Raw genomic sequence first — 72,089 nt, forward strand, 5'->3', positions numbered from 1 at the left:
ATAGTCCCGGACACCCAGTCCTGAACACACAGTCCAGGACACCAAGTCCTCACCGTATTCTCCTTGAGCTAAGGTCACTTAGTCCTCGCCCAATCACTCTGGTAAGTCTTCAGGTAGACTCCCAAACCTTCACAAACTTCGTTCACTGGCAATCCACAATGTCTCTTGGATGCTCTGAACGCGATGCCTAACCGTCTGGAGGATTCACAGTCCTCAAGTGTAATAAGTCTTCAGATCACACAGACAAGAAGACTCAAGTGATGCCCAATTTGCTCTGGCTCTGGGTGGTTAGGGGTTTTCTCCTCACTAGGAATTTTATCTCAAAGGCTTCGAGGTGGGTTGCTCTCAAACGACAAAAGCCGTGCACTGAAATCTGAGCAGCCAACCGTTTATGGTTGTGGGGGTGGGCTATTTATAGCCACTTGGCAACCCGACCTGATTTGTCTGAAATGACCCTGGGTCACTAAGGAACTAACACGTGTCTCAACGGTCAGATTTCAACCTCTCATGGCAACTTTTCTTGGGCTACAAGCAAAGCTGACTTGTCCGGCTCTGGACAAGATTCGCTCTCATTGTCTTCGCTCGAAGACATAGGTTTTTGATTTAGGCATCACTTCAGTCATTCTGACTGGTTCTCCTGGACCCCACTTAACAGTACGGTGGTTCCTATGACTCAACACAAAAGAAAAAGAACTACGAAAGATCTAAGTCTTCGAGCTCCATAGGCTTCATAACGTGTCTTCTTCTGTCATAGTCTTCAATGTGAATATCTTCATAAACCACCTTTGTCTTCAATGTCTTCATACATTTTTAGGGGTCATCTCTGGTAGTAAAACCGAATCAATGAGGGACTTCTACCTGTGTTTTCCTGCAATTCTCACAAACACATTAGTCCCTCAACTAGGTTTGTCGTCAATGCTCCAAAACCAACTAGGGGTGGCACTAGATGCACTTACAGGTACCGTACCTCATAAGTTTCCCCCCTTAAAGACTTTGCTAGGGAAGACTCGGTACCTTATGCCAGAAGCTTTTGCAGTATTTTATTGAGAAGACTGAATATCTTGCATGGGAATCCATTCATTCCCTACCGATGCAGACTGGGAACCTTATCTTTATACACTTTGTCAATAAATTGTGGAGATGGACGGAACTGATTTTCTTGGTAAATGGAATGATATATATATATATATATATATTCTTGTCAGTCCGGCAGCTGATTATTTGTATGGCAAGAATAGCCTGACTATCCTTGTTGAATTCATTGCGTATTCGGACTGACTTCTGGGTGTCGCAATGTTTTAATTTTGACTTATGGCTGATTCAATCATTGTATACAGACCATACCTTTGACTTGAAATGCACTGTTGATCCAATTTTGTTCTCCTGCTGGTTTAATCATTGCTACGATAAGGTGTATCTCTGACAGGTAGTTGTTACTAAAAGTCTAATCAGAATACAATTTGTATCCAGACGGATGTCTGCGATACAATGTTGTCAGCTGAAAACCTCATTGATTTTAACGGAATTCCTTGGTGTATATCTGTACTGCTCACGGCTTCTTCTGATTCGATGTCGGTCGAGGAGTAATTTCCATAAGGGGGGTAACACTGAGGATTCAAAACAAAGAAGCACGAGAAAGCGATTTATTGCAACAAAGCACACAGCAAACAAGCTACAAAGCTGGTCCACGCAGGCACACACAAGCATGATACTACAACAGATACACAAGTACTACGCGAAGGACTACACCCTACGCTTGAGAAAACTCTCGCACACTGACGAGGAAGCTAATGGAGTAGCGAGTGGAACTGCTGACTCTGAAACTCCAGATGGACGAGGCGGAAGATTTGGAGAAGCTGGCGGAGACTGAGGTAAATCGACACCAAGCAATCTCCTGGCTCGAATGGCATCTCGGACTAACTCAGAAATAAGAAGACACTCGGCTGTCATGTAACGAGACATGGCGAGGATAGCTGGGTCATCTTGAGGGTTGAAGGAGGGAAATTGGATCCGCCTAGGATTCTCGGTGATGGTGGGATAATATTGATAAGCACGATTCTCTTGCACCATGTTCTCTTGATGACGAAGACTGGTGATTGCTGCCATTGCGGCAAGCTGAACGGCACGCTCGGGAGTAGCACTGTAACCACCATGGAAACTGTAGGTGCGCTTACTGACAGGAATCGGGGCTGATAGATGAACATGAGCAACATATTCCCGAATTCTTCCCCCGGCGGAACACTAGAATACTTGATACCGGGGTGGATCTCCGAGGGGATAAATAATGCACCACATATCATCAAGGAGGGTGGCAAAGCTGAGAGGTGCAGGAGTGGGACTGAACTCAATAGGAACAGCACCGGGAGCTCTGGGGAGGGCACTGAACTCATGGAAGTTGACTGCCATCTACGCATGAAATAGGGGTTAACGGTAACCGAAATAAGACTATATGCAGCAACAAATGCAACAACCAAATGCAGCAAGCAAGGGTAACAACCAGACCCTATACTACCGTTTTCTAACGTTCCAGCGGACTAGGACGCTCTACACCAGACATGCTCTAATACCAAGCCTATGGCACCCCGGCTCAAAGAAAACTTGAACGCCCCGTATTCCGGCCCAGAGATCGAGGTGAAGTCTTCTGGAATACAGCACTGCTTAGCATAGAACAAACCAGCTCTCTATTACAACATTAATAGGAATACAAGGTCTCGATATTACAATGAATAACATTGGCATGGCAACACTACGCCAACCACGCTTGCTCTATACCAGCAGCATAACAACTCGAGGCAGCGGAACAACTACTAGAAGTGGAACAACGAACGGCGATGATGGACTCCAATCCGCAGGGACTCTGGCTGGAACGTTTATCCTAGCTCGCGCACATAAGAACCACACCAAACAAGCAAGTAATCCAGGCACGACCTGCAAACTGGCATGACACGCCAGTTCAGTACATTGAATGTACTTGCAAGCTCACAATAACCAGAAGCATTCAAGACAAACAACAGCATGCCAATTACAGGTTAAGCGGAAATTATCATGAGATCATCAGGATAACATGGCATGAACAACATGAACATAATACCGCTAGAACAATATGAGCATGGCATGAACATATAAATCTGACGATACTAGCATGCAACATGATGACACTATATGAACCACTTATTCTGCTCGGGTTACCTCGTAACCATCATATGCGCCACTTACCAACCTCGGACATTACATGGTCATCTCAGGATCAAATCAAGCTTGGTATAAACAATACCGTAGTAACCATTAAATGACCACAAGGAGCTTGATCTTTACCCACGATTCTCACACAACATAACGAATATCCAACAACCCGGTATCCTCGATACCACGGTGATCATTCACAGATCACAAACGGAACCATTCTTGGCTCAACGGGTTACCTCGTAACCACACGGTGATCATTCACGGATCACAGAACCAACTTATCTCATCATCGAACCGGGGTTGTTATTAAGCACATCATCATCATCATCATCATCATCATCATTATTATTATTATTATTGACCCATAGTGTGACCGACACGAACTGGGCCCTTATCCGCGGGCACGGCTATCGATAGATTTAATACACACTCTGCAGAGGTTAGCACACTGTACCCACACCACGGAACCCATGGCCTTGCACTCCCATTCGGGTGGACCAACGGTGTTCCCACAAAACCGTCCTACTGCCATGACACTCTCCCAGCCACTCCGACCCAACAACCCCTTAGGGTTCAGTCCTGGTGGCCCCGTGCCTACCAAAGGCACCAACGGCCACCATCGTGGCAAAAACATAAACGGTCCCAAATGGGGACAAAAAGGTGCCTAACAACAACTATGGGCACACAAGGCTTATGTCCGCCCACCTGATCAGAGTAGCGCGCGCCCATAACCTTCCCTCGTTGGAGGCACCGGCAGGAGGCATGACAATAGACCCATTTAGGACCTTCCCATAAAGGCAAGTGTGGTTGCACTGGTCAGCTCGATATGGTGGCACCATGACTCAGCCAACAGTTGTTCAAGTTCAATTAAGTCCGGTTAAACTTGAATGCAATAAGCTGAGCCATATTAAAATAACATGATGCAACTACAATGCATGAGCATGGATCAACATAAGCAGGGAAGTGCAGCATAATCATCGAGCATAACCATAATGAAACATTGACCAAATGAGCATGGTAGACTCACGAGCATAACATTACACATGAGAATATCATCATAAATAAATATCATGCAAGAACTTAACCAAAATACTACAAAGTAAGCATATAACCAACTGGATGCAAAGTAACATGCATAGCTATGGCACTAGATAACAGATCTTAAACATGCATCTGAAAGAACATACTGCTACCACTATCAAGCATGACATATAACAATAATACTAGTAATAAGTGCAAGATAACAAGATGCAGAAGAGCATAGCATACAAGTGAACACAGATCTATAAGCATCACCGAAACAACGATAATCGTATCCAAACAAGCAAACATTTATTAAATATTCAAGTTGAAAACCATGGCTATTGCATGACTATCATGCAAGTGGTTGTTGTGGCTTGCCTGGGGGTGTCGGAGACTCTGGGAAGAAGTGCGGTGAAGCCGCGGAACGAAACGCCAGACGACTCTCTCTCGGAGGGGGCTGATTAGAGGCAAGGGCAAAATGGTCATTTTCACTATGAGACCACTTAGTGAAAATGTTACCAAAAGATAGAGCTCGACGAGACGAAGAAGTGAGCGCTGGTTTCACCTCGATTGAAGTTACGGTTGTGGAGTTATGAGTAGTAGATGATCAGGGACTTTTCTGTAAAAAGAATATTCACAGCCGGGTCCCTGAGTGGATAAGACAGAAACGGATTTCAGAAAATACGCTTTCTGATTTAGAAAATGTATTTCGGGCTGATGAAGGAAAGAAGTACGCTTTCGGGCAATGAAGGCGTACAAATGGAAATACACCTTCGGGCAAATGAAAACGTACACACTTGGGGGCGCTTCCACTTGCCACGTGGACCTGGCCCTTGGGCCACTTACAGGCCGGTCCCATGCGGTCATGGGAGGGGCCAGCTGGGCATCGTCTTCCTCCTCGCTACTCCCCCGCGTGAGACAGAGGAGGCAGGGGAGGGGGGCCAGCTGTCGGCGACGGGGCGGGCTGCTCCGGCCAGGCCCGGCCAAGTAGAGGCCACCAGCGAGCGTGGCTCAGCCTCCCGTGTCTATCCCCGCAGAGAGGGAGCGATGGGACGGCTAGGAGCGACGGTAGTGAGTGGCGGCAGGGAGGAGCAGAGGCGGGCGGCCGGTGGTGATGCTCGGCAAAGCAAAGCGCTCCAGTGACAGATGAGTGGGTGGGGCTGCCCGTGGGGAGGTGGGGAAGACGTTGGTGGAGTCGGGGAGGCGAAGGAAGGCTCGGCTAGCACGATTGTCGCGGTGGCCGAGAGGAGTAGGCGGCGGCCGAACGAGGGGCACGCGGACACAAGGCTCTCCAACGATGAACAGCGGGAACTAGAGGAAGCTCGTGGACAGCTCGGGAGGAGAGGAGAGGGGCTAGGCACACCGGAACCAAGGAGAGACCGAAGCGGCCATGGCGAACAGAGGCGAAGTGAGGCGAGGTGTGGCGATTCCAATGGGCTAGAGAGGCGGGGAAGCGGCTGGTGAGGTGAGGGAGGACTCGAGAACTCCTTATATAGCCGCGGGGGGGCTCTAGAGCTCACGGACAAGCTCCCGTCCAAGCTTTAATGGCGGGCAGTGGCTGGGCGCGGCACGGGCACGGCTCTAGCGGCGCATTTATGGCGAATAACAACGAGGCAGTGACTCAGGGCGACACAGGAGATCATGGGGCAGCTACTAGACATGAATGAAGGTTGAGACGAGGAGGGAGGAGACGAGCACAGTGGCCGGAACGAGCCAGAGCTTGCAATGTGCGTGACACCAACATGATCACCACGGGAACTGGTGCAAACGGCGCATTCTGGCCGGGCCGATCATGTCCAGTAGATGTACCTTAGTGCCCTTAGTCCAACTAAAGAAAGAATTGGGTCCAGAAGCAAAGAAGAGATTTGCAGATGGTCCCAAAGCAAGCCAGCAGCCAAGTGTTTGTGCTATGCAGTGGGGACACCAGCTTGGTAAATTAGTAAATAATTTATCTGCTGATGATCACACACAAAGGTGATGTTGATTACCAAAACTCAGACTAATAGGAGGACTTTAGATGAGGGTTGCTGTAGAAACCACTATAATGGCCAGAATTAGAGATTCGGATGATGCACTCACATGAAGATGCAAGTTGAGCTGAAATTGGGCATGGCCCAATTATTTTAAGGTATGAGGACTCCCAAAAAGTTTCAGGCCATTTCTATGAACCTAAATAGCACTTGCTTCACAATGCATCTCTTTGGACAGAATTTTGGAAACAATGCATAGGGCGAATGGATTAATGGATTGAGCCAAAAATTTGTGGAGAGAGTTGATATGGATAGTAGAATGCCCTCGAAAATGTTCAGCTTAAATTAAGCAATATAAAATATAGTTGCTTCACAACCTGAAAATCTAACCAGAAACCAAGATTTGGAGCTGCACTCACATAGATGAGTTACATGAGCTCAAATTTGGTGGAGAGTCATTATTTGATCATATGAAGGATCTTCCCAAATTTCAACTCATTTGGATATACCTAGCTTGTACTTCCTTCACAATCACTTCCCTCAGACAAGAACTTTGAAAAATTGCTCGGGAATATTTACTAGGAAAATTGAGTTGAATTTTGGCATGGGGCAATGATATGGACAGTAAAAGATGTAAAACAAGTTTGGGGTCAACCAAGAAAAGAGAAATGACACTTCCTTCTCAAACCACCACTTAGGGCAGAATCGGAAAGGAATTTTTGTGAATTATTTTTAATGATTCCAAGAAAGGGTTTTGACATATTTGAGGAATATATTACCCAAAAAATTTATGAGAATTATTTGGAAATTTTGGGAGTGACATAAATATAGGTTGCTTCACAACCTAGGGTTTAAAGGGTTATTCCTTTATCAGAAAAGGAATATTCCCAATAAAAAGAATATTGGGTTAGGTCAATGATGGAAATGACATGATCTTGGGATGATGAAGAGGGTGACAAGCCACTATAAAACTTAGGAAGACATGATCTTCCCAAGTTTCAGGACCACATAGCCACGGAAAAGCAAACCAAATCAGGAAACCCAAGAAAATCAAAGGAAAAAGAAAAGGGCAAAAATACAGGCCGTTACATTACTCAACTGTAACTTGGCTAAGAGAATCATTAGTGAAATCAAGAGAACTACTAGAAGCAACAACATTGGATTTAGCATGATTATTGTTACTACTAGATGAGGAATCTTTCTTATCCTTGTTACTAGATTTTACTTGTGGCATGTAAGTAGACAAGAGTAAACGCTTGGCAATGTAAGAGGAACTTCTCTTACGAAGATCATCATTGATGGCCTTTAAAAACACATGCTCTTGCTCTAGGTTGAGCTTTTAAAAGTGTAGCTTCTCATGAGTCTTTAAAAGGTCTCGATGATCTTCTAAGGTAGTTTCATGAGCTAACTTAAGAGTGTTTAGTTTTTTAGTTAGACGCTCAATCTCCTTCTTATCATTGTCATTCGTTTATCTTGATTAACATGATTAATGGCAAGTTCATCATAGTTTTCATCACTAGAGTTTTCAACAAGTAAATCATCATCACCTAGCAAATCATCTTCATCACTATTGAAATCAACATACTCGGGGTGTGATACTTTTGGGCCTTTAGCCATGAAGCATCTTCCAATTCCCTCATTTGGTGAGTCAAATATGTCATAGGAGTTGGTTGACACAAGTTCTAGACCGACAACACCTTCATCTTGAGTATATTCTGAGTCAGAGTGATAACTTCTCTCGGAGTGATGGTCGGAGTCGGAGCTGGATACCCATTCACCAACATGAGCTTGATGTCTTCGTTTTGTGTAGCTCCTTGATGACTTGTCCTTCCTTTCCAAATCCTTGCTTCTGCGAGAGGTTCTTCGTTCATAACGATCATCTCTACTCCTTCTCTCTCTTGGAGGTGATTCTTCTCTTCTACTTCTCCTTTTAGGTGAGTCTTCTCTTCTTTTGTAGGGAGCCGTACACTCATTGGAGTAGTGTATGGGTCTTCCACAATTGTAGCAATTACGCTCACGACTAGAAGATCTTTTGTCATTGTAGGACCTTGACTTGGAACTTCTTTCCTTACTTCTACTCTTATAGAACTTGTTAAAGTTTTTCACCATTAGGCTCAATTCCTCATTGAAGATGTGTTTCTCACTTGATGATGTAGGAGCATCACATGAGGCTTTGTAAGCACAACTAGACTTGTTATGAAGCTCCTCTTTATCCTTGTGTGACATCTCATGAGCAACAATTCTACCAATGACTTCAGTTGGCTTGAGATCTTTGTAATTGGGCATCATTTGGATCAATGTGCACACGGTGCATATTTTCCATCCAAGGATCTTAGAATCTTCTTGATGATGAATCTGTCGGTCATCTCTTCACTTCCTAAGCCGGCAATCTCATTTGTGATGAGAGCAAGCCTAGAGTACATTTCAGCGACACCTTCACCATCTTTCATTTTTAACTTGTCAAGCTGACTTTGAAGCACATCCAATTTTGATTCCTTGACGGAGTCGGTACCTTCGTGCATATCAATCAAAGTATCCTAAATTTTCTTTGCATTCTCAAGACGGCTGATTTTGTTGAATTCTTTCGGGGCACAATCCGTTGAAGAGGATATCACAAGCTTGAGCATTGTATTGCAACATCTTCAATTCTTCCGCGTAGCTTCACGATTCGGTTCTCTCCCATCGAAGAATTCACCTTGCAAGACAATACACAAAATAGCCCAAACGGCGGGGTTATGTCCAAGAATATGCATTTTCATCTTATGCTTCCAACTAGCAAAATTAGTACCATCAAAGTAAGGACCTCTACGGTGGTAATTTCCCTCGCTAGACGCCATACTCTCACCAAAGCTATGGAAATCAAGGAAAATGGAGACCAAAGCTCTGATACCACTTGTAGGATCGAAAGTATGTCTAGAGGGGGTGATTAGACTACTTGACCAAATAAAAATCTAGCCTTTTCCCAATTTTAAGTCTTGGCAGATTTTAGCAACTTATCACAAGTCAAGCAATCAACCCACACATGCAATTCTAAGAGTATAGCAGCGGAATGTAAATCATTGCATATGAAGGTAAAGGGGAGGAGTTTGGAGGGAGCAAACGCAATGTAGACACGGAGATTTTTGGCGTGGTTCCGATAGGTGGTGCTATCGTACATCCATGTTGATGGAGACTTCAACCCATGAAGAGTAATGGCTGCGCGAGTCCACGAAGGACTCCACCCACAAAGGGTCCACGAAGAAGCAACCTTGTCTATCCCACCATGGCCATCGCCCACGAAGGACTTGCCTCACTTGAGTAGATCTTCACGAAGTAGGCAACTCTGTGCCCGTACAAACTCCTTGGTTCAACTCCACAATCTTGACAGAGGCTCCCAAGTGACATCTAACCAATCTAGGAGACACCACTCTCCAAAAGGTAATAGATGGTGTGTTGGTGATGAATTCATTGCTCTTGTGCTTCAAATGATAGTCTCCCCAACACTCAACTCTCTATCACAGATTTGGATATGGTGGAAAGATGATTCGAGTGGAAAGCAACTTGGGGAAGGCTAGAGATCAAGATTCTTGTGGTTGGATTGGAATATCTTGGTCTCAACACATGAGTAGGTGGTTCTCTCTCAGAAAATGAATGTTGGAAGTGTAGGCATGCTCTGATGGCTCTCTCCACGAATGGAGGATGGGTGGAGGGGTATATATAGCCTCCACACAAAATCTAACTGTTACACACAATTTACCAAACTCGGTGGGACCGAATATTGAAACTCGGTCGGACCGATTTAGTTCAAAATATGAACGTTAGGCTTTTCGGTGGGACCGACATGTCAACTCAGTGGCACCGATTTCATTAGGGTTAGGGCATAACGTAATCTCGGTGAGACCGATCACATGAACTCGGTGAGACCGATTTCTGTAATAGGCAAACAGAGAGTTGGTCAGGCAAACTCGATGGGACCGATCGCTCATTTCGGTGAGACCGAAACGTTACGAAGTGAAACAGAGAGTTTGCAATCCCATCTCAGTGAGACCGAGATCCCTATCGGTGAGACCAAACTGATTAGGGTTTCTGGCTATGGCTATGTCAAATGAACTCGGTGGCGCCGGATAGATCAAATTGGTGGGGCCGAGTTTGACTTTTGGTTTGGGACACATGTGGATATGAGAAAGTGGTTGAGGGCTTTTGGAGCATATCACTAAGTATTTTGAGCAAGCAAGCCATTAAGCAACACCTCGTCCTCTTTTAATAGTATTGGCTTTTCCTATGGACTCAATATGATCCTGGATCACTAAAATGAAAATGTAGAGTCTTGAGCTTGAGCCAATGTATGTCCTTAGAATTTTGAGGGGTCCACATCTCTAGTCCATGCTATGCCAATCATTGAACTTTCTGAAAAGATTATCTTGAATGGACATTAGTTCAATGAGCTATATGTTGTTAATAATTACCAAAACCACCCAGGGATTAGTTGCACTTTCAATCTCTCCCTTTTTGGTAATTGATGACAACATATAGATCAAAGCTTCGATAAATGATAATAAGAATAAAATATATCGTCGCTTTGAGAAGTATGTGATAAGCAAGAGCTCCCCCTAAATTTGTGCATTATTTAGAATTTGCTTTTGAATGCAAATGAACAATCGATTAGGATCATGGGTTACTCTTCCATGTCACATACATCTTGGTGGAGCGCTCAAAATAATAGAATATGAAATATACACGCATCACCAAGACAAGGTGAATGATCATACAGGAGAGATAGATAGTAGCAGCATTCAAGCACAAGCATTAACATATGATATGATCAAACACATGACCATACAAGTATCTCACACACACATAGAGTATCATCCAAGCAAGCAAACAAATAAGTAGCAAACAAGTAGCAAAAGAGATAGCAAAAAGAAGCAAAGCTCTCTCTCTCTCTCTCTCGAAGCCTATGATCTATACACTTTCTCCCCCTTTGGAAACAAGTTACCAAAAAGCTCGAAAATGCATAGTGCTATGCGGCTCTCTAAGCTTGATCATTGGGAGGTGGTGTGGAGAGGACTCCTAGGACAAATGCATCTATTGAGGTTGTTGGAGCTAGTGGAGTTGCAACCGGAGGGGCAACTAAAGATGTGGCTGCAGGTGCTGAAGTAGTAGCTCTAGTGAAGGCGGGGCCTTTACGCCTGCGCTGCAGGCCACATTGTCTAGCATTGTCCCACCAGTCAAGAAGGAAAGTATCATGGTCCGGCGGCGTGCAAGACATGTCGAGTCAGGCCAGCATCCCATGTCAGACCTATCTGAAAAATGGACAGCAAAGGAGGAGGTGATGTATCGTCTTGGGGCTCTGACAGCAGAGGAGGTAATTTTACACACCATAGGCATGATAACTTACATATCCGATCTTGGTAATTTTGACCCGAAAAAGTTGTTGAAACATACCCCAAGTAACTGTTGTTAAAAAGGTGTGGTAACTTATGTACCACAGGTCTCATAGCTTACGTATCCCGGATCTGATAGCATTGGATTCAAAAAAGTCATCGAATCCTACCAATATAGAATCTACTCTCAAAGGTTTTGTTATGACGGATTTAATGCTAAAAATGGACGGCACTTTGAGCTATAAAACATTTTAAATTTTTTTGAGATGGGAAAAATTTAGGGTGAAATTAGTTTTTTTGTCTATGTACATATGTGCATATTCATGTGGGGAGAAGATGGGGACAACCGCTTTTTACGCCCCGATGATTTTTGCAAACAACACGGTAATTATGTACCGAAAACGTATAACTTCTGTAGCCCAGGCATGGTACTTTTGGACCTGAAAAATGTCCTTGAAATATACTAATATGAGGTCTAGTTTCGTCTCATCGCAACAAATTTAATGGTGAAAATGAATTTTAAATCGAACCAAGATTTAAGCTACAAAATATTTTGGATTATTAAAATAAAAAATTGTATGACATCAATTTGTATTCACATGCATATGCATGTGAGAAGGAGGAGATAAGGTGTTTATATCTATCCTAAAAACAAAATGTATTCCCGTTAGAGTAGTTCTAACTGATCCTCTAAAAAAGGAGTATCCAGCGGAGTAAAATTAGAAGAGTAAAAATTTACTCCTCTATAGGTGGTCGCACCTAGCCGATCCCCTAAGCGTTAGTGGAGTAAAAACATATGTAGATTTTGTTTTCTAGTCGCATGAACTTCAAACACTTCATAATATATATCATGAAAACATTGAAAGTAAAACATGCACAACATACCCGTCATAACATATAATTTCATCATCGCGAACTTCAAATAAAAACATGCAAAGTTCACCCAAAAGGCATCACTTCAAATACAATATTTGATCTAAAATCACCACAAACATAACATGTATATGTTGTGGATCGAGTCAACCAATGTCATGCACAAACTCAAACAAGGTGCTCGGCGAAGAAAACATCATTGACACCACCACCACCATCCTCACGGCCACCATCACCACCACCATCTCAGCCACCATCACCACCACCACTACCTCCTCGTCCACCACCATCACCACTACCACTACCACCCCCTCGGCCACCACCATCACCACCACACACCCCCCTCGGCCACCACCAACATTCCGAAGAGAGGCTTCCAAGATCTCTCCACAAGTGAGCTCTCAACACTTTCTCGTGGTTTCATCCATTGTGTTTGGATTCATGAAAATGACAACACATTATTTGGCCTTCTAGGCATCACAAATCCTCTCCTCCTCAGGTGCAAGCCTATGCTCCTCCGCCTTCAACTTCCTCTCTTCAGCCGCCAACTTGGCCTTCCATTTCTTATCCTCCAACACCTTGAACTCATTCCACCTTTATATCTTCTCTTCTTTGCGTTCGGTCGTCAACACCTTCTTGGTCTCAATCATGGCCACAAGTTCTTCTTTGTAAGTGCCACCAGACGCATTTCTATTCTTTCTTTATTTTGCAATCTTGTTACCTTCTGGACTATTATTGGCATCTTCATCAACATCGTCGTCCTCCTCAACTGATATGCTCAATCTTGATCTCTTTGGAGTGGTCTCCACGATTCTTTGGATACGGTTCTTGTTCTTGCATGGAACTTTGTAGCAATGATGCAATGTGAAGGGCTTGTGGCCGAACTTGGTGCTCCTATGCTAAAATAGCTCTTGGATGTAGGGGGCATACTCCGCTACTTACACATTGCTCGGTCGTGCATGATTCACTTAGTTGATGCAACCGGACCATCGGTTGCATTGGTCATGAATGGTGCTCCACCAATGCCCAAGTGAACCTTGCAAACGGCTTGATTGCACGTCCACAAAGTTGTTGTAGTGGTCGGTAATTCTCTCCCAAAACATAATCTTGGTTTGATCCGTTCCAATCGTTGCATCCATGGAGATGTTTCATTCAAGCATCCCAAATAGCATCATCTTCTTTTTTATTGTAGTTGGCGGTCCGTGACCTTGACAGCAGCATGCTTGCTTTGATCACCTCCACAACCTCATCTTCATTGCCCACCTCCTCATCGGCCACCACCTGCTTGGCCTCCTCCTCCTCTTCGGCCACATCATCTTGCTCCACGTCTTGGTCTGATTGATACCAAATGGAGTCGTAGTTGAGCTCATCAAGTCACATGGTGGCTGAGGACTCCAAAGATGCTAAGAATTCGAGCGTGTTCATCTCCACACTATAACAACAAAACAAACAAACTACATCACCATCGGCCACCAACAATCACTATCGACCAAAATGCAAGAGGTTTTTTTTACCTTGCTGGCATTTCATAGAGCACTTGGCGGTCGCGACCCTTATTTCCGTCTGCGGCCGCCGCCCCCGCTGGAGCAGTGGCCATAGGACCCGCCGGAGTAGCTGCACGAGGCGCCGGCTTGGACAGGGCGCTGTTGTGGCCTTCTTCTTCTCCTTCTTCTTTGCAACCGGCTTGGCGGGGGCCGCCGCTGCCGTCGGTTTTCTTGCTCTTTTTATTCCGGTGGGAGTAGCGGGTGGGCGGCAGGCTATTGCGGGAGAGGCGGTCGCCACCCCGGCGGCCATTGTTGCAGTTGGAGGCGGAGCTTGAACCCGGCGGGTTTTTTCATCCAGAAACTTTTCTTCGGCGGGCGGCGGTGCGTGGGTGGCTTCCGTCGGCGACAAGTCGGAGGCGGTGGCCCGTGGGAAAGGGAAGGGTCCGGGCTATCCATTTTGGCCGATGGGAGGGTCATCAGTGGCGGCGGCGGGGCGTGGTGGCTGCGGCGGCAGGAGACAAGACTTCGCGAGGGTGAGAGAAAGAGAGGCCGCCACTTTTACTCGACCGCGGCGGGAGTGAGGATATTTAGAAAGATTGATGGGCATTTTCGGCGGTGGAGGATAATTTTTACTTCCCTATACGGTTTAGGAGGTTGGCTAGGTGCGCCATAATTTATCTTTCCTTATGGCAAACTTGAAGCAGTCAGCAGAGATGTTTTGTCGCCTAAAAATGTGACGCGACAAAAACAATTGGCCGAAGAGCTAGAAAAATTATTAGAGTAGAGATGTATTGGGCTCGGCGAAGCAGGATATATTGGTTGAAATATGGCGATCGGAACACATCATATTTTCATAACTTCGCTACAGCTTGCAGATTAAAGAACCGTATTACAAAACTTAGAGACAACCAAGGTGTGTAGCGTGAGGGTACTGCTTATCTTAACCCTCTAATCTCTAATTACTTTGCGGGCTTGTTTGCTACTAAAATTGATGAGCCAGATCTAGTGTTGTTAAACAAAGTGGTGCCACGTGTAACTCAGGCCATTAATGATGAACTCATGAAACCTTATACAGACGAGGAGGTGAAGAAAGCTTTGTTCTCCATTGGAGATATGAAGGCACCAGGTACGGATAGGCTTCATGCAATATTTTTTTAAAAGTGTTGGCATATTTTTGGTGATGTCCTCACTGCAGAGGTACTAAAGGCGATTAACGACAAGGTAATCCATGAAGGTTGGAATGACACGGTAATTATATTAATTCCAAAAGTTGATGAACATGTTCAGATTACTCAGTATAGACCCATTAGCCTCTGCAATGTCCTCTACAAAGTTATTTCAAAGATGATAGCTTTCAGATTAAAATCACACCTTGATGGTATCATCTCTCCGGTACAGAGTGCGTTGGTACCTGGTAGGCTTATTACTCATAATATTTTGTTGGCCTATGAAAGTATACATGCAATAAAGAACAGGAAGAAGGGGAAGGTTGGATATTGTGCAGTCAAGCTTGATATGCATAAGGCATATGACAGAGTGGAATGGAATTTTCTTGAGAAAATGATGTTATAGTTGGGGTTCCATAGAGATATTGTGGAGCTATTAATGGCATGTGTTAAATCAGTAAAATATAAAGTAAGATTTAATGATCAAGAGACCGAAGGCTTTACCCCTAGCAGAGGGCTCGGGCAAGGGGATCCCTTGTCACCCTATTTGCTTCTGATTTGTGCATAAGGTTTGTCTAGTGCTTTGGCTCAAAAGGAGGAGGTTCGTGGCATTGAAGGTGTTCGGGTCTACAGAAATGCACCATAAGTTTCTCATTTATTATTTTTTGATGATTCCCTTATCCTTATGAAAGCAGATATGATTAATGCAACCTCATTGAGACAGGTGTTAGATGAATATTGTGCAAGCTCAGGCCAATTGGTGAGTGCAGGGAAGAGTAGTATTTTCTTTAGCCCTAATGTGGAAGTGGATGTGAGAGCACAAATATGTACAGAGCTAAATATTATGACTGAAGCCATCTCAGATAGATATTTGGGACTACCCTCCATGGTCGGACTAGATAAGAGTGATAGTTTTGAGTATTTGGTTGAAAGAATCATTGACAGGCTAAAAGGATGGAAAGAGAAAATTTTATCTATGGGGGGGAAGGAGATCCTACTCAAAGCAATTATACAATCCATTCCAGTTTTTGCTATGGTTGTGTCCAAAATCCCAAAGCAAGTGTGCAAGGAGATTACTGATGCGATGTCTGCTTTTTGGTGGGGAGATAAAGAAGAGCACAAGAAGATGCACTGGTTTGCATGGTGGAGGATGTGTCTCCCAAAATATAAAGGAGGCATGGGATTCAGAGATTTACATGCTTTCAATCTTGCTATGCTTGCTAAGCAAAGTTGGCGGCTACTAACACACCTTGATACTTTATGTGCACAGGTTCTTAGAGCAAAGTATTATCCAGATGGAAATTTGCTTATGGCGGGCCCAAAGAAGGGCACATCTTTTACATGGCAGAGCATTGTGGCGGGTCTTCAAACCTTCAAGAGAGGGCATATCTGGCGAGTGGGGGTGGGTGCCAAAATAAATTTTTGTACGGATCACTGGATCCCACAAAGTCCTACAAGGAAGGTTATCACGCCAAGGGGTAATATCTTGTTGACCACTGTTGATGAACTTATTGATCCAGGAACAGGATGGTGGGATGAAACCTTGGTTCGACCTATATTCTTTGGTGTTGATGCTCAACGGATTTTGAAGATCCCATTATCTACTCATTTACTGGATGATTTTGTGGCGTGGAATGTCACAAAAAAATTGTTTCTCGGTTTGATCAGCATACTATGTCAAGTGGGAGCACCAATTCGGCCCAATAATGAGAAAGGACCCAGCCGAGACATCAGCAAACAACCCTGTTTGGGAGACTCTTTGGAAACTACAAGTTCCAAGCAAGATAAAGATTTTTGTCTCGCGAGCACTACATGGAATAATACCTGGGGTGGGAGTATTGTGAAGTAGACATATCAAAGTCTCACCTTCATGTCCTATGTGTCACCAAGGACCAGAGGATATTCGTCATTTGGCTTTCACTTGTGATCGTGCACGTCAGGCTTGGAGGTCCTTGGGTTTGGAAGAGATCATAGATGCAGCTATTCGCACTAATCGCTCGGGCTCAGTGGTAATGGAGGAGTTACTCAAAAATCCGGTGAAAAAATCTCTTGTCTTGGGACAACTGGGGCTCCAAGAAACGGTTGCCGTTGGCGCATGGTACATCTGGTGGGAATGCCGTGAAGCTGTAAAGTGGGTGAATGTAAAGCCTACACCAAGTTCCTCATTTGCTATCCAAGCTATAACTTCAAATCACGCGACACGTCCAACTGCGGTAACTTCTGAAGCTCGATGGCAACGTCCGGCTCCTGGGTCATACAAACTGAATGTGGATGTGTCCTTCTTCGAGGACGGGAGTGGGGCTGCAGCTGCTGTTCTTCGTATTGCCGTGGAGAAGTGATTGTTGGGGTCTCAGAGCTTATAGATAACACTCGTAGTGCACAATCAGCTGAAGCAATTGCTCTTCGCTTGGGGCTACAGCTGGTTTATGCAGTGGGGTGTGATACGTCCATTTTGCATCGTGCTTTTATATCAATATTTATTGCATTATGGGCTGTTATTACATATTATGTCACAATACTTATGCCTATTCTCTCTTATTTTACAAGGTTTACATGAAGAGGGAGAATGCCGGCAGCTGGAATTCTGGGCTGGAAAATGAGCAAATATTAAAGACCTATTCTGCACAACTTCAAAAGTCCTGAAACTTCACGGGAGCATGTTTCAGAATATATAAAAATATTGGGTAAAGGAAGCACTATAGGGGGGCCACCCACCATCCACGAGGGTGGGGGCGCCCTACCCCCTGGGCGCGCCCCGTGCCTCGTGGGCCCCCTGGCAGGCCTCCGGTGCCCATCTTCTGCTATATGAGGTCTTTCGTTCGAGAAAAAAAATTATAAGCAAGCTTTCGGGACGAAACTCCTCCGCCACGATGCGAAACCAATCTAGGGCTCCGACGGAGCTGTTCTGCCGGGGAAACTTTCCTCCGGGAGGGGGAAATCATCACCACCGTCTTCATCATCGATCCTCTCATCGGGCGGGGGTCAATCTCCATCAACATCTTCACCAGCACCATCTCATCTCAAACCCTAGTTCATCTCTTGTATCCAATCTTTGTCCTAAAACCTCAGATTGGTACATGTGGGTTGCTAGTAGTGTTGATTACTTCTTGTAGTTGATGCTAGTTGGTTTATTCGGTGGAAGATCATATGTTCAGATCCTTTATGCATATTAATACCCCTCTGATTATGAACATGAATATGATTTGTGAGTAGTTACGTTTGTTCCTGAGGATATGGGAGAAGTCTTACTATAAGTACTCATGTGAATTTGGTATTCGTTCGATATTTTGATGAGATGTATGTTGTCTCTCCTCTAGTGGTGTCATGTGAACGTCGACTACATGACATTTCACCATTGATTGGGCCTAGAGGAAGGCATTGGGAAGTAATAAGTAGATGATGGGTTGCTAGAGTGACAAAAGCTTAAACCCTAGTTTATGCGTTGCTTCGTAAGGGGCTGATTTGGATCCATATGTTTTATGTTATGGTTAGGTTTATCTTAATACTTCTTTTGTAGTTACGGATGCTTGCAAGGGGGGTTAATCATAAGTGGGATGCTTGTCCAAGGAAGGGCAGTATCCAAGCACCGGTCCACCCACATATCAAATTATCAAAGTACCGAACACGAATCATATGATCGTGATGAAAACTAGCTTGACGATAATTCTCATGTGTCCTCGGGAGCGCTTTCCTTTATATAAGAGTTTGTACAGGCTTGTCCTTTGCTACAAAAAGGATTGGACCATCTTGCTGCACCTTATTTACTTTTATTACTTGTTACCCGTTACAAATTACCTTATCACAAAACTATCTGTTACCGATAATTTCAATACTTGCAGAGAATACCTTACTGAAAATTGTTTATCATTTCCTTCGGCTTCTCGTTGGGTTCGACACTCTTACTTATCGAAAGGACTACGATAGATCTTCTATACGTGTGGGTCATCAGGGTGCAGGAATGTTGAAGTAGAATCAGACTGTGAAGAACTGGTACATGCATGTAATGGAGAGACAGAAATTTGAAGCCCCTACTCAGCTACCCTTGCTGATTGTTTCCATCTGGTTCATGGCATCCCGAATATTTCTTTTGCTCATTGTCCGAGAGAAGCAAACAGAGCTGCACATTTCCTAGCTAGGGGATGCTATGATTCAAAAATATGTGAAGAGTGGTTAGATGAGATGCCTTCTTTCTTATTACATCATGTAATCTTTGATGTAACACTTTCCCAAATTGAATTTCCCTAAAAAAAAGAATCGGTTAGAAATGCCCTTAGATCACACACATGGCCGATCCAGAAGCCAAGATAATAAAAGCTTCTATTCTCTCCACCGCCTATTCTCTGTAGAAAAACATTAGTTGACCCATCGGCACTCTGTGTGTATAAATAAATCTTCTTCCCCTGAAAACAAGACTACGCAAATTTAAAAAAATCGTATTTTTGTGAAGACCAATCAAGGATCAAAGACAGCTCGGCACGCAGCCCTCGGAGATGTCAAAACGCGTTGATCGTGCGGGGATAGATTCCATCGACAGCATTCGTCGTCTACCGTACCTTGTTTCCTCTTCCCGTCCCATGCATGCAAATGATTTATTTATCCAGAGGCAACTCCGGCTGCAGCTCCAAAATCCGGTGAGGAAGAATAAACTAACTAACTAACTATAAGCCTGTCACAAATCAGCGAATCTACCTCGCAGCTTCCAGTTCATCCCTGACAAGCAACAAGCTGAGTCATACGGAGTATAAGAGGACGCGCGCACAAGAAAAGTGTAAACCTTGCAGGCCCTAGGTAATGGAGAAAGCACGTCGAGCCATGTTCGTCTTGTTACTGCTGATCGCCGATTTTAGTGCGGCCCAAGACACCACCAGCAAAGCAGGCGAATTCCACGTCGGGGTGATCCTCGACCTGGGATCGCTGGTGGGGAAAGTGGCGCGGACCAGCGTGCTGTTGGCCGCCCAGGATTTCTACACGATCCACCGGAACTACAGCACGAAGCTCGTTCTCCACGTTATGGACTCCGCGGGCAGTGATGTTCAGGCCGCATCGGCAGGTACGTGTGTCTGCAGTATGTCACTCTGTGAGGATTCAGGGAAAACCGAGGACTTTGTTTGTTAGTACTAATTCCTAATATGACTATACAGTTTCAAATAAAGGTACTAAATATAGGTATGTATTACTCCCTCCTGCACTAATGTAATTAAACTGCAAAAACATCTTATTAGTGTGCGGAGCTAGTAGTACTTTTGATGTTTGACGTTGCGTAGTAGTAATTCTTTCTACAAACTTGGTCAAACTTGAGGAAGTTTGATTTAGAGCAAAGTATTTTCGAACAGAAGGAGTATTTTGGAAGCTTTCTCTTCGAGTTTTTCATAGAAATAAGATCTCATTTTTATTAAAAATCATATTTGAAAGCGGAAAATTGCTTGAGTGTGCCAAGCAATAGTTCCTGGGTTTGTTTTCTTTGCTTTCTCGATGTCACGATCCAATACTAGAATGGTATCATTTGCATGATGTAAAATAAATAATTCGTCGTCCACTACATGAAACACCATCCCATTGGTAAGATCCTCCGACTTGGCTCCCTCGATCATTACTGCCAGCATTTCGCCAGCTTTATTAAAGAGAATAGAGACAAAGGATCCTCCTATAGAGGCCTTCCTTTCTTTGGAATTAGGCCAACTCCAACGCACGGCCCTAATTGAACATCCATTTTGTCCGGATTTTATCCGTTTGGGTTGGACAAAAAGACGACGTCTAGGCCTTTCTACATTTGCGCTGGTGGTGTGTTCAACAGGCGGACGCATTTCGTCCGACCGCCTAAAATATTTGCAAAGGGAATGAAAACTGAAATTTTGGCACCACGGTCACAGCTCATGACAGCGGGCATAGTCATGCCTGTCAGAGCACCAGCGGCCGGCACACATGCCAACCAACAAAATGATCAACCCCCAAATTTTCACGCCAACAACGAAGCCAGCGGCCGGCACACTTGCCAGCCTATAAAAAACGGTCATAGTTCATGGCTCCCTAGTTCATGTGGGCACAGAAGTTGACTCAACCATCTTGGTCGAGCATCTCCTTTTGCTTCTTCTCCAACCAACTTCTTCTCTTCAGGGGCATCTTGCTCAAGTCCATGATCATGAAGGCTAGCGCCACCTCTTTTGCCTTGGTGTCAACATTGGTGGCCTCGATCGCGAGCTTTTTCATTTGGACGACCTCCTCCATGTCGAGCTTCCTCCTCTTGACGGCCCCCTCCATGTCGAGCTTCTTCCTTTGGAGCTCCATGAAGGCCTTCATTTGCTCCTCCTTTTCTTGGCGCTTCCTCTTGTCCCTTCCTTTTGGGTCATCATGCCTTGCAAAGTTTCTTGCAAGGCGAGATGTCGCATCACGCTTCTCGTCCACCCTTAAGTTGGTTTTGCCCGTCGGCCTCTTCATTCCATCTCCATCCCCAACCACGGCCGCTGGCCCTCCATTCTTCTTGAGAGTGGCATATTGATCTTTGAACTTGGGGCAATCCTTGATGAGCGTCCCACAATGGGTGAGGGTGAATGGCTTGTTGGAATGTCAGGCCTTGAAGGCTTCCAAAGTTTGGAATGCCTACACAATCAAAGCGAAGGCCACAATGTAATAGCGAACGACACATGATGCAACAAACATGAACATGGCATAGGAACGAAGAGAAGAAGTTCATACCAAGTATCCCACACCTAGGCCACTCATAGGACAGACTTCAACTCTCTCAAGCGCGGCACAAAACTTGTTGCATTCTTGTTGAATTAACCCCCATCTCTTTTCAATTGAGTTGATGCCACGGGTGCTCGCAAACTTGTACGAGAAAAACTTCCTACGTTCATGAGAGGCTTTATGGAACTCTCCCCCGAAAGACGGCATATTTTTGCTCGGCATCGGTCTTGGGATCTTGCCCTATCTACTTCCGTCCAACTCTCGCGAATCAAATGTCCTCATCTTTGGTGTATGATCCCATGCGAATGATTTGTTTCCTCATTTGTGCATTGGCCCTTTGGGTGAGCTCATCAATAAATAATGGCTCCTCGTCAATGTCTACGCCATCTTCTTCCTCTTCCTCCTCACAATAGATGTCTTCATGCCACGAGTTGCCATGGCCATCCACCTCTTCTTCTTCGTGGCCACCAATTTGTTCGGCTCCATCTTGGTCGCGGTCGTCTTGGCTTTGGGTCTCATCGGGATCAAAGCCTTGGCTTTGGCCCTCAGCGTGGAGGGCTTGGCCACGGCCCTCGTAGATGACATTCTCCATGAAAGCGTTGTAGTCAGGGTCATCGGCCACCGACGTGGTTTGGGCGTTTCGTCGAATAGGTTGCAGGGGTCGGGAAGGTTGGCTGTAGGAATCGACCGTGACTGTTTCCTTTGCATCCAGCAGCCGACTTGTCGACGCCACTATACCTAGGCGTGACGTTGAGTTCGATAAACAGCCACGAGGGCAAGGGTGGCCGGCGCGATCACGTAGTCATTCAGCGACATGGAGAACCGGGTTGAAGCATGCTCTTGTGACGGATGAACACCAGTCACCTACAGTGTTATCAAGATCTCAACGACTCGCCCTGTGGCGGGTGAATGGCCAATGAATTTGTGCTCGGCACGGCCATAGCGGCGGGGAAAAGAATAGTCGGTGCGGGTCGGCACAAACCTAGAATGAGGAGGGCGTGCATCGTTGCTACCTGCGTGGCCTTGGCGACGAGGGCCTCATTATCCTTGATGGCAGCCTTGTGTTGCACAGCGGTGGCCTTGAGGGCGTACTCGGCAGCGGATTTCCTCTCCACCTGAACAGACCTTCGGGCTCTCCTCTTGGACGATTATCGGTCAAGTCGCTCGACCTCCACTGGCGTGATCTCCGACCTAGGCTTCTTCTTCTTTGTAGGATGGGCGGAGGTGTGGCGGCCGGGACGGCAGCTACGTGTTTTTTCAGGGCGCCGGCCATCGAGGAGGGAGGGGCGGGAGGGTTTTCGGCAAAGAGGGGGAAATGGGAGCGTTGTGTCCCCGACTGCCCGACGGGCGGTCCATGGGAGAACAAGGGCGCGCAGCTCAAATTTGGGCCGGAAATCAGTCGACGCCGGACAAAAAACGGATGCTAGTCCATTTACGGGCCCGTTGGTCCGCAATTTGTGTCCGTTTTGACCCAAACGAACGCGGCCTAACAAAATAGGGTCGCGCATTGGAGTTGGCCTTATGGCCCTACATTATCATTAGCTTCTATACCAACACTTTCATTGGATGTGAGCTTTTCTAGCCACTTGCACCAAAGAGGTGAAAATCCTTTCATTCAGATGGTTTGAAGAAGAAAATGCCACTTAAGTTTATGACACGCCTTCTCAAAATAAATTTTGAAATGACCCCCCCCCCCCACACACACACACACAGAGAGACACACACAACAATGTTACTTATGCAACTCTGAACAGTCTCATGAAGAATTAGAACCCCTTTGAGAATGTTTCTACCCTTTATGTACACCGTCTGGGATAGACGAACCATGTAATCACCTAATTTAATTCTATTTGTTGTCACTTAGTGAATACTTGGAACTCTTCATTGGTGAATACTTTTGAAACTCACATTGTTAATTTCCTAAAAGTTGAGATTATACAATAGTACCCCCTCTGTTCCATAATTCATGTCATGGAACAAATTCATGAAGAATTATGGAACAGATGGGGTACTTCACTGCTATGGAATGCATGGAACAAATTCATCAAGTCATCTTTGGTTGCCTCCCAAAATAACACGTAAAACTCAGTCGGGAATTCATCCTGCCTAGGGGTTCATTATACTCCCTTCGAGAGTTAGCTTCACAAATCCCCTTGGATCAATGAGGATTTCATTTTCTGTCGTGGGAAGCTAAGGGATATCCTCCTCGAAGCTCTAGACATCACAATATTATTGTGCTCAAGAGTCAAGACTAAATAAACCCTGAGTGGGTTTTTTGCGGGAACATTTAACAGTTGGTGATGTGCTCTTTCCACTGAGTCTCACTCACTACTAAGCCATCATGTATACCTACTAATAAAGGGCGGTGATATTCTTAGCCCACCATGCTAGTTTGCAAAAACTATGTGATGTTTCTGGTGATCAATATGTTGCCCTGTTTTAAGTCAAAATTTTGTTTTTGCAGAAAACCCCTAATGTTTCTGGTAAAAACCCGCGGATCAGTGTTAAGTCAGATTTTTTTCTTTTGTAGAAAACCCATGATATTTGTATTAATCAACCTGCAACACATATCAAATACTTTTCAAAAATTATTCATATTTTTATACCCTTATTCCAAATTTAACATGTTATATATGGAATTTGATTAGAAAAATATGTAGAATCTGAATATGATATTATTTTACCTGTTAACCATTTTAGAAATGCTATTTAGGGTGCAACCTCAATCTATAGCACATGGTTTGTCTTTCTTTCATACCAGTGCCCATCCCGATTGGAAATAAACACCTAATAAAAACCAAGGTTGTAGACAAAAGAAACCATCTATAAAAAGCATGCACGCTTCGTCAAAATCTTAGAGAGAAAATAGAATTTTCATCTTATGCCGAGAGAGAGAGAGAGACGCCTTAGGATTGACAACATTCAAATGTGTTGTGATTGTGTGAGCACTGTGGCTACCATCAGCAAGGGTGGGAAGGAGGATAAGTGGCAACACAGACGGGATGCCATGTGTTGAAATAAAGGATGTGGACCTGTTGAGGTCTTGAGTAATGGTTATTGGATTAGGGGAGTGTGGTATTTTTTTTCTGCCATTACAATGCACGGGCTCTTTTGCTAGTCCTTCTCTAATTGGACAATAGGTTGTTTTCTATGATCCCATTAGTTGGGAATGCCTCAGTGACCTTAGACCAAGCAAGATGTATGAAAAACACAATAACGAAGAAGAAGGTTTATTTGTAGTTGAAAACCTAAGGGTTGCATGCCGATGCAGATGCCGTTCTAACCCTATTTTTTGAGGAAAAAATCGGTTGAAAAATCCATTCACAAGTGACATATTAATTTCTTGTAATGAGCCCAATCAAGCAATCCCCTATTACAGTGGTCTGAAACTTGTAATTCTAACGTGCTTTCAAGCTCTCCTGTCTCAGCCAATAAAAGTCACAAAGTCATCATTCTTAATGCATCATTGAAACAAGTATTGCAAAACTCCACAAACCAATGATAAAATCCCACAGGAAATGGAAAAATACTACCTCCATAACCAAGCATATGGCATATTTGGCTTGTCCAAGAAAATTCGATCATGGGTGCTTTTATTGGCATGTCCAGATACATGCACCGACCAACAATTAATCCAATTATATGTGGATTATGTTATAAATTAATGCAATTGGAGTTTAGATTCGTATTCAAATGCACTTTCTTGTGATTGTGATTTTAACTATTTTTCAATAGAATGTCATATAAGAAATTCAAATTGTTTCTATCAATCTATCAAGACACAAACTTTGCATTTTTCATGAAAAAATAATGCACACCATTTGAAATAAAGGAGTATATCTTTTTTGCGAGAAAATAGAAGGAGTATATTGTACTCATAACATTCCATATAAGTTTTCTAAGAGCTAGAATGCCTCAGAAACTCAGCTTTGATAGTTCTAAGTGAATGGGTTAATATTTCTGGCCTTGTATCTCGTATCATGAATGCAATCTTCTTGTAAATATGTGTTCATAGTGGTACACGGTTACCCATAAATGTATGTATTTATCAAACAGCAGGGGCTCTCCCCTGCTATATTCTGAAATAAGAGGTTAATTTTGTATTTCATTGCACATGTGTGTTGCGTCTTCTGTCAAATATCCAGAAAATTAGAGTATTGACTAATAAAACTGTAAGGTCCAAAACTAAGTTTTTCTTAACCTTTTCCTATCTTGAATGAACCAGTTATGGTGTTGATATTGCATATTATTCCACATATATTATTTGACAGTAACTTTCTTGTTCCCTTCTGAAAGCTATTGAATTACTGGAGAGCTACAAAGTGCAAGCCATCATTGGTCCCCAGAAATCATCAGAGGCTGTGTTCATATCTAATATTGGAAATGTAACCCAAGTCCCCATAATATCATTCACAGCAACAAGCCCATCCCTCACTTATAATAGTATGTCGTATTTTGTACGAGCAACATTGGATGACTCAACTCAGGTGAAAAGCATTGCCGCGCTTGTACAAGCATGTGGATGGAGAGAAGTGGTGGCAGTATACGAAGACACTAACTATGGGAGAGGCATCCTACCATACCTCATTGATGCACTTCAAGAAATCGATGTCCGTGTTCCGTATCGCAGCGTCATCCCTTCGTCGGCAACAAACGAAACCATTATGCAAGAACTCGGTGTGTTGATAGCAATGCAAACAAGGGTATTTATTGTTCATATGTCATCCACTATGGCTTCCCTTATTTTTACGAAAGCAAAAGAGGTAGGGATGATGAACAAAGGATTTGCGTGGATCACTACAAATGGAGTGGCAAACATCATTGACTCACTCAATCCAAGTGTCATTGAGGCAATGGATGGTGTCCTAGGAGTAAGGTGTCATGTTCCCAGATCACAAGAACTTGATAATTTATCCATAAGGTGGAACATAATGTACCAACAGGATAACCCATATGAATCACCCTTTAATAAACTCAGCATTGTTGGACTATGGGGCTATGATACGATATGGGCAATTGCACATGCAGCTGAAAAGGTTGGGATATCCAGTGCTAGAGATAAGCAACCATGGCCCACTAAAAACTCCACATGCTTGGAATCCATGGTTATTTCCACTAACGGTCCTGAGCTCTTATCAGCGATCGTACAAAATAAGTTCAGAGGTTTAAGTGGTGAATTTGACCTTACAGACAGACAACAGCTTAAAGTTTCCGTGTTCCAAATAATAAATGTGGTTGAGAGAGGTTGGAGAGAAATCGGGTTTTGGACTATGAATGGACTTTTACGGAAGTTAAAGCAAGATTACTCTAAAAAAACAGGACAAGCATCAATGCTTGATCTAAACCCTATAATTTGGCCTGGAGAGTCGACCGAAATACCAATGGGCTGGGAAATTCCTAGAGTTGGTAAGAAGCTTAGAGTCGGTGTGTGCTCTAGCGAATTTACAGAGTTTATAAAGACATACAAAGATCCTATCACAAATGCAACAACAGCGAGTGGCCTTTCAATTGACATATTTGAGGAGGCAGTAAAGAGGCTACATCGTCCGCTTTCTTATGAATACCTAGAATTTGACACTGCTGATGCACCAATTTCCGGAAGCTACAATGATTTTGTTTATCAGGTCTACCTTCAGGTAAGAAGTAATATATATGTAAGGCAATTTCTCAAATTGTAAAGAAAAAACTCAGTAGCTCAACATTTTTGCAATGTATTAATTGTGTTCCACATTTCCATCCAATATTTTGTTATGCATTCAGGCCACAATTATTACATTTTATACACAAAAATGATGTAAACAAAGGCTCATTCTAAATTTTTCTTTCTCAAAGAAAAGCAACTCAAAAGTTTATTGCTTGATAAATATTACTCTTTGTTGAACAACTAAGATTATAATTGTTTAATTAATCTTAAATGTAGATATCCCTTTTTCTTAAATATATAAGCTGACCAATTTCATTGCAGAAATATGACATAGCGGTTGCAGATATTACTATAAGATCCAATAGATCATTGTATGTCGACTTCACTGCACCATACACAGAATCTGGAGTAGGGATGATTGTTCCAGTCAAGGAAAACGTGAATACAGACATGTGGCTTTTCTTAAAACCATTGAGCACTGAGATGTGGTTTGGCAGCATCGTATGCTTTCTCTACACAGGAGTTGTTGTCTGGCTTCTAGAGCATCTAATTGGCAATGAACATGTTCATGTTCCCTTTTCACTCAAACAGCTGGCGATTACAATATTCTCCATTTTTGAAGAGAGTTGAGTAAACATTACTTTTTCTTAGATCTTTGCAGAATTTTGAACAGCATTTCAATTGCATGGATAAAGCATTTGTTGCACTATATCAAAATAACAAGCATCAAAAAATTCCTACAACAAATATTACTACATTGATCTGGCTAAACATCTCCGAAACTACTACACACACGACAGTTTCAGTGAACGACATGAGGACGATAGCTAATCCAACCGCTGGAGATGTTTTGCCTTGGACTTTGATGGTGGGATATGTTATATCGTCTGCATGTCGTCCAGCCAGTGTCGTGCATGTAGCACTGCTCAAACATCTCTATGAGACCACTGTAGCTAAATTTATCTTCAAAAATACCACAAAAATAACTTAGATCTATCGAATTAATAATGCTTAACAAATGCAGTATGAAGAAACAGAGGGACAAAGTGAACTATCCCAGTTTGTATATGCTTAAAAAATATTAAAATGTGCCTTTTCTTCTTCTTTTTTGAGGGAGCATTCATGGTGATTTTATTGATTATAGAATAAATTTACACCGTTCGATAGAATGCCACGAAGGAAATTAGGAGGGTCCTCTTGCATCATAATCAACAAGGTACCCTCCGCGTTACGAGCAAGGGCATGAGCCACTCTATTATTTTCCCTAGGAGAATGAACAAACCTAATAGAAGCTATGACATAAGTGCACCTTTTCTTCTTAATAGCGCTTCACTAGAGAGAAAACCTATCTCGTCATTCATCATTCAACAGTGTCCTTATTTGAATTAGTTAAAAACTAGTCTATGACTTGCATTTATCACCTAAAATAATTGAAATTACATATGCTTTCTAGCAAGTCCTGGAATGGTGTGCATTACAATATTCCAGCTTTGAAATTTCTTTAGTGTCTTAATGAAGTCTTGATTTTCATTTGTGCAGAGGAGGAGCTGAAACGCTTTCTAGCTAGAATCGTTCTACGTGTATGGAGGGTTGTTCTTCTAGTACTTGCAGCAAGTTATACAGCAAGCTTTGCATCAATGCTTACAGTACAGCAGCTTTCACCAACAGTGACTGATGTTCATGAACTCCAGAAGAATGGGCAATATGTAGGGTTCCACCAAGGTTCCTATGTAGAGGGTCTACTGCTGGATATTGGTTTTCATACATCAAAAATCAGGCCCTATGCTACACCTGACGATTTCTATAGTGCTCTTTCTAATGGAAGCATTGCTGCGCTTGTACATGAAGTCCCATACATCAAACTTTTTCTCGCAAAATACAGCAAAGGTTACACAATGGTAGCGCCTATTTACAAGAGTGTAGGCTTTGCATTTGTAAGTTTAACTACACTCACTATTCTCTTGAAAAGATAGCTACCGAGGCATGCAAATGCTATGCTTATGTGTTCCCCTTGATTCTAGTACCATGTCACCACAAGATTACATTATAAAAATTCAAACTTAATATACATATATGTTCTGAAAGTCAATCATAAATGGATATTAGGGCTATCTAATAGCGTCCCGGTGGAATGATGCAATTTTAGGACAGACAGGGAAATTAATAGCAAAATGAACACGATCTGTGTTTTCTATAAATTTAACTACCATACACGACAATATATATGCAAGAGGCTTGAAGAAACCATCACATAACGACATAGATCCATACATTTACTCTCGGAAACTTTAACATGAGCTGATATTTGCAGTTGATCACACTTAGGCTCTATTTGGAATTGCATTCGATTATGATAAATAGTCTCTATCGGTTGGTTTACTTTTAGATATCTAGGTGTTTGGCTATCTTTTTCTTTCTTTCTAAATCAAATAGCATATTTGCATTTGAGAACATATGAGATCCCATTTGGGAGGTCAGCCATCGATAATATTTCATCTGACTGTAATTTGATTTACCAAACAGATCAATAGACTTTTGACAACCTTTCTACAACAACTTTAAAAGTAAGTACATCATAACGTCTGCACAAAAATCAGAAACTAAGCCTGAAAGCGTTTACTGGATCTTTTTGTGCTATTTAAGCAACTTTTGGCATGATTCGCTGAAGGGTATGGTACTGCTAAGTAATAAACTCATCATACCATGCACTATTATATCAAGGGGGAGGGGATCTGTTTTTCAGGATTTTATAGTGTCAGATATTGTCAGTGGAATAGCACGTGCAGCTTATAACAATGATCTTTTTGCTGATTAGGCGCTTCCCAGGAATTCTCCGCTAGCTCCTGAAATGTCGAGGGCAATAATCAACATAACAGAAGGAGATACTATCATTCAATTTGAAAAGAAATGGATGGGTCAAAATAGCCATGAAAATGATGGCACACTTGATGGTTCAGACGCCATAACTTTTGAAAGTTTTGGGGGATTATTCGCTCTAACTGTAATTGTAACAACCTATTGCCTTTTGGTAGCCATGGTGATGAGCTGCTACAAAAGATATCGACAAAATGCAAGGACCATAGGAGAGGTGGCCAAAATGAATGTGGGCATGGGCAAAAAGAAGAGGAAACGGGAGAACAGAGGATATGACCAAAGTGAATATGGACATGGGCAAAGGAAAAAGAGGAAATGGAAGAGCAAAGAGATCACAAGAGCAATGAAAACGGAAACTGAATTGATAGGGAGCCAAACAACACTGTCAGTGCTTCACAATCGGAACAGAAATGGTCACCAGCTACCCATATCAGTGCATCACTGACTCGTATCAGTGCACAAATTAGTCACGGGGAGTCGTTATTAGCTCAAGTTAGTCCCAAACTGAGCAAAGTTCACCTTTCAGGCTCAAAGATGAACAATCAATTAACCGTGGGGGGGAGCCGGACAGGCTGAACTTGGGTATGTGGAATTTGCTATGCATGCAAGATCAAGTAAATTTTCAGTCTAGTTATGCTTCAGTTCACCTTTCAGGCATCGTTCAGCCACAGCTGAAAAGATCTAACCGGTCTCATTATATCATGTACTTTTCCTGGAAAAATCAAAGAAAGTTCACTATGAACCAACTAGGCTATATTCCTCTTAAGTAAGAACATTTCCTTTAAAATATTTTACATCTGATCTAACCATACGCGCTTTTGTAACGATCTAGAAAAGGTTGTGTTGCGTTGGCATTCTAACAAACACCCTAGCTGCAGTAACCCGACATTTGCATGAAATTCACAAACTGTCTGGCCCTGCACCAACATTCATGGGCGCGTACAGACAGTAGGTGATCAAATTCGAACCAACTCCCAGCGGGACATTAATCATGGACTTGAGCAGATAAATAAAATGATGATTGATTCATCGTCAACTTGGAAGAAGAGAAGTCGGGCCATGGGGGGTCTCAGAAATCTCATAAATTCACACATTGCAATCGAGTAACCTTGGTACATACTACTGTTTATGTATCTGTGGAAAGCCCTTCTTTTTCCAGTAGCATGGCATGGATCAGAGTTTCCATTAACAGCGTAAGGATACATACACCACATCCCTCCCCTCCCCTCCCCTCCCCTCCCCTCATTTTAGTGTACATGGCAGGGAGGAAGTAACTAAAAGGTCCTAGAGTATTTCTTGATCTCGTACAGGATGGAGGATATGGAGACCAGGTCCTTGTTGAGGGCGGACCCACCGTTGACCCTCTTGACGCACTCGGTCAGCCTCGTGTAGTACAGGAGCAGCTGCGTGAGGGCCGCTTTCAGGATCTCCATCCCACACAAGAAGTTGCTGAAGGATGTGATGACATCCTTGTGCATCAGCTCGATCGCGGCCTTCCATCGGTTCGCAAAATCCTTCACCAATGGCTCTACGTCGCCAATGTTGGCCTTGTCCGAACTCGAGGCAGGGTCTTCCGCTAATAAGTAAAATTCAGGCAGAGAAGAGATGTCATTGTGAAGAAAGAAAGAAAGAGGGAGAAAAGCACACGATGTTGTAACAGAATTCTACTTACATGTACGCGTTTTGACAAACTTGATCAAGTCAGAGAAATGCTCCAGAAGCACTTCCTCCTGCATAAATGTTTGTTATGAATCAAATCAAGACCCAGCAAGAAATGTGGTGGACAGTATTTCTCTGGCCACAACAAAATTTTGTTCCATCAATAAGACAGTGCATACCACATATATTGCAATATTGCTCTTAAGAACCTCCTCGAAGTGAAGTTGTGTTTTTCCACCCTCAGTGCCAGCTTCCTGTATGAGAAAGATCACAACATATTTGGAAAGGCAATGCATATAGTATTTTTGTATTATAACTGATGCTAACTCAAAAGTACCAACCTTCAATACAGCAATTGTTAAATCATAGTTGTTTATCAGGAAAACAGTTTGCATCTTTGGTTTAGGGAACATCTTGGCCAACTTAACAAGCAAGTCTTCAATAGCCATCCGTAATCGCTCAAGATTTAGATCAAGCTGCAAATGTAGAAACCACTTCTTAAATTCCCATAGGCTACAAAAAAGAAGGTCTTCCTATTGCATAGCAATGTGGTGAAGAATTCCAGAAAGGTGAATATTGGGTTGACCTGGATGTGATCAACTAACCTGACCATCCCCATATTCAACATTGAGATGAACAAGAGACGCTGTAAATTCAGCATATCTTCTTGTTACATAGTGAGGATGCACATCATCCTCCCAAAGAGTCTTAATATTAGCATTCCGCAAGCTGCTCAAATGCAAGTCAAAGACCATCTTGAAGCGAGGCCAAAGTGACATGTTAACCTGCCCATTGTGCAACATGAAAGATGATTCAAACTAATTTTGGAATGTGGAACAGAAGACAAATTCTCATCCAATTTAGCATGAGCTTTCCTAAAGGTAACTCCACGTTCACAAAGGTAAATCTCAAGTAAAGTTGATTCAAAACTTGAAGGAGCGAACAAGGAGGGAATCAGAACAAACCTTGTCTAGGTACGAGTCCAAACATGGAATTCGCCGCTTAAACATGATAAGCTGCACAAACATAAATTCCATTCAGATTTATGTTCCTCACGGGTCATGTACGCTTTGCCACACATTCAGTTACCAATTTACACAGGGTTGCGCCACTTTATTGACTACTTGAAAGAATCTAACAATGTGTAGAGATTTAGAAATGCTCTTGCAAATAATTTATCAGCTAATCTTTAAGAATAAAATAACATACAAAGGGGGGAGGGTAATTTTGGCCAGTTTCTGGTGAAAAACAGCCAGAATAATTTAGCAAAATGACAATTATCTCTTGCTGCCTGGCCTGTTTAACAGTAAATATTGGACTAGGACTGGTTTATAAATTACAGGGATATCCCTTTATGGAACATGAAAGGCTGCAACCCTGCAACCGCTTTCAGAACATAAGCTTTCTTAAGTTTTACTCCTACAGCAGGAATAAAACTTTAACTAGTTATTCCTTCATAAGATAAAATGAGAAATACCTGGTGCTGATGAATTATCCGAATCATAAGCATTATTCCTATTGCATCGTAGCAGTTCAGAAGTACAGCATCAAAATATTCATCAACAACTTGAATTGGTCCTGAATGAAACAATCAAAACTTTCAAATCATTTGCATCCACCATAATTATGAAAAAGATGGTAAGGTCAATGCCAACTTCACCAACATAGTGGAACTTTTATTATGAATATAAGATAAGTGTTTGTTGGAGTAACTCATAAGCTCCTCAAGCTTTCTAAACTATTAACTTAACATGCACGCTACCATAGTGGCTTTACTGCAAAAGAAGATCTAACCAAGAGTGGGCTCTTATGTTTAGTAGCTAAATACTCGTGTATTGCTATACAAGTTCTCTTAAATGCCTAAGTTATTACATTTGTCATCCTAGTCCATAATTTGTGCAAATAAAAAGATATCTCAGAATATACATTAAGCAAATCAAATAATCGGAAGATCGTGATACATCTGTCTACAACAGAATGTATGATAATTGTGGTATGGCAGATCTCTGAAGGTGAACAGACCGTCGCCAACTCAGATATTTATAGAAGTGAAGATTTATCTAGTTTACACTAGATAAATTATGGAGCATCTGAACCAGAACTGACATCAACCAGTCGTACACTCATATAATCCAGAATAGTACAACCAACAAATAAAAGCATGCATACCAGTTTTTGTCTTAGCATGCATAGTGTTTTATGATGACACTGGGATTTGTCAGGCAAGCAGACAATAGCAAAGCAAACAAGGAGAGTTTCTAGTGCAAATAGATCTTTGGATGCTAAAGTGACAACTGACACCTGGGTAGATTGTTCGATACTATGGATGGGTCAGATACAATGGCATGTAACTGTAAGTGCCACATGGACTCATGCGCATCCGTTTTATAAATAACTGAAATCCCATCCAATGACACAGTGGGAATTTACATGCTGGTACAACCGAAAGATGGGTTTACACTAGATACCCCCCACCCCACCCCACACACACAAATAAAATATTATTGCATAAGATACAACATGGTATGACAAAGAAAACAGGAAATGCAAATACAGGATGGAACAAACCAGCAAATATATCTTGGAATAAAGATTCTTCACCAAAGAAATCATCCGAGAAAAGGTACCTGTAATCAGTTGATATATCATCAGGCTGCCATTTATTCACTGTATGAATTTTAAAACAAGGAAACAACAATCTTACTCAGAAGTAGCTGTATCAATCAGAAGTTTTTGTAAGCTTCTGAAAAGAACTTCATATGGATACTTCTGTGACTTAGCTTCAGATATATGAGGTATCAATGCAGGCTGCTCAATATCCTGATATACCAAAAGCAGGGCACACAGAAATTACATCATTGCACTTGTTACTTGATATAGAGTAAATTAACCATTCAGCGACAGTATGGGGTTTAAAGTTCAAAATTAAATCTTTAATCGAGGATCACTTTCCATCAAATTTACAACATACTAGTAGGGGCATTAGAGCATGTTAAAATAACCTAAATCTGGTTCTATAAAATTTGCAACAAACCAGTTTCATTGAATTGACTAGATTTTTCAGTGTACACAGACTAGAGAAAAGCATGTCCTCAAATTTGTTCAGAGACTTGTCTCGAAATTAGCCATAATTATTCTGTATGTATGTCATGAATCAATTAATCGGCTATGCTCATGGTGCATGCTAGACTTATGTGGCTTGTTTTTGTTATCACCCAAATAGAACTTGCTGGCGTTACAGAAATCCATACAAGTTACCAACAACCCTGCAGATCACACAGCCCAGTACAGATCCGGGCTCCCATGTATTGCTTGACTCACAAATTTCAAAATCATGAACTGATTGATGAATTAAATTACATTATAGTCACTATGTCATTAGTAAATACCTTTAAGACATTTATTCTTTCACCAAGAGCAAACACCGAAGAACGGGCTTTCAGAGGTTCTTTTCCAATGGAGAAAAGGTATCCTGTACTTCTAGTTTCAACTCCAAGTAAGTCAGTGGAGGTTGCTATATCCAGCTGTAATTTCTCTAAAGCTTGTATATAGGCACGAAAATGTGCACTCAGAACCTGAAAATTGGAAGTGATAGTAGAAATGTCATCAGAATAGATATAATTCAGGGTAAGATATCCAAGAAATAAATGAAGGTCTTTATGTCTATTTGCTCATATTGCCCAAATAAAATATGAATCTCATCACGGATGCTAGCAGTCTAAAGTAATCCGTGCAGGAATTTTGAAGTTGTCAACATACACTACATATAAAGGTAGAGGAATTGAAATTACACGTAGCAATAAGAAGGGCTAGAATAAAGCAAAGACAAACAGCAGGAATTGCATCACAGATGTGTCTTTGGATACTCTCATTCTCAAGCCCTCTATGTCTAGTACACTCTTTGTTTCATAGTAAATGTCCTCAACCCACCACCATGTGCACAGCCTTAATGATAACTGACCAGTGACCATGCATACCCTCATTATTGACAGGCTGCAACAAATTAATCTCTTCTAACACATCAAAGTAGGGATAGAAAGTGGAAACATTACATTAACACAACTGATTCCCTCGATGTACAGTTATCTCAAAATGTAGACTGCCGAGTGCCAAGGACAGGTTATTGAAAAGGAGGGAGTACAATGTAATGTTAAGCCATAAACTCTACATTTTGGCCACATATTACGTTGATAGCATGGTACCTATTCTATAATACAACAAATATGCAAATCAAATATAGTATTGCCATATCATAATGGAATATTTACACAGTATTTACAGAAAGAAGTATACGTTCATTGAGAAAGGATCAGTATACTTTTAATGTGGAATTGGAACCACCAAGACAGAAACAAAGCATTGGTCAAACTCTTCTTTCGGATTAAGATAGTACCGAAAGGGTAGAAGAATAGGACCTAATCTGGGACATACAATGAGTTACAGGATCATTACCCTTCTCGGTTATTCTATTCCAGTTCTAAATGGAGAAAAAACTAAAGGCGGATGAATGAAAGAAGACCTATTCAAATCACGTTCACAGTAACCCTCACCTTATTCATGGTATCAATGTAAGCCGTGCGAACTTCCGCATATATCTCCTTAGCATGTTCCTTAAGGAAAACGATTGTGTATCTAAAGTGGAGAGGACAAATGAAACAAACTGAGACATTATACACTTGGAAAGAATGAGAGAATAACAGACACTGAAGATAAGCCAACCAACAATAAAATGGCAATTTAATCCTATGACCATATGCTATAAACTAAGGTTTTAAAGAGCGGTAGAGGGAGAGCTCTCACCGAGGAAGGCAAGGTAGAATAACTGTTCTTCTCCTATATGCATAGTTCAATAGTTTAAAGCTCGTGGACCTTTATAATAGTCGTTCACGTCAACAGCAATACGACTCAGACTCGATAGCCCAGCCAACTGGGACATGGACTCTCATACTTGCCTCACTAAGACTCAATTCCATGACTCAACTAGGACTCTGTGGTCCCAATTCAACTCTTGAAGCTCACCACAGATTGTCTCGCGAGGGCTTATATAATCCTAGCTTTCTGGGTTTTTTACCAAGGGGGGTCTCAATTTCATAAAGACAATAATGCCGAAGTCATCAATTGCATTAGAAGTACTGATGTTACATTAGCAATAGTTAATCAAATATGGCTGTTCATGTTTGGTAAACTTGCCCTCAGTAACGCTATATGCCAAAAACCATGAATCATGTATGTCACACTGGTGAGGATTCCAAATTAAAGAAATCTGGCATAAAGAAATTTCTCATCTAGCACATTAAAATGTGAAGCATTGCGGATATTCTACAAACAGGGGGTAAAAGTGGAAAATAAATATCAAGGCCAGAGAGTTGGCATACTTGTATTTAAGGACACTCTGCTGTAGAATCTGAATGTTTGTTTTCGGTTTTCTCAAGGCATAGAACTTTTGGATGATAAACTCAAAAATCTGCAAGAAAATTATGAAAGCATAAGCAATAGAACTCTGTTGTAGCTTTATGATGCCCAATTGGCTAGATAAACATAAAAAAGCGTGCAAGAAACATAGTGGATGCATTTGTTGGTTGCAGGTACACTTGTTCATAAAAAAAAGGGCAGCCCGGTGCATGTAGCTCCCGCTTGCGCAGGGTCCGGGGAAAGGTCCGACCACTTTGGGTCTATTGTACACTTGTTCTTAGCTTCCATGAAAACCACCATACCATATTAGAACAAAGATCAGGTTGATTCCTTATTTTGTAGGGAAATAGCAACCAGTATAGCCAGTATACTGGCCGTGGCTGACAATACCACTCTCCACTAGTAATTGACACAGTTGCAGCATTTTTTATGCCAGCAACCTCATAAAGTACAACATCAGCCTGAACAAAGAATGATGAATATCATGTAACCCTTTTTCATAATAAGCATTCAGTTCTACCAGATAAACCTTGACGCCTATCTAAGTTATTGTAGCACATGCCCAACTGTCTGAACATAATTATGCATGGCACATTATCCTCGACACCACAGTAGAACATTAAACATAGAATACATAATGTTTTACATCAAATAAGCACATATGCAGATGAGACACATGCTACGCATACAAGAAGACGATCTACTAATGTTCTTATGAACATACGAGTTTGAAACATTAGAAAGAAAAAACCAGCAAACAGTTTTCAGACCTTTGATACTGCTTTCTGCCGAAGTCTCTCAACCTCAGGCTGAACATCTTTGAGAGCCTTCGATGTTTTAACCATCGAATCAGCTTCAATGAATTTGATTTTTTTGCTTAGAATCTCAAGTGTTTTCATGTATTCATCGTTAACCTGTGGGGTTGTTGGATAAGGAATTATCAGTGATCCCATCAAAATACATTTTTCGAGAAACATCCACCAAAGAATATTGAACTGAACACAGCTTTAACTGCAAGAGAGCGGTACTGATAATGATGGTACATCAACAAAGAAACCTTTGGGGCATGTAATATATCCAATCAAACAAAATAAAATAATTGGGAAAAAAGAAGACACGGATTGAACAAATGAAATGCATCCAGCAAACGAAAACATGTCATCAGAATGGATATATCACCGAAGACAGAATATAATGGCATATGAAATAAATAATTAACAACATGCTGAAAGAGAAGAAATTACATAAGTAAACATAGTACTCCCTCCGATCCATAAGCTGCGACAATTAATATGGATCGGAGGGAGTACCACAAATAGCAGAAAAGTATGTATTTGGTTTTAACTTCAGAAAGAAGTAATCAGTGACCACATGTTGCTGGCTGTAAACAAAAAGGTACTAGGTCCAGAAAGGAGTAACTGACTAAATGTATGATATATTAAAGTAAATGGACATAGTATAGACACAATAATAAGGTAAAGAAAGTTGGTATGAAGATAGAATGCAAGTAATGACCTCTCCATCAACAATTATATCGATCATTCTTGGAGGTACTATTATATCCTCAACAAATTTTGACAGTTTCGATTCTGTAGCCTGCAGAAATTTTCCAAACAGTGAATCAGCATAGATATTCAGCATGAAAAAGTAGGGAATGACATGCATTGAAGCTACGAATACAGTGAAGAGGTTCCAACAAAGACCAGCCAACTAATGTTGAAAGGTGTGTTATGGAATAGAAGTTATGTTGCGGGACAAAGATACATAAAATAGTACTTCCAAGCTCTAACTTGACAAAGACTAATGAGGTCAATGCATCAGTATTTTACTGTTTGGTTATAAGGAAGATGTGGATACAAAAATTAACCAAACATCAAATGTATGGAGAACGTAAAAGATACAGCAGAGAAACGAATCAAACCTTACGGTTTCTCAACTTTAATCCCATGTCCATAGATTTCTCCTGAAGTACCTTTATCTCTGAACTTATAGAACCAATTTCTGTCTAGCACAGAAATTAAAAGAATTGCAATATGATTTAGTAAAATGAAATGAACCAGTTAACTACTGTTTAAAGGTACAAAGTTACATGTAGATCAAGATAATAAATCTTGAACGCGTAACAAGTCAAAAGAAATGGTGCCACTCAAATACGACCATGAAGTTGTAGCATGGAGCACATAAATAAAAAATAAAGCACTTGTATTACGCTCAGATTGTGGTATACAAAACGTTAAACTTCAAGCACTCCTGGTTTTGTTCTTGTTATGCTTTGTAACAGAACGAGATGGAAATGCAGAGATATACTATTTCTGGATTTTCTGGTAGTTCACACTTCACAGTGGGCAGCATTTTTCTAACAGTAAATGTACAAGAATGATCAATAAATTTGCTTATAATAACAGTAGCACCAAAAGTTGATGACAAGTAATACCCATCCAGATACTGTTTCAGGCAGCCAGTACGACAAGCATGTCACGAGTAGTGCTTTCACAACAGATGTGAATATGCAATTACCTGGAATCCAGTTAGAACGGTTTCCATTTGTGACAGAATATTATCGCAATCAGAGATCTGATCATGCAGCAACACAAGGTTTTCACTTTCTGTAATGTAATCCTGCAAAAGAAAAAAGGAAGACAGCATTGCATAAGAAAAACACCATAGGTACAGGTGATTTATATTTAGGCAGCGCAGCACTAATAGAAGGTAGACACATCATAACTCCATGTTTTCCAAATAATTCATCGCGCCTGTGCAATTATTTGATGACTCAACTTAATACTGATGATAAGAATGGAGGGATGAATAAATTAGCCAGCCATACGAAAGAAGTTAATTAACTCTTATTTCCAAAGTATAAGCACCACAATACCAAGATGTGTTGACCGTTTACTGCTAAGCATGAGGTTCACCCCAGCTCTAAGGCAGTAGAACCATGGCTGCTTCGCATATCTGAGGCCTAGCAGAAGCAGTTACCTGGATGGAATCAAGCTCAACTTGGCGTATGCTGTTCTCGACACCTTTTGTGTAATCACGCATCTTGATGCCATTAGCCAGGATGTTTGCTACTTCCTGCACGCACGCACGCGGAAATAAAACAGCAGCAGAAATCTCCCAAGAAAGAAGGACGTGCTATTCCTGCTCCGAAATGCTGCAACCAGCTAGCTGTTCAAAGCAAGAATGGTAAATAAGCACCTGGTCGTTCTTGCAGTCCTCGAGCTCCTGCTGCAGCCCCTCCAGCGACTCGTTGTCACTGCCAGACAAACCACCAAGCATAAGCTTAGGCGCAGCGAGGGAGGCGGGGAGATGCTGTTAAAAGGGGGGAGGGGGAGGAGCTGGTGGTCTGGCGGACGGACCTGGCCGCGTCGTCGTCGTCGAGGGGGAGGTCGCCGACGAAGACCCCGAGGTCGAACCTCTGCTTCTGCCCGTCGTGCGCTGCCGCAGCTGGGATGACCTCCATACCGGCGTCGGGGGGATCTGGGATCGCCGGAGCGGGGCTCCGATCCAGATCTGCCACCGGTGGCGGTGGGTGTTTGGGATCGGAACGGAACGGGTGTCCCCGGGAAATGTTGGTCAGAGACGAGAAGGGGGTTGGAAGGGGAAACGGGTTGGGCTTTTTTTCTCGACGCGTGGAGATGTCTTGGGCTGGGCTCTTTATTAGTGGGCACGCTGGGCCTGGCCGACGGCGAGCTGAGATTTTATACTCTTCTGAAAAAAAACACTTCACTAAAAAAACAGAGATTTTATACTAGTTGCTCCCGGCTGGATCTCGATCCAAACTTCCAGAGCATCAGCTTGATGTGTCTTTTGATTGTTGAGTTTGTATGCTGTGCAAACGAAACCACCCAGTGGCGGAGCCAGGAATTAAGAACTAGGGGGGCAAATGACTCAAACTTTGAATAACAGGGGCCAAACAATACCAATACATCTATTTTTATCTAAATAATACACTGTTTATGTACTAACTAGCTGCAAATCAGTCAACTTGCACCATAGCATGAGTCACCTCACGATGCTCGTGTGCTTGATGTGTCTTTTGATTGGAAAGACAAAAAATGTGATATTGTGATGTAATACTAATCTGCTCCAGTCAATTCTTCTTGCATTTTATTCGTTGCATTGTTTCTGGTGTCACTTCGCGCTTGTCGACGACTATTGACAAAAGGAGGACTCGCAGCAAGTTGGATCATAGGCCTCCTTTGGTTCATACAATAGAAATGTTGTAGGAATAGGAAAATCATAGGAAGTGAGATGACATGCATCTCAATTCCTATAGAAAAAAAAAATTGTTTGATGCATAAGATAGGAATTTTTCCATTAAGTCTTTAGCTAATGTTTTTTTTCTCCAAAATGTGAAGAATTGATTCCTATCCTACATAGAAATAGGAATCCATTCCTACAAACCAAAGGGTCTCAAAGAAAATTTTCCTATGCAAATCCTATCCTATAGAAATTCTATGACATTTCTACAAATCAAAAGAGGCCTTAACAAATTTCAATACAGGAAACAATGAAGCACGGACTTTGATTTTTAGATTCTCAGTCTATTTTTTTTTTCTTACTTGCACATTCTCTCAAGCTTAATGGGAATCAGTGCTTATTACAGTACGTACAAAATAAGAACAAACAAGAGTTGTCATAAAAACCTGAATGCAGCTTAATGTTTCTCGTTAGACACATATCAGGTGCCAATTACTGACTTATTACTCCCTCCATATGATCTAAACGCTCTTATATTTCTTTGCAGAGGGAGTAGAATATATCATCAAACAATATAGTATCTGCCCATACAGTACAGACCCAAAAAATGCTACATTTGGATTGATAATAAACATATATACATAACGGCACAAAATCAGTGATCTACTGGATATATACACCGACCATCTACCACTCTACCTAAGCCCTAATCAATTCATAACTTATAAACCCTACTCACTAATCAAAGCCCCTCCCTCAGCAGAGAAGTAGAAAAAGCCCACAAGAGAAAAACTATACTGCTACTAACTAGTAATGCGCTCAAGGGTCAGTCTGCCATTCATTTGGATCAGTCAGCTGGACTCCAGATCGAATGGCTACGGCAGCGGACCAGACCTTCGCCTCCGCTTTCCTTCAGGGGTCAACCTCGCCGCCGCCTTAACCAAAGAGACATTGCCATCCTTAGGCGCCTGCTTCTGCGCTTGTACCCGACAAGGCTCGCCCCCTTCATCACAACTTCGTCGTTCGGGGGACTTGACCCTCTCGCGCGCGAAACGCGCCTCCATCTCTGGCCTGCGGTTGGGACGGACCAGCTTTACGTGCCTCCATCTCCTACTCCTACTTGGAAGGGGGAATTCTACTCCCGGAGGGAGTAGGACTCCCCTAGGGCGCGCCATAGAGAGCCCCCCCCCCTCCTCCACTCCTTTATATACGGGGGAGGGGCACCCCATGGACACACAAGTTGATCAGTTGATCTTTAGCCGTGTGCGGTGCCCCCCTCCACCATAATCCACCTCGGTCATATTGTAGCGGTGCTTAGGCGAAGCCCTGCGTCGGTAGCATCATTATCATCTTCATCACGCCGTCATGCTGACAGAACTCTTCCTCGAAGCTCTACTGGATCCTGAATTCGTGGGACGTCACCGAGCTGAACGTGTGCAGATCGCGGAGGTGTCGTACGTTCGGTATTAGGATCGGTCGATCGTGAAGACGTACGACTACATCAACCGTGTTGTCATAACGCTTCCACTTACGCTCTACGATGGTAGATGGACGACACTCTCCCCTCTCGTTGCTATGCATCACCATGATCTTACGTATGCGTAGATTTTTTTAAAAATTACTGCGTTCCCCAAGAGGCAAGATGTGCACCCGAGCAACGAATCCAAGAGAGTAAGCACTTTTGGAAGTTGGTGTGCAGTCCCCGAGGCGCCTCCAAAGCAATTTTCCTTTTTAAAAAAAAATGATAAATACATGTATATAGATTTCAGTAAATACATTCATTCTTAAAATTACCTAGACAGCTCTCAGAAGAATTACAATATGAAATGACTGTGCTCCTACCCTCGCCTCAGCAAGCATCCCGAAAGAAAAGAAAAACGGTTTGTCTAAATCTAAAAGCTAAAGCCATATAACAAAAATGGACGCACATCTTGAGCACCATCATGCATGTAGCGTATGAAACAAAGAATTCCCTTCTCCCGCGCGGCCCTAGTGAGTTTATCGATACCTTCGATGAATTTGCCTACGGTAGTTACTAATGAGCAGATGATTCTTTCCTAGCAAAACTGTAGAGTACTCAGGCAGCAAGAAACGTCATCATTTCCCAACACATTGCATTTGTTGCCAATCATCTGAAAATTCAGTTTGCAAATACCAACACACATCAAGTGCAGACACTTGATGATTTGCAACAAGCTTCACGGAATTTAAACAAAAGTTCAATCATCACAGTATTCTCATCTGCCACTTCTTTTACCTATTCATATTTAGTTTACACAATGCGTCCTAGTCAACATCGGGACTTGGGAGAGCTGCATTCTTGGCATACAGCTTGTTGCAAGAATCTTCAAACAATCCATGGCAAGATACATCATATTCCTCTACCAAGCATCTCTAACTCTCTGCCGCAACTTTGGTGTGTAAGCATCTCTCTGCCGCTAGTTTGATCCCGGCCGTTCACTCCGCCGGTAACTGCAGGAGTTCGCGGATACCTTCACACACCTGCATTTAAACAACATAAGAGGGGGTAACATCTGAATATAAGCAGATTCACAACATCTACTGCATCAAACGAAGCACCTAGTTCATTGTACATACCAACTTGATCTGTGCTTTTATGCTTGCTATGAGGTGTGTGTACTCGTCTATTTGTCTGCAAACAAACACGCAAAAGTTTACAACATTAACATGCGAGTGAATGAATGTCAACAGAGGACCAGGAGCACGCTCAAGCATAAAAAGGGAAATTACAACAGTATATGAATGTCGTACAAGGGCCAAACATTGGCAACGACTGTCACTGTAGTACAAACAGCTGCAGCCTACCTAACCACATGCCTGACAGAATGGAATGATGTATCTATAGAACTGGAGCCGTACTAGTTAGTTGTATGCTGCAATGTCAATAAACATAAACCCATTCAAGAGTTGAGACATAAGAACATACATACTCCCTCCGTTCCAAATTACTAATTTGGAACAGAGGGAGTACATGTTATGAGCCGCATATATGAGGCAAACCACTAATATGGTCCGACAGTGAATAATAATGGTTTATACAATGCTAACTAATGCTACATAAAGTATGTTAAGTTCATAAAATTTCCAAAGGTGTCTATGGAAGTGAATATTAGATGCAGATCAGTAACACACCAGATTAACAGAATCAGCTTTGCCTCTGTACAATGTATACGTATTAGCTTATGATAAATAACTAATCAGTAGCCTCCATTCGTCATCTGATGGCTGAAGCGAGCATCAAGCTCCAACAGAGAAATGGATACCATGAATAGCTAAATACAAATATTGTCTAGAAATCTAAGAGCCATCACAAGGCTCAAGAATACCATCTCTTTCTCTTGTTCTTTGCTTCACAAGAAAAAGAGAATCCAAGCACTTCACCTAAACCACTATTTTCGACCAAGTTCCATAATATACCTAAAACAAGTACTGGGTATATACTATCGAGTATCCACACAAACTGTGTTGAACAGAGCATGAAGCACCCGAACCACCCTCAATCATCAATATCTCTTTAGCATAACTCCCCTCTCACAAAAACATGCTGCATGTGTAATAAAAATTGCTGCGCAAAAGCAAGATCTGATATTCAAATGTTCGAGTTGAGTTACCTGGCCAACCTTGCTTCTCTTACAGATATAAACTGCAAAGCCTCTTGCCAAGTAAACTCCACATGAAAACCTAGACCAATATCCACAAATATGTGCTTCGTGTCCGGCCTGCGGAAATCACCACAGAATAATGGCATTAATAAGATCTCAACAGTTAAAGAAATCTGACTGTAGGCACTTATGTTCGAAACAGTCAATTCTCATTAGCGCTTCACAATGATGATATGAAGCTATTCCAAATTTGTAATTTTAAGCTAACATCTGGTTAAACAATTGCAGTTAGGAATGGAGTTGAAATAAAGAAGCAGCATAAGGACATATCAAAGGAAGTTCCTGCTTATTATACTGTGTAATGGCCAACCGCATTCTTCCAATAAATAAAGTGAACACCAAACTAATTCACTTGCATGCTGTCTCCATATGCGAACACCACCTTTTTCTTAAAAAGGCAGCTGACCTTTTTTGTATTTTTCAGATCGATATAGGAACACCTTTCTCATGTCTATCCTACTGCAAAAGCTACCTCAAGCATAGAGCTACTCCAGTTGAGTAATGTAGACTGGCCCCTAAACAGTGCAAACCACCTACCCTAATAATATTATGGTCTCTGACTTGTCTTACATTAGCATTAGGATAGAGAAATTTCTTTTCTAGAGATTATAGAGAAAGCGAGAGAGTTTTTGCTACTATACTTCAGATTGTTTAGGCGGGGGAGAGGGAAAAGGATGTTTACACTTCTGCCTGCATGTACACCTCTGACCCAAGATTGACCATAGATCGCATACTCGTTACACCATTCTTTTCCAAATTTTCGATGTTCTTCTTCAAATCCAAGCTGCCAACACCAAATGAAGGTTCATTGATCAGAAGAATGAGCAATGTTAAGGCCATATATTTGAATAACAAGAATCAAGGGGCCTAAATGTTTCAGTACAGTTACAACACAAGGGAAGATGAGGAGAGAACCGAGTCTTACAATGTCTTCTGCTGCTGGAACAAGTTATCGCGCTGGGCTATGGCATTAACGAGGTCAGGCTTGAGCCGCCGGTCAACGAAATCTTCAAACTTCTTCACCTTCTCCTGCCGGAGACGCGCCCCCACAGCCATTGCCATGTCCTAAGCTGTTTCCTATGAGATTCGCGAATCGCAAAATATATAATGCCGTACTGGGTTAAGCTGTCATTGCCAAGGCAGTGAAATTTTAAAATCAATAAGTTAAGGTTGTCATGCAACCATGCTAAAATAATCGGCAACTCAGGACATGGTGTACCCACGCAACTTTATATAGCATATATCACAATAAGCTTAACCCATTGTAACAACTTATGTAATCCCCATGTAACCTCATTTGTACATGTCCCTCATTTATAAAAACAAAAAAATGGCACAGTAAGGGTCTTCCCTACTGTTTTTGCTCAAAAAAATTATTACAACTTGCATATGTATCATAAATTCATAATTACAGTCAAGTCGACACAAATATAGCATATATCATAGTTACTGTCAAATTGACGACACAGAGATGACACTTTGCCTCATTAAATTTTCAATTTCCTCAAAATTACCATTACCAAAAATCATCGCTTACTAGCATGAATTAAAACCAGGGCTTATCCAACAATAAAAAGAATCAAATTAACATGGCAGGAATAGTACCACCTCTTTGTGAAAATCTGAAGCGACTAAAGAAAAGAAAATCGTGCATGTAGGATTGTAGATGCAACACCAGCCAAATCAAGAGTTTCAAATTTTGGGAAGCAGCATAACAAGCCAAGTTAACAAAATTGGCAAACTACATATCGACCATCCATAAAACCTGACACGGTTACAAATATTGCATTGCACAAACTTCTCTCCATACTAAATTACTAACATGGTAAGGGCCATAGACGGCATTTATTTTGACTGTCCAGCTGCTCGATGTCTACTGCCAATGGAAACACCCGCCACAAGTATGAATACAGAACAATAACACGCTTGTTGCCTATTGTTGGCCTACAAAAACGTGTCGGATTTGCAGCATTACGATGTCTTCTGCACAGTGACGTAGCCAGGACACTCCAATTTCTTTCCTTTTTTACACAAATGAGCCTATATGCAGACAACAGTTGAGCAGGAAGCAGGAATATACTCATGGTCAAACAAAATCAACATCAACTAATTGGCCCATACAATTCTACACAGATGAGCCTATATGTGAGATTTAACTCAATACTCATTGTCACTCAAGAATTCAACATTAGGAAGAAAGCAGAAGCACCTCACCCTCACCTTGCTGCGGTCGGCGGGCACCACCGCACGAGGCTGCGGGAGGCGAGCAGAAGGGGACCCGAAGACGGCAGGCGGGCACCAGGCCGCGGGAGGGCGGCGGCCGGGAGAGGCTGGAGCCTGCAGCCCTGCAGGAGAAGTCGAGCTGCAGGAGGGCGGCGGCCGGCGGGCACCAGGCTGGAAGGGGAATCGGCAGGGAGCGGCGGCGTGGGTCGGTCCTTGCGAGCGAGCCTCAGATTCAAGTGGGCTGCAGGCTGCAGGCTGCTCCCCTCAACTGCTGGGCCGGTTGGATGTTTATGGGCCTTAGTCAAATGATATGGGGGTAATCCTCAAAAAAACAAAAAAAAAATAGTACGGGGGTAAAAAATCCTGAAATCGGAGCCGGGGGAGGGGATGATGATTGAAGCCAAAGGCGCAATCGACTTGCACCAGGAATCGGAGCATTGGACCCCAAAGATTGCTGGTGCAAAAAGGGAGAAAAAACTTCATCGATTTCTTCCTGCGGGGTTGAAGGGACTTCATTGCTCAGACAGGAGGAAGATCCTCATATACATCAGCAGGGCCTGGCTTAAGCCACATCGCTGTCCTATCTTCTACTCGACCAAACACAGCTAGTCAATGGCTGACTGAACTTTGGAGCCTACTAATATGAGCAATAGAAGTTTCCCTTTCACCGAGACAAGACTTGACTTCATCGAATTATTTTGCAGAAGGTAACATGTCAGTGGGATGCTTTGGTGTCCTCTGTGTGTACACACACATACCTCAAACTGGCACACGCAGCACGCTGGCAAAACGAGGTGGGCGTGCGCCTGCAGGACGTGGCGGACGGTGGCCGCGCGTCGCGGCAGGGGCGTGCTGAGGAGCTGCCTCGCGTCGGCGTCGGGATGCATGTGGAGTGGAAGGTGGGTGGCGTCGGGCCATTCAAAGCTAGATCACATATTTGTATATTTTTATTTTATAAAATTTTGCTTTAAAAGTAGTCACCCTGTGTGATTGAAAGTCACGGGTTGATGGCAAGATAGTGCAATCGACAAGGCCAACACTCTTTCGGAGCAGGTGTAGTGTAAAAAAACGGTGCACAACAACAAATGACGTGTTTGGTTCGTGACATATTTGTTGTCTCTCGGTTACACCGGCTCATGACTGCATTACCTACGTTTGTTTTGACTGCGTCAGTTTCAGTTCCCGTGTAATCGCAATCCATTCTCACAAAACCGAAAACACCCGATATAGGCCGGTATCAAATAACACCGCTTGTCCTGATTGTTTTCTTCACCATGATCCATGAGGACCAAGTAGCAGCGTCGACGATCTCTCTCTTCATGGGGCATGGGCAGTAGCGCCACCGTTCTTCATTTGTCGCCGTCGCCGTGAGCAGTGCCAACGATCTCCCTTCATTGACGTCGCCGTGGGTAGCACCGCCGACCTCGCTTCATCGCCATGAGCATTAGATGTCATGTCTCGGAAGGGATCAAAGTCGATCTGCCCTGATGCAGGCGATCAAGAGATAATTTGGGAAAACGTTCTAGCCAATACATTAACCCTAAAACTCTAAGCTAACTTGATAAGAACGAAATGAGGTTATAATGCTGATGAGTCCAATTTGTCATTGTTTTAAACCCTTTTTTGTGTCATAGTCTTAGGATTCATCGGGTTTTACCACGTTCGCGCACCCTTGTGTGTAACATGCTATTGAAGGTGGAGAAGAAGAATTTGCTTTTGGATTTAAGAAAACACGTTGTAAAAAAAAGTGATGGCAACCGTTGGAACGCATGAATCACAGTGGTACAAATTAAAATGTAAAGTTTGATTTCAGCTTCTGCTTGTGTTGTTGCTCGCTAACAAATACAGTATTTTGTCCCCCGCAAAAAAAATACAGTATTTTGCATTACCGATGATATATTTGGATTTCTTCCATGTTCCATGTCGCACTTCAGAAGAGAAAAAAAATGGTGATCGATTAAGCTCGATCGACCAAGTAGCGGCCAGCCATCAGCTGCAGCCGTTGGCGCCGAACCCGATCTTGTTGTTGGCGACGTCGTACACCACCGCGAGCGTCTTCTGCTGCGTGTTCCCGAGGATGCCGGCGTCCGCGCCGTCGCCGTTGGGCGCGAACGCCAGGCACGCCTGCGCCACCTTCGCCACGTACAGCACCCCGCTGAAGTCGAGCCCCACGGCGGCGCCGCCGGCGAACACCAGCGCCACCGACGGTATGCGCACCGTCGTGTGCCCCGTGAAGTCGTAGCACGTGTCCAGGATGGACAGCGCGGGCGCCCGCTTGTACCCGTACCTGCCCATGGAGCGCGCGAACGCGGACCGGAGCCCCGCGTACGCGCGCGGCGGCAGGCGGGTGATCACCGTCCCCGAGTCGATCACCGTGCCGGCGGCCGCGAACACGATGGGAGAGACCCTGACCGTCCGCCCGGCGACCTTGACACCGACGAGGCCGACGTAGTAGAATGACGGCGTGTCGTGGCGGGTCTCCATCGCCGTGAATCGTGCGTTCGCCGGCGCCGGCCCGCCGAGGGACAGGTACCCCGCGGCGCTCGGCGACGACGGGAGGCAGTAGGAGAACCCCGCCCCGTACTTGGACGCCGCTTGGGACGACAGCGACACCTTCTCGCGGCCGAGCCCGACGAGCCCGTCGGCCCTGCCGAACAGCCCGGTGTCCCGTTCGCCGCACCCGAAGACGAACCCCGGGAGCGCGTCGGACGGCGTCAGCGTCAGCGTGTCGCGCGCCAGGGCGCCGTCGGTCTGCGACTGGTCGCCGTACACGACCTCGTACCGGCATTTCCTGTCGGGCGAGCAGCTCCGCGAGTCCAGCCCCTGGCACTCCGGCGCGGCGCATGGCACGGCGGAGTACGTCGAGGACCGCGCCGGGTCGAAGAGCGGGTCCTTCTGCTCGTAGCAGTCCGAGCACGGCGTGCACTGCACCCACGACAGGTCGCTGCCGGTGTCGAACACCACCGTCACGTCCCTGGCCGGGGTGCCGAGGCCCACGGACACGACGTAGTTGCCGGTGCCGAGGGAGATGCCCCGCTGCGCCGGCAGGGTCACGCCCTTCGCGCCACGGGCTTGTTCCAGCGCGGGCGACGCCGCCGCGGCGACCTTGCGGTGTATGGAGTCGACCCTGGCCTGGTCGTCGTTCAGGAGCTCGGTGTGGGGCGGCGGGGCGCTGCGAGCCTGCAGCGGCGAGCACGGGCCGTGCCGGTGCACGACGTGGAGGGCCGACCAGTTTGATGCCACTGCTGCAGGGCAGCAGAACCAAAATTAGCTACCGCTAGTGTACGACTCGACGCATACCGCAATCACATTTTGATTTTGACCGCTGTTTGCACTTGTCAGTGATCTGATAAAGTATGACGACAAAAATACTACAATATTTGTATTTTGGATCAGGATGTGATCGCCGGTCTTCTAAGCTGCAGGAGGCCAGGAGTTTTGTGGGGATTAATTCAGAGAGGCGCACTTGTTTAGAGATCAAGTGGCCATTCTGTTCACGGAGGGACTAAAGCGACCTGGTTAGCGACCTTTGAATCCAGACTGATACGTCATTTTCCTTTTCTGGACTAGACTAGATGCCCTGAGTCAGCTTCTGCGTTACCTATAATTATCGAGTGCATTTACCCTAAAAAAGGTGCTACTACCTCTTTTTGTTTCTAAATGTTTCGTTCAAATTGAACTGCAAAAATGTTGGATGTATATAGAGATTTACAAAAATACACTTATAAAATGTTTTCGATGTTTCAATATGGACCACGTACGAACTGAAGTGAGTAAATGTACACGTCCCTATATACATTCAACTTAGAAAATAGTTACGGTGCTGTACATTTTCCTTTAGCAAAACTGATCTTATATTTATGAACGGACGGAGCATATATATTATAATGGGACAGTATAGATCTAACACGCTATCAAGTCTCGAGTCCAAATTCCTTGTACAACTTGATAAACAAATTAAAAAAAACCGATTGTGAATAGTATCAAATTCGAACCCACCCCAGATTGGGTGGTTTTACCCTCAACCCACCTGGAAAAAAAAATCCAGATTTCAAATCCTACATGTATCATCAAGGGGTGTTTGTTTCGATGGAGGCGATGTTTAGATTGATATCAAAACGTCCGTGATGACTTTGTCAATTATCATGTTTTCTTAGCTTTTTTTTTGAAGAAATCAAGCACGGGCTGATCTCTTCAAGAAGTTTCAGTGCATTATGCCTTTTCTTTTATTTTATCCTATAATCAGGTACTACTGCTAATCTCAGAATCCATTTATTTTTATGTGGAATTTAAAGGGTTTTTTAATCAGCATTCTTGTTTCCGAACAGGTATATAACCTATTTCTTATCCACAAAAAAAACTATTTCTTCACATGGGATGTCATTTCTTAATCCTTTGTTTTCTCTGCCATAAGTCTTAAGCACATCGTTCATTAGACACGTCACACGTTATGCGCCACCCTGCCTAGCCTCCATGTCCCTGCTTCTAAACTATGCTATGCGCAGTCTGCGTTTGTAATAACCACTAGCCAGTATGCGGTTCGAATGATATCTTTTGAAAGAGTACACGTATACGTAGGCAGGAAACCATCACACAACGACGCACGGAGCATGCACTACGTACGTACGTACGTACCCTTGGACGCCGTGCAGGCCGCGGGCGGCAGCAGCGCGGCGACGCTGACGACGTGCCAGTCCGGCTCCGGGCCGCTCGTCGCCGTCCTCTCAGCAGCCGACGCGGCGAGGCGGACCAGGGCGGTGGCGATAAGGACAACCGAGACCCTGAACGGAGCGCCTCGACGGCGACGCAACGCGCCGGAGGCCATGCACGAAGCTTCTTCTCGGTGACGGCCGGGCAGCAGAAAGGCCGGCTTCCTAGCTAGCCGCTCTGTGTCTGTGTGTGATCTGGGCCGGCGACCGTGCACTCGACTTGACACGATCGGATACCGCACGCCGCGTGCTTATATATAGCGTTGCCTAGCTAGCCAAGCTAGCCGTAGCCGTGCGCCGGCCACCACCCATGCCCGAGCGTGCGTGGAGAAAACCGGTCGGCGTCGAAGTCAGCAGGCACCACCCCGGCCCGGCCCGGCCCGTACGTGGAAAAGTTGGGTGGTGTGCCACCGCCAGCCAGCCAGAGCACGGGCCGGCCGGCACTCCATGCCTCTACGTAGTCAAAGACCAGAGCACGGCGAGCTGGGTCACCTCGGACGCGATCGCACGCACCGATGTATATAAGTTAATAAACATATACATGGTCGTGGAGATGTGCGGCTTTTTCCCTCGCACTTGTCCTTCCTTTCGCCCCGATTTGGGTTCGGATCTACGGTGTTGGACGTCGCTTTCGCCCACTACGGTTGAGGCAGAGCCGACAGCATGCAGTGGCGGTGCACTGACGGACGGGAGGTGCATGTGTGATCATTCATGCGTGATGATGTTGAGATCGTTGTGAAGGAAAGAGACGGCGGTTTTGGAGTGTGCGGCGTCAGCTAGCCAGGTACAGACCCAGACGATCTCCTGATGCGAATGGCATGACCTGATGCGCGCCCTGCAAAGAGCAGAGGGATACAACAAACCGAGCACATGCATGCTAGCTAGCTTGCCGTTTCTTTGTTTGTTCAGACACGCACGCGCGCACGGCAACGGAATAAAGGAGCATGTACTTTTTTTTGAGGGGGCCCTTTTTTTTAGTATCAACGTTCACTAGTAAGGTACACGTGCATTGCACACATGAGATTTGGTAATCAAATTATGAATAAATACCACACTATAAAATGTAAGTTTTCAGTCATATATGCATGATGTAGATGTTCGATTAATTCTTATAGTCCATCCCATTCAAAATCAATTAGTTTTATATAAAAAATCTATTTTAAGTTCATGGAATTGTGCATTGTAAAGCATAAAGTAAAAATAAATAATGACAACTCATTTAGAAAAAAAAAGTTTGAGCAATTAAGATATGGAAGATTCTAGAACAAAGGAGAATTGCTTTTATTTTGAGGTTTGTGCATTATGCTTAAGTTCAACTATGGAGTCTTCTAGATTGTACATGTGGCATAATCTGGTGGAATGTAGATGATATCCAATGGCCAGTAGTGCTCGGATGTGCCATCTCTGTACCGTCAAATTGACTTCATCCAATGACCAACTTTCAAAGTTATTCGTATACTATATAGGGGTATAGATATAGCAAAACGGTCTGTGCATTACAACGAGAGAGAAAAAAAATCATAATCTTCAATTGCGGTGACCACATTTTGTTGCATCACCGAGATATACTATCTCTCATTTCCATGAAATCATGAACAATTTTTTAAAAATCATGGAATTTTTTTCAAACTCGTGAACATATCTGAGATTGTGAACATTTTTCATATTGGACAATATTCTTTTTTACAGATTTTCGAACATTTTCTAAAATCATGAACATTTTATACTATTTGCAAACTTTTTTTTAATTTTGAACATTTTCTAGAATAGCCGGACATTTCTAGAATCGATGAACATTTTTTTTGGAGATTGTTTGGTGGAACAGTTTTGAAATTCATGAACATTTTTTTAGATTTAACAAAAACTTTTTGAAATGCATGATTAATTTTTGAATCTGCAAACATTTTATTAATCAAATTATTTTGTAAGTCACGACCAGCTTTTGAATTTTTAAGATATTTTCAATTAATGAAAAAATTGAATTGCAAAAATGTTATTCAATTTCATGAACATTTTTAATACACGAACTTAAAAAATCATGAACATGTTTTGATTTCCCAAACATTTGTTTTCTAATTTGCGCATATTTTTTGAATATGCGAACGTTTTTTAAAAGTCATGAGCATTTTCTGAATGCACAAATATTTATGAATTATTAAACATTATATTTCAAAATTATCATTTTTTTTAAAAAAATCGGTACTTTGCGAATGGCATGACCTGATGCGTGCACTGCAAAGAGTAGAGGGATACAACAAACCGAGCACTCGCATGCTAGCTTGCCGTTTCTTTGTTCAGACACGCACGCGCGCACGACAACGGAATAAAGGAGCATGTAATTTATTTGAGGGGGCCCTATTTTTAGTATCAACGTTACCTCTATTACATTCATATAGCAAAACGGCCCGTGCGTCGCAACGTGAGAAAAATAAATCATAATCTCCAATGATGATGACCACATTTTGCTGCATCACCGAGATATACTATCACTTTCATTTTCGTGAAATAGTGAACAATTTTTGAAAATCACGAACATTGTTTCAAACTCGTGAACATTTTTACATATTTTCGAACATTTTCTAAAATCATGAACATTTTATACTATTTGCAAACATTTTTTTAATTTTGAAATTTTTCTAGATTTATTTTCTAGAATAGACGAACATTTTTTTAGAGATTGTTTGGTGGAACAAATTTTGAAATTCATGAATATTTTTTCGATTTAATGAAAACTTTTTGAAATGCATGATCATTTTTTGAATCAGCAAACATTTTATGAATCGATAAACTATTTTATAAGTCACAACCAATTTTTGAATTTTCAGGATGTTTTTCAATTCATGCACATTTTTTGAAATGCCACAATTTTATTCAATTTCATGAACATTTTTAATACACGAACTTAAAAAAATCCCGAACATTTGATTTCAAATTTTTGAATATTTTTTGAATATGCAACCGTTTTTTTAAAGTCGTGAACATTTTCTAAATCCACAAACATTTATGAATTATTAACATTATATTTCAAAATTATCATTTTTTAACAAAAATCAGAACTTTTAGAATGGCATGACCTGGTGTGTGCACTACAAAGAGCAGAGGGATACAACAAACCGAGCACATGCATGCTAGCTAGCTTGCCGTTTCTTTGTTTGTTCAGACACGCACGCGCGCACGACAACGGAATAAAGGAGCATGTAATTTATTTGAGGGGGCCCTATTTTTAGTATCAACGTTACCTCTATTATATTCATATAGCAAAACAGACTGTATATTGCAACGGGAGAAAATAATCATACTCTTCAATGGCGATGAGTACACTTTGCTGCATCACCGAGATACGCTATTACTCTCGTTTTCACGAAATCATGAACAATTTTTGATAATCATAAACATTTTTTTAAACTTGTGAACATATCTGAAATTGTGATTTTCACGAGCATTTTTACAGATTCTTGAACATTTTCTAAAATCATGAACATTTTATACTATTTGCAAACATTTTTATAATTGTGAACATTATCTGGAATACTTTTCTTGAACATGTGAACATGCCCCGCACGCCCCGCCGCAGCCCGCCCTCACCGGACCCCCGCGCCGCCGTGCCACCACCGGGATCCAATCGCCAACGAGAGTCTCTCCGCGACCCCCCGCCCGATTGTGGTCATCGGCAGATGCCTCGCTGCCGCCGAACGCCGTCTTCCTTCCGGCAGCCACGCACCGTCCGAGCGCCGCCGTGCCTTCTCGCACCAGTGCGTCGCCCCCGGTGACCCTTCGGCCCCTGAACTTCTCTACCTTTACCTCCCTTTCCATCCTCGAGCTACTCCTGATCCCCGCCTCGCCCGTGCCATGCAGGTCTCCTCCCGCCATGCCCCTACAGGAAGCTGGTGCCGCTGCAAGAAGTTCAAATGTCACTGTAGCGGCCGGACGGATTTGACACACTGTGCCTTCACAGTGCTCCCTCCCACAAAGAGGCCATTGCTAGACGATGAATTAAGCACTACTCTGATGCTCCATTTGGATGGCATGCCACACCCTTTCTTTTGGAGACTTCATATTCTAATTTTCTTTAGGGGAAGTTGATGTGTTGTGTTGCTCTGTGCTTGATGTGCTAATGACAGACGTGAGTTTGTCGCTATCTCTGAATCTCAGTGTGTTGTTTGCATCGCCTATTGCTCCCGGCGAGCTTGTCCGTCGTCGTCGTCAGACTTTCTTGCGCATCTCAAGAGCTATAAACACAATTTTGTTTGTTCCATTTGTACAACTGAACTTGTTGCCTCAGCTCTACTCGTTCAAGCGACAGGTAACTCTAATGTTTGTTTCTACAATATTGTTTGCAAGTCAGTATTGTTGGTCATCTTAGTATGTTAAAGAAGAATCATGAATGATTGGGTCTACATCTGCATAAAAGAGAGTCCCTTTTCGAGTTTTGATTCGTTAATTAATTTCATACATATGTTGTTAAAAAAGAAATTAACCGTGCAGAATGTGAAAAACTGATATTTGAGTTGTACTTTTTCCGCTGAATTTTTTCACCATGTTTCTTGGTTATTTAGTAAGTGTTCTTCATTATTTTCATCAATTTCCTAATGGAATGAAAATCTTGCTGCTACTCTGTTTCAGTGTTGTGTATTGTGCTACTGCTCTCTAATGTACTATCTGAAGCTTGTACAGCGTGCCAGAGCAAAAAATGGGAAGGCACTAATCTGAAGTTCAGATATGATAAAGAAAGAAGTTGTGCAATCTCGGATCTAGTGATTTTCCATGAGGTAAGTTCCAGCAAAAACTCTGCTTAGATTTCAAATTTGTGAAGTATTAGACTAGAATAGTTCCATCAATTTTAGTGAATGAGCAGCACGTTTCTGAACATTGCTTTCTCACCCGCAGCTATGGCCCCTTTCCCTAATGCATAAACGTGGACGGCCGCCCTCCAACATATCTCTTTCTCCTGCTGCTCCAGCAAGCAAGCTCCCAACGTCGCACCTCCAGCCTGCGACCTTCCCTTCTGCCACGTCTCCACCGGTCGTTGGTACCTCCCGGCCATATGAATGGCGTTGCCGAAGTCCACATTGTACCACACTAGCAGGATGACTCCTACAGGTCGTGCCAATCGTCTTTCTTACAACGTCCATGGTCGCCATCACTGTCAATAAAGGTGTACTCGATCCATGTGTAATATGTTTGCAGCACGCGCTTGATGCATTCGATCGCCTCACATAGTGCTCTAGGGAAGTAGTCGGAGGCAGGAGCTAGCTGCGCACTCGCTGATTTTGGCATAGCCTAGTGGTTGTTAACCAAGCTAAGCAGGTCATGTCTCTTTCAGCTAGAAGTACCAGTGTTAGGCGTTAAGTAGAGTGATTTGCTTATGGGTTTCGGTGAGTTAGATATACCAGGATGGGAGATGCAAGTGTTCTTTGCTTGTGAGTTCATTATAATTGTTGTCACCGTGTCTACAGGGACTACTACTAACACTGTACTGATACTATGATAGACTTAAAAATATATTCAGTTTATAACACTGTACGAACACTATACCCAAGGATTTTCCTCGTTACTAAATGATAAACCAAAAAATTGAATAAATCTAGATATTTTCACTAAATTTCTATATCACTAAAGAATAAATCGAGAAGTTCATATTAAAAAAGGAGCTTACGTACATATTTTTAGGTAAGCTCATATACATTCAGGGAGACATTTGACATAGAGAAGTTATTACATACAAAAAAGGTGTGTATAGTGAAAAATGTCGAGAAGTTCAAGGTGTGTATAGAGACGTTATTACATACAAAAAAAGGTGTCTATAGTGAAAAATGTTGAGAAGGTCAAGGTCAACCATTTAGAAAAGATTCAAAAATTGCGCAAATTGGCTCTGTTTTTTTTTTACAAATATCGCATAAGTTCAAAAAAACGACAGCCGAAGTTCGGAGTTGTACTCACAACACACCTTAAAAAAACCTAGAAGCGGAGCGGTTCAATATTTACTAAAACCTCCAATTTCTTCAATCACTAAGGACAACCAAGAAGAGCAGTTCAAAAGTAAAAGACACTTAGAAGCTGATATTTCACCATTTCTAAAATAAAAAACAAGAAGTTCAAATTTTAAAAATAGAGAAGTTCAAAAATCATAAAAAAGGACTTTCATTGTTTCTAAAATTAAAAAAAATCTAGAATTTGAAATTGAAATAATGGACAATTCAATATTTATTACAAAACTAGGATATTGTCTTTACTGAAAGAAAATAAATCAAGAAGTCCAAACTACAAAAATAGAGAAGTTTCATATTTATGATAAAACTCAGATTTTTCCTTGTTACTAAAAAATAAAATGAAGAATTTCAAATTAAAAAAAGGAGAAGTTCGATGCATATAGAAAAACTCAAATTCTTTCCATTTCTTGGAAAAATAAACGTATAACGTTATTTTTTAGAAAAATGTTTGATGCTTATTTAAAAACATATTTTTCCTAAGAATAAGACTAAGAAGTTCAAATTAAAATAAAAGAGAAGTCCAAAGATTACGAAAAACTCATATTTTTCTCGTTACTAAAGTATACAACGAAGAAGTTCAAATTAAAAAAAGGAACAACTCAAAAAAGTTCAAAAATAGATTTCCCCCATTCTTGAAAAAACTAGAAGTTCAAACGAAAACAACGAAGTGGTTCGATGTTTATTTAGAAACTAAGATTTTTACCATTATTAAAATACTCAAATTCCCTTAGTATTGAAGAATCAACCATGAACTCAAACTGGAAAACAAAAGATTAAGAAATAAAACTAGGAAGTCCATATTAAAAAGCTGGAGAAGTTCAATGATTATAGAGAACTCAGATTTTCCTTGTTATTAAAGAATGAAAACAAGAAGTTCAAAAATTAAATAACGAGAAGTTCAACTTTTAATAATAGAGCGCTTCAAAATTTCATAAAAAAGATTAAGAAATAAAACGAGGAAGTCCATACTAAATAGATGGAGAAGTTCGATGGTTTTCCTCGTTATTAAAGAGTTGGAAACAAGAAGTTCAAAAATAAAATAACAAGAAGTTCAACTTTTAGAAATAGAGCGCATAAAAAAGATTAAGAAATAAAACCAGGAAGTCCATATTAAAAAGATGGAGAAGTTCGATGCTTATAGAAAACTCAGATTTTCCTCGTTATTAACAATGGAAACAAGAAGTTCAAAAATAAAATAACAAGAAGTTCAACTTTTTTTAAAAATAGAGCGCATAAAAGATTAAGAAATAAAACCAGGAAGTCCATATTAAAAAGATGGAGAAGTTCGATGATTATAGAAAACTAAGATTTTCCTCGTTATTAAAGAATGGGAACAAGAAGTTCAAAAATAAAAACAAGAAGTTCAACTTTAAAAATAGAGCGCTTCAAAATTTCATAAAAAAGATTAAGAAATAAAACCAGGAAGTCCATATTAAAAATATGGAGAAGTTCGATGATATAGAAAACTCGAATTTTCCTCGTTGTTAAAGTATGGAAATGAGAAGTTCAAAAATTAAATAACAAGAAGTTCAACTTTTAATAAATAGAGCGCTTCAAAATTTCATAAAAAAGGATTAAGAAAATCAAATTAAAAATTCATAAAAAACTCAGATATTTTCACGTAACCGAGAGAAGTTCGATTGGTAACTGCCAGAAGTTCACGTACTACACGGTGTGCATTTTGTATTAAAAAAGAATAAAAAAGCAAACGCTAAAAGTTTGTTGTTATAAGTTCAAGTCCTTCGTCGGAGAAAGTTTAAATTTTTTTTCTGAGAGAGATCTGTATAAAAGGAATATCATTTGTGTAAAACCGACGAATGGATGAGAAAATTGCAAACGAAAATACGTCACAGAAGTTCAACTGAAAACAGCAGGAAGTTCAACTACTACAGTGGATGACTTTCAGATGAAAAACTTGTAAAATCATCATCAGTATGAAAAAATGGTCAACACGGGAAAGTTGCGTGTTCACAACATCTTTCCATCGGTGTATCACTTGCTCAATTCCGGTGAATGGATGGACAGCTACGAGCAGTGGATGGAGAGCTACGAGCAAAAAAATCACGTGAAAAACAGAGTGAAGTTCAGGTACACGCGCCGAGAAGTTCAGGTTCTTCACGCGGTGCATTTTCGAAGAATCTGTTTCGCGATATAGGCAGAACGCATGATCTCGTCGTTTTCGAAATTACTTGAAAACAGCTAGGAATTAGAGAAAACCATCAACATGAAAAGTTTTGCATTTTCCATAGCTTTTCAGTGGTATATTATTTGCCCCATTCCGATAAAGTTTGTGGAAATTACGGTGAAAATACGTTTTTATCCATTTTCAAAACTGACTTAAAACAGTAAGGAATTTGGAGAAAAAATGTATACCAAAAACTTTCGCATTTCCTCAAGCTTTCCAACGCCATATCATTTGCTATATTCGGACGTACAGTTAAAAAATTAGCTCGAAAATACACGCTCGGTGTAACTTAGACCGTTTTATAAATCACTTTTAAACCGTTTACAATTAGGAAAAACTTTCAACATGAAAAAGTAGCGCAATTTCATAAGCTTTCCAACGCCATATCATTTGCCTCAATTGGATTAGCCGTTTAGAAATGACATCGAAAATACGGACACGGCTGTTCGGTTTGTGAAATTTTACGTTTTTTCAAATTACTCTTTAACCGTAGGGAATTAGAGAAACTTTTAACATGTGGAAGAAGCGGTTTTGCAGCAGTTTTCCAACGCCATATTACTTGCCTCATTCCGATAAACGGTTTAGAAATGCGATAGAAATTACGATTCACGTTTTTTGTGTGAAGAAAAAATGGTTTTCAAAACTGCTCTTAAACAGCTTACATTTTGCGAAAAATTTAACTTGGGTCATGATACTCGTGTCCATAGCTTTCCAACGGTATATAGCAAGCCCTATTTGGGCAATGTTGCGGGAAGTTCAACCTAGCACAGGGGGAAGTTCAGGTCGAACAACTCAGGCAGTAAAATCGCAAAAAACGCGAGTTCTTCACGACCCGAGTGCAAAATCCGCCTATGAGAGAGATTCCTATCTAAAACGAGTATTTAGTTGCTAAAAAATCGTTTGAAGATTACACTTACATCACATGGAACACGACTAACCAGAAAACTCGCGGTAGAAGGCACGGTTGCGAAGATAGCCCGAAGGTCGGGTTCGTACAGAGGGAAGTTCAGGCGCGCGTACAAACAAAAATACGTCACAGAAGTTCAACATGAAAACAGCAGGAAGTTCAACTACTACGCTGAATGAATTTTAGATGAAAAACTTTTAAAATCGTCGCGAGTATGAAAAAATGATCAACACGGGAAAGTTGCGTGTTTACAGCAGCTTTCCATCGGTGTATCGCTTGCTCAATTCCGGTGAATGGATGGAGAGCTATGAGCAGTGGATGGAGACCTACGAGCAAAAAAATCACGTGAAAAAACAGAGTGAAGTTCAGGTACACGCGCCGAGAAGTTCAGGTACTTCACGTGGTGTATTTTCGAAGGATCTGTTTCGCAATAAAGGCAGAACGAATGATCCCGCCGTTTTCAAAATTACTTGAAAACGGGTGGGAATCAGAGAAAACCATCAACATGAAATTTTTTCGCATTTTCCTTAGCTTTTCAACGGTATATTATTTGCCCCATTCCAATCAAATTTATAGAAAATTACGGCAAAAATACATTTTTAGCCATTTTCAAAACTGACATAAAACCTTAATGAATTAGGAGAAACAATATATACAAAAAAGTTTCGCATTTCTTCAAGCTTTCCAACGCCATATCATTTGCTGCATTTGGACGTACGGTTAAAAAATTAGCTCGAAAATACGAACTCGGAGGAACTTGTATCGTTTTCCAAATTAATTTTAAACCATTAAAAATTAGAAAAAACTTTTAACATGAAAAAGTAGCGCAATTCCATAAGCTTTCCAACGCCATATCATTTGCCTCAATTGGATCAGCCGTTCAGAAATCACATCGAAAATATGAAGTCGGCTGTTCGGTTTGCGAAATTTTACAATTTTCCAAATTACGCTTTAACCATAGGGAATTAGAGAAAACTTTCAACATATGGAAGGAGCGATTTTGCAGCAGCTTTCCAACGCCATATTATTTGCATCATTCCGATAAACGGTTTAAAAATGCGATCGAAAATACGATTCACGTTTTTTGTGTGAAGAAAAAACGATTTTCAAAACTGCTCTTAAACCGCTTACATTTTGCCAAAAATTTAACTTAGGTGATGATACCGGTGTTCATAGCTTTCCAACGGTATATCGCAAGCCCCATTTGGACACCTTTTAGCTGAAGTTCAACCTAGTACTCGGGGAAGGTCATGCGCGTTACTCGGGAAGTTCGGGTTGTGATCAGAATATTATTCTGATCCCGTGATCAGAATAGTGTTTATGTATATATATATATATATATATATAAGGAGTAATGCAAAAATAGACAAAAGCTATGCATTGTTTATTAAAGAGGGATGCGATCAAAGCAGAACGATACAAATAATGCGATAAGCGAAAAGATTGGACTATTTAACATGTCCGCTCCAGGGGCAAGTTGCGGAATAGTATGCAAAACAGGTATACTGCTCGTGATAGAGACCACCTGGGAGTTTCGTAATGCGGCGTGGCTTGTCTGCTTCCCTGGTTCTTGCATCGTTTGTGCGGCAATTGAACTGCCGAACATGCCTTCCGAAGAGTGGAGTCCTGAAAGCAAGAGAAAATTAAAAATTTGGCAGCCCCTGGTACGGTTGAAGCCGTGTCTTGGGCGTGCCATGATGGTGCCCCTCCCCCTGTGCCCATGGTATCTCCAAAGCGTAGTTATGTACGCGAAGTACTGACGTCGCCTTTTTGCGAGGGTTGGGGTTGGGGCCGCATTGCTACGCCTGCTCGGATCGTGCCAGGCGGTCTTGTTGTAGGTTACTCCGGGCACGCTTGACAGTGTCCGGTCGTTTGGTGGCCGGACTGGAGAACTGCCTGGAGAGGCTGCTTTGTACTTCCGCTGCAAGGGCCGCCGTGTGCTCCTCCGTTCGGAGGGAGGGTTCGGTGTTTCCATTGACCGTAATCACTCCTCGAGGGCCTGGCATCTTGAGCTTAAGGTATGCGTAGTGCGGTACCACATTGAACTTGGCGAATGCGGTTCGCCCAAGCAGTGCGTGATAGCCACTACGAAACGGGACTATGTCAAAGATTAACTCCTCACTTCGGAAATTATCCGGAGATCCGAAGACCACTTCAAGTGTGACTGAGCCTGTACAGTTGGCCTCTACACCTGGTATTACGCCTTTAAAGGTCATTTTGGTGGGCTTAATCCTCGAGGGATCTATGCCCATTTTCCGCGCTATATCCTGGTAAAGTAGGTTCAGGCTGCCGCCGCCGTCCATAAGGACTCTAGTGAGATGAAATCCGTCAATAATTGGGTCTAGAACCAATGCGGCGAATCCGCCATGACGGGTGCTAGTGGGGTGGTCCCTTCGATCAAAGGTGATCGGGCAGGAGGACCATGGGTTGAACTTTGGGGCGACTGGCTCTATCGTGCATACATCCCTTAACGCGCGCTTCCACTCCCTCTTGGGGATGTGGGTTGCGTATATCATGTTCACCGTCCGCACTTGTGGGGGAGAACCCTTCTGTCCACTGTTGTTCGGCGGCCGGGGCTCCTCGTCGTCATCGCTATGCAGCCCCTTGTCTTCGTTTTCGGCGTTTAACTTGCCTGCCTGCTTGAACACCCAACAATCCCTGTTGGTGTGATTGGCCGGCTTTTCGGGGGTGCCATGTATCTGGCATAAGCGGTCGAGTATTCGGTCCAAACTGGACGGGCCCCTAGGATTCCTTTTGAATGGCTTTTTCCGCTGACCGGATTTAGAGCCTCTGAATCCGGCATTAACTGCCGTATCATCTGCATTGTCGCCATTAATGCGGCGCTTCTGCTTATTGCGACGCGACCTGTCACTACTGTCCCTGGTGTCCGAATTACCAGGGTTCTTGGTTATATTGTTGCTACGAGCAAGCCAGCTGTCTTCTCCCGCGCAAAAGCGGGTCATGAGTGTCATGAGTGCTGCCATAGATTTCGGCTTCTCCTATCCAAGGTGCCGGGCCAGCCACTCGTCACGGATATTGTGCTTGAAGGCTGCTAGGGCCTCAGCATCCGGTCAGTCGACTATTTGATTTTTCTTTGTTAGGAACCGTGTCCAGAATTGCCTGGCCGATTCATCTAGCTGCTGAATTACGTGACTTAGGTCATCGGCGTCAGGGGTTCGCACATAAGTGCCTGGAAATTGTCGAGGAATGTAGCTTCCAGGTCCTCCCAACAACTGATTGATCCTGTTGGCAAGCTGTTAAGCCAATGCCGAGATGGTCCTTTAAGCTTGAGTGGGAGGTATTTGATGGCGTGGAAATCATCGCCGCGGGCCATGTGGATATGAAGGAGATAATCCTCGATCCATACCGCAGGATCTGTTGTGCCATCATATGATTCGATGTTTACGGGTTTGAAACCCTCGGGGATTTGATGATCCATTATTTCGTCTGTAAAGCACAGTGGGTGTGCGGCGCCTCTGTACTGGGCTATATCATGACGTAGCTCCAGTGAGCCTTGTCTACTGTGTTCGGCCCTGCCAAATTTGTGGCCGGCGTGACAGATGTCGTCTCGAGCCATGGGGCGCCCACACGATCCGTAGATCGATCTTGTTTGCCTTGCCTTGTCCTCCAACATGTCTCATAAGTCCGGCGCATATTCTCGTGCCTTGGTATGGGGTGCGGCTTGAGTGGAGGGCCGAGAGGCCTCTCTGTCGCGGCCACGAGGTGGCCGGTCGGCCGCATCAAGTGCTTCCTCCTCTAATTGGGGTAGCAACCTGCGCTTTGGGTAGCTCTTGGAGGGGCGTTCGAGTTTATGCTCTTCGGCCGCAAGGACTTCAGTCCATCTCTCGACTAGCAAATCTTGATCAGCTCTAAGCTGTTGCTGTTTTTTCTTGAGGCTTCTTGCCGTGGCCATAAGCCTGTGTTGAAAACGCTTTTGCTCGACGGGATCCTCTGGCACGACGAATTCGTCGTTGTCGAGGCTTGCCTCGTCTTCGGAGGGAGGCATATAATTATCGTCCTCGACCTCTCTGTCTGCCGCTCTCTCATGAGGGCTGGTTTCTCCATCCTCCTATGCTAAATCTTGCTGGAGGGGGTTTTCTTCGGCGCTTTTCGGAGTATTATTATCTCCTGTGCTGGAATCACCGTGTTTGTTTTGGCGGGATTTTGAGCGGCGCCGCTGACGCCGGCGCTTAGGCTATTTCTTGAAGGGGTCATCCTCCGCTGTCCCATCGCCATCTCCCTCTTTTGGGGTGTCCACCATGTATATGTCATACGACGGGGTGGCTTTCCAGGGCCCAATAGGCGCTGGGGCCGCATCATCTCCTTCATCGGCGTCCATATCGTCGATGTCTTCGGAGTCGAAGTCGAGCATGTCGGTTAAGTCATCGACAGTGGCTACAAAGTGGGTGGTGGGTGGGCTTTGAATTTCTTCGTTGTCCGAATCCCAACCCTGCTGGCTGCAGTCCAGCCAGGGCTCTCCTGATAAGGAGAGAGACTTCAGTGTCTTCAGAATATCGCCAAAAGGCGAGTGCTGAAAGATGTCCGCGGCAGTGAACTCCATGATCGGCGCCCAATCGGATTCGATCGGCAGGGGCGCGGAGGGTTCGGAGTCCGGGGAGGAGTCCGGCTCCTTGGAGTCATGAGTCTCGCAGAGTACGAGGCTGGTGTTCGGCTCAATCGCCGTTGGGGTCGCAGCCCCCGAGGCGGCATCCAACCACCCATCCTCGATCGGCGCAGTTGGCTCTGAACTAATGGTCGAAGCTGATGCGGGTGCGGCCTCCAGGGCACTGTTCGGCGGCAGAGCTAGATCATGCTCGTCGGGATAGTGCGGCGCGCTCGTCAGTGGCTCGAATCCGTCGAAGATCAAGTCCCCGCGGATGTCAGCCGTGTAGTTTAAACTTCCAAATCTGACCTGACGGCCAGGGGCGTAGCTTTCGATCTGCTCCAGATGGCCAAGTGAATTGGCCCGCAGTGCGAAGCCGCCGAAGACGAAGATCTGTCTGGGGAGGAAGGTCTCACCCTGGACTGCATTACCATTGATGATCGTAGGAGCCATCGAGCCTGACGGCGACGACACAGAGGAACTCTCAATGAAAGCACCAATGTCGGTGCCAAAACCGGCGGATCTCGGGTAGGGGGTCCCGAACTGTGCGTCTAGGCTGGATGGTAACAGGAGGCAAGGGACACGAAGTTTTACCCAGGTTCGGGCCCTCTTGATGGAGGTAAAACCCTACATCCTGCTTGATTAATATTGATGATATGGGTAGTACAAGAGTGGATCTACCACGAGATCGAGGAGGCTAAACCCTAGAAGCTAGCCTATGGTATGATTGTTGATGTGTATCTTGTCCTATGGACTAAAACCCTTCGGTTTATATAGACACTGGATAGGGTTAGGGTTACATAGAGTCGGTTACAATGGTAGGAGATCTAAATATCCGTATCGCCAAGCTTGCCTTCCATGCCAAGGAAAGTCCCTTCCGGACACGGGACGGAGTCTTCAATCTTGTATCTTCATAGTCCAGGAGTCCGGCTGAAGGTATAGTCCGGCTATCCGAACACCCCCTAATCCAGGACTCCCTCAGGTGCCTTAGCTGGCCCAGCACTGTGCGGCCCAGCTGGACCAGCCCACCAGCGCGGTCGTCCTCCTGGCGCCAGTCGGTGAGGCGTGTGGGCGGCGCACGCGCACGGCCGTGCCGCCACGCCACTTGCCTACCTGTCCTCCCCCTCGTCGCCTGGATGCCCCGCGCGATGCCACGTGTCGCCCCGCACCTCTCTCACTAATTCTCATTCTCCCTCCTCCCTTGGATCCCTCTCTCTCGACCCACCCGAGCGCTGCCGTCGCCGCCGCTCACCGTTGGCGTAGCTACCGCCTCCCCCACGCCCTCTCCTCGTGTCTGCAGGCTCCGCCGCGACGCCTACTTTGTCTCCATCGAGCCACGCACCATGGGAGGCCCTAGAACGCCGTCATCGCCGTCTTCTTCATCGCCGGCCGCCGGAGATCGCCGTCGCCGTTCCGCCTGCGTTGGACCTCCCCCAAGCTCGCTGAAGCCTCTGCCGGATTCGTTGTGAGCTTCTGCTCCGCTCCCCTCTCTCCGTTTCGCCGTTCTCGCGCCGTAGCCCCGATCCCCACCACGGCCCTAGCTCCTCGCCGCTGTCCATGTCGCCGCCGTCGCGTTAGCCCCCGCAGCTCGCAACCGTGTGCGTCACCGTGCTCCTGGTGGCGCTAGGAGGCCGTAGAGGCCCTCCGCAGCTCCTTCCGTGCACCGCAGTGCTGCGCGCGCACCCGGCGAACTCTGGCCGCTGCCTCGAGCTCGTTTCCGGCGAGCTCTGGCACCCCCGCAGCCTCCCGTTGCTCCGAACGACGCGGACGAGCTCCAGCTCCTCGCCCGTGGTCTCTGCCGCCCGAATGGTCGTCGGAGGGCGATTTCCGTGCCCCTCCGTCGCGTTCGGCCTCGCCGGTGGTTAAACGCCGGCGGGTTTGACCGGTTTGACCTCGCCGGCCCGTCAGGTGGGCCCCGCGGGTTAGGTAATTAGCTTAGGGCTAATCACCGTTTAGCTAATCCCCTCCTAACACTGACATGTGGGTCCGGCCCAAATAATTTGTAGTTAGGTTAGTATTGGTGTTAACTAACCCTGTTAGTTAATTGTGACACTAACGTGTGGACCCCACACGTCAGGTTTGACCTGGTCAACACCGTTGACCTGCTGACGCAGTTATTATTTCTGGATTTAAAATAGTTCAGAAAATTCCAGAAAATGATATAAACTTCAAAAATTCATAGGAATTCAACCGTAGCTCAAATTGAAATAATTTATATATGAAAAATTATAAGAAAAATGCAATCTATCCATCTGTACCATTTTCATGCATGACAAACCAACTTATACCTACTTTATAAGTGATAACACATAAAGGGCATTTTAAATGCTTAAGTTTGGAGTTGCATTTGAATCCTTGATTCAAATGAGCTCCATTGAACTTCTTGCTGGTTGCATTAGCACAAACAACATCACATCTACATGCCATGATCATGCATCATATTGTTGCATATGTTGTGTACTGATTGCCGGCACCGTTCTTCTCGATAGGTCCTGCTCCGGAGAGTGTTCGAGAGTACCTGTCTGAAGAGCAGTGCTCTATTGTCGATTCATCAGGCAAGCAAAACCCCCTTGTTCATTCCGATACAATCCCACTCTCTCGCTCCTGCTCTCTTTTATTGCATTAGGACAACAACGATTCAACTGCTACTTTATGCTATGGTAGTTGAACCCATTCCTCTGCATGACCTGTCATTGCCACAGTAAATAGTTGAAACCTACTAGCATGTGTACGAGTTGATTGAGCCATATTGTGTTCCTACCATGCCATGCCTTCTATTTCTTAGAGTGTTGTCAGGTCTGATTCATTGGGAATGAATTGGAGTGTTATGATATGTTCTGGTGCTGAGAGTTCAGCGTGTGAACACAATTTGGTAAAGGTAGCGGTGAGAGGCCATGTAGGAGTACATGGTGGGTTGTCTCATTGGGACCGTCCTTAAGAACTGAGTTCTGTGTAAGTTTTCCAATGACTATCTACTACCACACATTGGGCTCCGGGCACTCCAAGCTCTCTCGACTTATTAACTGCCTTGATCTCTGTCCAGGAGTCGCAACTAGTTTCTGGTGTTTGTAGGTAGTGCTATTTTTCTACCGAGTGGCACCCGGCAGGGTGGACTTGGGACAGACTAGGCACCGTGGCCGGGTATATAGAGCGTCGCCCGTTTGGTGGGCTTGGGAACCCTGTACACATCGTTTGGGACCGTGAGCGACACCCCGGCCGGATCTCCTTGCGGATGGAACCCGAATAGGCAATAAACTTGGACTAGAGTCTTGCGTGGTTAGTCAGGTCGTGGCCGAGACCCTCGCCAGGCTTCCGCTTGAAGGTTGCCGAGATACATGACATGTACATGGCGGTAAGTGGCGAGAGCGTGTGTGAAGAAGTACACCCCTGCAGGGTTACATGATCTATTCGAATAGCCGGGTCCGTGGTTATGGACTTCTTGGATGCTTATGTGGTACATAGACAACTTAAATTGGATACTCTAAAATGCTCAAGACACGTGTGAGTGCTATGGATGGCCTTCTCGTAGGGGGACGGGAATGAATCCATAGTAGTGTATTGATGTGGTGATTAGCGGACTCGTGTGTGCTTTCCTACCTCAAAGAACTTACTCGTAGTCGTAGAACAAGATAGCCACTAAGTCAAAGCTGGCTTGCTACAACTAAACCCCACATTGCCTTCTTGATACTAATGCATGTATGATAGGATCTGATGTAAGTCTTGCTGAGTACCTTTGTACTCACATTTGCTTAATTTATGTTTTGCAGATGAGACATCTGTCTCACTAGTAGTTCTGCTTGGACTTCGACGAGTAGCTTGTTACCTCAGCTATGATCTTGTACCCTTGAGAGGGTCTTGTAGATAGTCAGGCTTCTCAGCCTTTTCCATTTGTAGTTGTCTGTACTCAGACATGTTTATGCTTCCGCTTGCTGCTTGTATGCTCTGTTTGTTGGGTCATGAGACCCATGTTTGTAATACTTGGCTCCTCGGATCCTAATGAATAAATACTTTGAGTCGTAGAGTTATGTTGTGATGCCATGTTGTATTTACACATATCGAGCATATTGTGTGTATGATTGAAATTCTTGGTATGTGTGGGATCCGACAACCTAGTTGTCTATCCTTGGTAGCCTCTCTTATGGGAAAATGTGGTCTAGTGCTTCCACTGAGCCATGGTAGTCTGCTACAGCCCGGTTTACCGGAGTCCTGTTAGCCCAGTTGCTACTGCTCCGGAACACTTAGACTAGTCGGCATGTGTCCTTCTTCGATCCTGTGTCTGTCCCTTTGGGGAAATGTCACGCGGTGTCTTTCGGAGTCCTGTTAGCCTACTACAGCCCGGATTCCCGGAGTCCTGCTAGCCCAGTTGCTACAGCCGGAATTCACTCGCTGATGACCGACACGTTCGTTGTTGGGTCATGTATGCCTGTCCCTTGGAACAATAAACCCTTGGAACGACACATCGATAACCTTTAACGCTGGAGACGAACCAAAACACAGGACAGTCCGAACACCAGCTGCCTTGGTCCTCAACCCAATTGTGGATGGCTTTTGGCTCACCAAGGTTCTCATGGACGGCGGCAGTGAACTGAACCTCATCTATGAGGATACAATACGAAAAATGGAAATAGACAGGAGCTGCATCGAGCAAAGCAGCACGACCTTCCGAGGAATCATTCCCAGTCGGGAGGCACGGTGTGCGGCAAAAATCACACTCGACGTGGTATTTGGCACGCTAGAGAACTATCGGTCCAAAGAGATAACCTTCCAGGTGGCCACCTTTCACAGCGGATATCACGCCCTCTTAGGGCGAGATGCATTTACGCGCTTTCAAGCAATACCCCATTACGGGTACATGAAGCTTAAGATGCCCGGGCCCAATGGTATAATCACTGTAGTTAGTGATCCGGACATAGCACTCCGCGTCGAGAATAAAACCGCTTCCTTGGCCCTTGAGGCATTATCTGAAGCCCTCGCGACCGAAGAGTTAACCGCGCTGTGCTCCACGGTGGACAAAGATGATGTGGTCCTAGACAAACGACCCAAATCCACCTCATTCAAACCGGCAGAAGAAATAGTCAAATTCCAAGTCCATCCAACGGACCCCAAGAAGACAGCATCCATCGGAGCACAACTAGACCCGATGGTTGATGCCGCTCTACGAGAGTTCCTGCACAAGAATTGGGATATATTCGCCTGGCACCCTTCCGATATGCCAGGAATCCCACGTGAGTTGGCCGAACATAGCCTCAATATATTGAAGGGACACAAGCCGGTCAAGCAAACACTGCGGCGCTTTTCGAACCCAAATGCCAAGCTATGGGGGAATAGCTAGCCAAGTTAATCGAGGCCGGATTCATTAGAGAAATAAAACATCCGGACTGGCTAGCAAATTTGGTGATGGTACCAAAGAAGGACAAATCCTGGTGCCTGTGCGTCGATTTCAAAGACCTCAACAAGGCATGCCCCAAGGATCCCTTCCCCCTCCCCCGCATCGATCAAATCATTGACGCCACCACAGGACACGACTCACTATGTTTTCTTGACGCATATTCCGGATACCATCAAATCAAAATGAAGGAATCCAATCAAGCTGCAATAGCATTCATCACTCCATATGGGCCATTCTGCTTCAACACCATGCCCTTCGGGCTCAAGAACGCCGACGCCACATACCAACGCATGATTCAAACATGCCTGGAGAAACAGATCGGCAAAACAGTTGAAGCTTATGTGGACGACATCGTCATCAAAACTAGGCACGTCGAAACACTAATAGACGATTTACATCTCACATTCAACAACCTCCGCGTGTATGACATTAAGCTCAACCCGGAAAATGCGTTTTCGGCGTCCCTGCTGGAAAACTGCTGGGCTTTATCGTTTCCAATAGTGGAATTGAAGCAGACCCAGCCAAAATCCGAGCCTTGTCACAATTGGCTAAGCCAATAGACCTTAAACAAGTTCAAAAGCTCACAGGTTGCGTAGCAGCTCTAAGCTGCTTTATCTCCAGATTGGGAGAAAAGGCACTGCCACTCTATCGCCTTCTATGGCGAACCGACACTTCGAGTGGACGGACGCGGAAACAGCCGGACTGGAGGAATAAAAGCCCTTCTTGCGAGCAATCCAATCCTGGCCGCACCAAATGCCGGCGAACCGATGTTATTATACATATCGGCAACACACCAAGTGGTGAGCGCCGTACTCGTCATTGAACGAGAACAGGACGGGCATAAATTCCTGCTTCAGAA

The 72,089-nt window shown here is 43.6% G+C and overlaps 3 protein-coding genes and 1 pseudogene across 5 annotated transcripts; 1 reads left to right on the forward strand and 3 right to left on the reverse strand.

The window, feature by feature from the left end:
- Window positions 1-19,856: 19,856 nt before the first annotated feature.
- LOC125507132 lies at window positions 19,857-30,543 on the forward strand (annotated as a pseudogene).
- Window positions 30,544-31,327: 784 nt separating this feature from the next.
- Window positions 31,328-40,939, reverse strand: LOC125509761 (vacuolar protein sorting-associated protein 52 A). Its single transcript, XM_048674794.1, has 19 exons — window positions 40,698-40,939; window positions 40,537-40,594; window positions 40,318-40,413; window positions 39,856-39,957; window positions 39,260-39,343; window positions 38,854-38,934; window positions 38,109-38,252; window positions 37,302-37,390; window positions 36,477-36,558; window positions 35,316-35,501; window positions 34,631-34,746; window positions 34,495-34,553; window positions 33,404-33,504; window positions 32,892-32,942; window positions 32,532-32,711; window positions 32,268-32,402; window positions 32,106-32,180; window positions 31,940-31,997; window positions 31,328-31,843 (listed from the first exon to the last, which is right to left on the reverse strand). The coding sequence occupies exons 1-19, from the start codon at window positions 40,799-40,801 to the stop codon at window positions 31,542-31,544; spliced, it is 2,103 nt and encodes a 700-aa protein (XP_048530751.1). The 5' UTR covers window positions 40,802-40,939; the 3' UTR covers window positions 31,328-31,541.
- Window positions 40,940-43,726: 2,787 nt separating this feature from the next.
- Window positions 43,727-47,714, reverse strand: LOC125509762 (protein UXT homolog). Of its 2 annotated transcripts, none has more exons than XM_048674795.1 (6): window positions 47,445-47,714; window positions 46,150-46,301; window positions 45,907-46,008; window positions 45,174-45,281; window positions 44,140-44,194; window positions 43,727-44,043 (listed from the first exon to the last, which is right to left on the reverse strand). In XM_048674795.1, the coding sequence occupies exons 2-6, from the start codon at window positions 46,284-46,286 to the stop codon at window positions 43,999-44,001; spliced, it is 447 nt and encodes a 148-aa protein (XP_048530752.1). In that variant the 5' UTR covers window positions 46,287-46,301; window positions 47,445-47,714; the 3' UTR covers window positions 43,727-43,998. The 2 variants fall into 2 exon arrangements, with proteins under 2 accessions (XP_048530752.1, XP_048530753.1); XM_048674796.1 differs by having other exon boundaries at window positions 46,150-46,349.
- A 1,326-nt stretch (window positions 47,715-49,040) lies between these two features.
- Window positions 49,041-52,363, reverse strand: LOC125556248 (aspartyl protease family protein At5g10770-like). 2 transcript variants are annotated; one of them, XM_048719020.1, is made up of 2 exons: window positions 52,083-52,363; window positions 49,041-50,689 (listed from the first exon to the last, which is right to left on the reverse strand). In XM_048719020.1, the coding sequence occupies exons 1-2, from the start codon at window positions 52,270-52,272 to the stop codon at window positions 49,437-49,439; spliced, it is 1,443 nt and encodes a 480-aa protein (XP_048574977.1). In that variant the 5' UTR covers window positions 52,273-52,363; the 3' UTR covers window positions 49,041-49,436. The 2 variants fall into 2 exon arrangements, with proteins under 2 accessions (XP_048574977.1, XP_048574976.1); XM_048719019.1 differs by having other exon boundaries at window positions 49,043-50,692.
- Window positions 52,364-72,089: the final 19,726 nt, after the last annotated feature.

Source organism: Triticum urartu, chromosome 5, assembly GCF_003073215.2.
Source record: "Triticum urartu cultivar G1812 chromosome 5, Tu2.1, whole genome shotgun sequence".
In the NCBI taxonomy this organism is placed as follows: domain Eukaryota; kingdom Viridiplantae; phylum Streptophyta; class Magnoliopsida; order Poales; family Poaceae; genus Triticum; species Triticum urartu.

Bases quoted from the DNA above. Each gene is read 5' to 3' on its own strand.
- LOC125509761 (XM_048674794.1), bottom strand. From the start codon at position 40,801: ATGGAGGTCATCCCAGCTGCGGCAGCGCACGACGGGCAGAAGCAGAGG. The intron at 39,958-40,317 runs GTAACTGCTTCT...TTTCTTTTGCAG, and splicing joins TTGAGCTTGATTCCATCCAG to GATTACATTACAGAAAGTGA. The intron at 32,403-32,531 runs GTTAGTTGATCA...CTACATTTGCAG, and splicing joins TTGAATATGGGGATGGTCAG to CTTGATCTAAATCTTGAGCG.
- LOC125556248 (XM_048719019.1), bottom strand. From the start codon at position 52,272: ATGGCCTCCGGCGCGTTGCGTCGCCGTCGAGGCGCTCCGTTCAGGGTC. The intron at 50,693-52,082 runs GTACGTACGTAC...GCTGCCCTGCAG, and splicing joins GGCCTGCACGGCGTCCAAGG to CAGTGGCATCAAACTGGTCG.
- LOC125509762 (XM_048674795.1), bottom strand. From the start codon at position 46,286: ATGGCAATGGCTGTGGGGGCGCGTCTCCGGCAGGAGAAGGTGAAGAAG. The intron at 46,009-46,149 runs GTAAGACTCGGT...TGGTGTTGGCAG, and splicing joins TTCCAGCAGCAGAAGACATT to CTTGGATTTGAAGAAGAACA. The intron at 45,282-45,906 runs GTAAACATCCTT...TGATTTCCGCAG, and splicing joins GTGTACATGCAGGCAGAAGT to GCCGGACACGAAGCACATAT.